Genomic DNA, 72,089 nt, shown 5'->3' with positions numbered 1-72,089 from the left:
AGGAGACGTTTCGCTATTATGACATTGGCCGCATCAGAAGGATGGAATGGATCCCAGAAAATGTACTTGGATCTATCTAGACAAACTTTGGATGACGGACCACATGGGATCAAGCCACCGAAGCTACCCGCGATATAACAGCACGCAAAGCTTCCGCTGTCGAAACCTGTAGAACACGAAATATAGCTAAACCATTTCAGAACATATGGTTAATGTAATTGCTTGAAAAGTGGGTAAAAAGAATTTTACTGCATTGGTACCATAGGCTCTATAATTTTGTATCATATCGTCTACAATTCGGTAAACATCAGCATACACAAAAATTGAACCCTTCAAGCTTGTGGTGAGCTCTTTAATAAGATTCCTCAACTCAGTATTAAATAGCTGAGCCAGCTGATTTGGACGACTAGCACAGCTAGTTCCAGCTGTTGGATTTAGGTCTCTCTCATATGGTATACATCCAATAGGGCCTACATTTACCACAATAATCTTTCTAGCACCCAAACTGTAAAGTCTCTGCAAAAAAAAAAAAAAAAACAAAAGCAAAGTTGAATTTCAGTGGAAACTATGATTGATATAAGAAAGAGAGTTGAGTAGAAAATTTATTACAGTAAGCTGTAGCTTGAATCTTGCAATCATGGAGGCCACAAACACTTGTGGAGGGACTAATTTTTGCTCCTCAGCTGAGACAATGGGTGTAAAGTAGTTATTGATGAAATCATTGGATCCCATCGTAACCGAGAAAAGAGAGCTTTGAAGCAGCTCTAGAGTTGCAGAAACACCAATGGTGGAGATTATATCTTGCCTCGTATTTTCAAAATTGTCCAACTGTGCATCAAAGTTGATTCGACCACCCTATCATTGCATGCATACATATATTATTGCTTATTACTAAGTGAAAATAATGGATCTTTGGACATTAAAAAGAGCCATAAGATAATTTAATCTCAAACAAGTTGAAACCAGTTCCTGCACTTGAAGTTCAGAACTAGACTTTTTTTAGGTCAAATTTTTATTTTGGTCTCTCTATTATGCTAAAATTTGAGATTTACTTTTCTATTTTAATTTTGTTTGATTCTCCTGCTTTCAGAATATTATAAATAACCGGAAAAGAAGCCTACTTTTATTAACATTTGAACACCATGGAAAAGAAGCCTTACAAAGATGTTTCCAGTGTCGTTGAGAATCCCACCTCCCCCAGAAGCATAATTGATACCTTGAAGAACCGCTGGTCCTCTAGCTGTGGGGGCTAAGTAAGGCGGAGTGAAACCTGGAAGACCCAATTCCTGACCTGCAATCATTTCCATTAAACTTATAATCAATTGCCTCTTTAACCAGATTTCTAATCATGCATGCAGAAGGTTTATCAACTTGCCTATGATGTCCACGATTGTTCTACCATTGGTGAACCGACCGGTCGGACCTCCAAAATCGATCCCATTAGGGACGAAGTTAGCCTTTGATAATGATGCAATGTAATTGTTGTTTCCTGCATCAACCAAGGAATCTCCAAACACAAAGTTGGCTGGAATAACATCCTTAGCAAAACAAATTTTTAGTAACACTTTGACTGTCATTATTTGGAACACGGTCCTAACTATCATTTGTCTATTTGAAAGCTCACTCATAATGAAACCAAGTACAAGAATGCACCCAAAAGAAAACAGTACTGCTAGGACGGTCCTGTAGGATAACCTTAGATCATCGATTAAACCTTAAATTTTGAAGGGGACATAGCACTAAATTTATAGATGAGCATGTGGTCTGCAACGAGTGAGTAAATGCTAACATTAAATGAACTGCCACTTCTCAATACAAAATCCCGTGAGAAGCCAGAAAAAAGACACAGTGAACACTATTGTAGTGTCGTAAAGCGTTCCAGTATTTGTTAAAAATAGAAGTTTGAGCTGTGAAAGAAACTGAGCTAAATGGACTGGGCTCTTTTTTCATGGAATTTAAAACCAAAAATTTATGTGAGCCATTGTTATGAATTTGAGATGAGTTTTTATGGAGGGATAAATTTTAAAATTATTCAATTATTTTTATTGATTGTTAATTTGATATATGAATTTTAAATAATAACATGATGGACTTGTAAATAAATATTAATAATTTTATTTAAATATAAGTAAACATTAATTGTACTATTATAAATAAATATGGGTAACTCTCAGATTAGGATATTAGGTTTAAGGGTTTACTGTTTTAGGATTTATTTATTTATACTATTAATAAAATCCTTAATGGTGTTGGTGTCACGAGTCAACTGAATACCAATTTTATTAGGAAAATTACAAAAATATTCTTTTTTTCGTAATTAAAATAATTTATATTATTTAATGATACTTTAGTCTTTTTATTATAACAATAACAATAAAATAATGCATTTAGTGAGAATTAAACTCATACCAATTAAATTGATAATACCTTAAATTTACCACCAAAGCAAAGCTTTGCTTTGTTTTATTTTATACATTTTTGTTTCAAAATGCCATTTTGTAATTAAAATAATTTATATTATTCGAAATTACTTTAGTCTTTTTATTATAACAAAAACCAGTAAAACTAAAAAGACACATTTGGTGAGATTTGAACCCATGACAATTGAATTGGTAAAACCTTAAATTTACTATTTAACCAAAATTTTATTTTGTTTATTTTATAGATTTTTATTTTAATATACACAGTTTATTATCTTCATCAGTAGTATATATTAACAATTTTGTTAATTGAATTGGTGTCACAAGTCAACTCTATAACTCATAATTGATGACCACACCACAATAGACAATTGTAGAACATTTAGTATTGTTAATCTAAAGTATTTATCTGTTTAAATTTTGTTTTACACACAATTTAATCTATTTTTTTATTTTAATATCATAATTAATTAGTTTCAAATCATATATTTTATTATTTATTATTTGTTATTTTTAAACACATATAAGTATTCTAAATTCGTAATTTCTACCAGCATACACCTTTGATAAGATTTTTAGTAATTAATTATTATTTAATTATGTTAAATAAAATTATTATATTTTATTTATAAATCCTGCATTATTATTTATTTTATTTAATGATGAAGTCATAATGAAATTTATCCACATCATATTTTTACCCAAATATTTGAAACATTACCCGACATTTTTTTAATGTTTCCTATTATTATGGCTGGGCTAAAATTTGAAGATACAACGGATTCGGGGAGCATATTAATTTCTCACCAGCTACCTAAGTCTTCAAATTTCTAACAAGTTCACATATTTTTCTTTGATCAGTTTTTATCACAAGTTTGTGTAGGTCGGTGTTTCTACAACAAGTAATGAGTCATTTATCATTTATTATGCTTTCAGGAGTTATTCTATAGAATAATGGTTCTTGCAGCTCAGTCAAACAATTTATGATTCTCACCATCATACATTGTTAACTCTAAGCAGCATACTTTTATGACTAAAAATTTTAAAAAAATTGATAAAAAATTTAAATCTCCCAACCATTAAGTGCTTAGTTTTGAGAAATGCTTATGTTACTCAGTATTTTCAGTTATGGATTTAGAGATACATTTATGGAAGATAAAATGAGCTTGAAGGAGAATTAAGGGAGGGGTGGAGCTTATACTTAAAATGTTATTTAATTCTGAACTTTTTATATATTTATATATTTATATATATAAATATTTTTATTTGATATTTATGTTGAATATGTATTTGAACAGTGGTGGAGCCAAAAAAAAAAGTTGGGGGGCTAGAATTAAATTGTATATTTTTACGATAGTAAAAATAAAATTTCACTATTTTAATAGTTCATATCTTTATAATTTTTAAAAGATTAAATTAAATTTTTATCATTTTTAAAAGGATTAAAATGTAATTTTACTATTACTAATTTAAATTTTTATAAATTATAAGAAACTTAAATAAAAAACTTTTCATTTTAGGGTTAGGACACCTGCCAACCCCTACTTCGCCACTGCATTCAAACGTAAATATAAAAGATCATAATTTGAATATCTAAAAATTACTAAAAGAAAAAAAAGAAAGTCGCATCTGCAAACAGCTTGCTTAGAGATGCTGGTTTTAGTAGTGCATGTTGCTTAACCTTTTTCAGTAACATGGAGTTGAATTGAAATTTTCCAATCGACAAACAACTTGCTTAGAGACAGTGCATGTAGCCTAACTTTTTTGTCCAATTCGTAATTAATTAAAGTGGTATTGTCTATATCCCCAACCAAGGAATCACCCAAGTTGGTCAACAAGTTATCACTGACCTAGACTCACCCACACTACTCCACCGGCTGCTCTATCTGTAATCTATCTCCACCACCTCTAGACCCAAATAATTATTTATTATTTAATTTGATTACAAAAATATTTTCAAATTATTAACATTAAATAAATAATAAATTGACTTTTGGATTGTAATTATTGAGCATCGACTCATATTAATATTGAGATAGTAAAAATGGAGAATAATGAACGCAAATATTTTACATAGAAAACCCTCAAAGAGAGAAAAACTACGGGCAAAAGAGGTTTCAACTTTTCACTAAATGAGTAAACAAATGACAGTACATTATGGAGAAAATAAACCTAAAAGACTAAATGTACGATCTCAATCCTCGAAAACAAAGTTTAAAATCCCAAAGAGCAAACCAATAAACAAAACCCTAAATCTCATAAGGCACTCACAAATGGAGTATAAAACACACTCCATAATTACTATGAAACTCTTACTAAAACTCATATGCAGCTACATCTTGTCACTTTCAAAGAAAAAAACCCTTGTTGATTTACGTCTAATTTTGGCCTCTAAAATCAAGGATACAATGGCCCTTTTAAATATATTAAAAATAAAGCCCTAATATGACTATAATAATCTTAGAATAATCAGAATTTAATTAAAAAATAAATAATACAATTTAATTAGGAGAAGAAAATCCGATTGAATTTGAAAACACGTCACAAAGTCGTTTTTTTTTTCGTCAGGACTATGAAACACACCCTACAGTAATTGACCGAATCAGGAGTAGTTCTAATATATATATTTGCTTGGTTAGAAAACTAGAGTCCAATAATGGGTCTAACTTGGTTTGATAGGGGAACATTTGTGAAATTTAATATCCACCCAAGTTGCCATTGTCAGCTTGATATAAAGATTCGGTTTATGGGTTATTACTTATCAGCATCCCTTACCATTTTTTTTAAAGATGGGCTTGACTTCTCTAACACCTTTAAAACACACAACACTACCCACCGTTTCTATATTAAAGAAATATTGAAGTAAATAATATTAAGGGATCAATTTTAAAACTATACATAAATTTTTATTTAGGTGTAATGTCATATTTGAATTTTGATTTTGTACATTTTTATACATGAAATTTTGATTTAATTCATTTTTCACAAATCACTAATAACATTATCAAATTAACACTATTTTATATTGATATATTACATACACAAACAATTATATTAGGGATAATATAATTTAGCCCTTGGATTTGTCCATTTGTACCTAGTTGGTCCTTAAATTTGTATCCTGTCAACCCCGCTGGTACCTTCGCACTAACATCGTTAATTTGTACTGATATGACACTACTAGCCAATCTAATGGTGCCATGTGGCAACCTCTCAGGATGCCACATGGCACCACTAGATTGGCTAGTAGTGCCACGTTAGCACAAACTAACAATGTTAGTGCGGAGGTACCAACCTAGTTGATGGAATACAAAATTTAGGGACAACTAGGTCCAAAACTAATTTAGGGACCAACTAGGTATAAATGGACAAATTCAAGGGCCAAATTATATATTATCCCATTATATTAATCCAATATGAAAATAAATGTATGTATTTATTTCTTTAAGCGTAAACTACACTCATGGTCACTAAATTATTAGTAAGTTTACAAATTGGTCACTCAACTTCAAAAAGTTACAAAATGATTATTGAACTATTCGAAAGTTTTCATTTAAGTCATTAAATTATTTGAAAGTTTGTATTTAAGTCATTGGGTTGCTAAGTTTTTCTTTTAACAATCTGGGTAGTGAGCTCCAAGCAATGATTCAACAATCAGTACAGTGGATCAATACCCATTGACAAGTAGAAGAACATACTTTAGATCCAAGTGGATTTGATGATAAATATCAAATATTAGAGAAGAAAACAATTTGGATTTTGGTTATTAGATTCTTGGCATTCAAAGTTGTTTCATGAAAAAAATGAAATGTGAAAGATAAGGGGAATGAGAGCTTTTGATTGATGCAAGCGGTGTGAACAGATAAGGTCATACAACAATGATTTTAACAACCTGACGACTTAAATGAAAACTTTTGAAATTTTTAATGACCATTTTGTAACTTTTTGAAGTTGAGTGACCAAAACGTAAACTTACTAATAGTTTAGTGACCTTGGGTGTAGTTCACCCTTTCTGTAAATGTATACAATTGAATCAAAAACAAAATTTTATGTATACATATGGACCACAATTCAAGTTTCAGTATATAATTGCACCAACTTAAAATTCATATATCAAATTGTACATTATACCAAAGTTCATGTATAAATTTAAAATTTATCCCTTAATTAATCATCTAAGTGCACTTGGTTTTATTGCTTTTCTTTTTTTAAAAAAAATATTTCATACATTGTCCAAGAGAATTTTTAGCTTTAGTTCAAAAAGTGGTTCATGCCTTTTTTAGTGTAATAGAATAATTTTATGTTTTTAAAAAGCAAAAATATGTGACCGCATTTAAATTCTATTTGTGATGTTAAACTTTTTTACAAACAATATATTAAAAGATTAATCATGTAGAGGGTTCTTTTGTTAAAGTAAGTAGACATTACAATCTAACAAAACGAGATGTCGTGGAGAGATGGTAGAGAAGAAGATTAAAAGTCTTTAAAAAATATGCTTGGTGGCAAGCGGTGGTGATGACATCAAGAAGGGTTGAGAAAGATGAGCTATGATGGATATTATGATTGTAGAAAGAAAATTGTAAAGAGTTTTAGAGTGCTCAAGTTTGCCTCTAGATCAAAAAGTTCCAAATGAGACGTTCAGACTTATATTTTTAAGCATTGAAAAGAAAGTATTAAACAATGGTTATAAGGAAAAAGTAGGCATGAACGTATTAAAATGGTGGGTAGTGGGAATGAGAGGAGTTACTTTAAATGTGGCTAATGGAAGGTAAATTATATCGTTAATAAGTGTAATGATGGTTGCATGAACATTACACCCAAATAAAGTACTTTAACAAGAAAAGTCTTAAGTGAAAATGCATTGTTTGCTCATTGAAGAAATAGCGATGAAACATTTATAAAGAAAGGTTAAAAAGTAAACTTCTCAACAATATTCGTATATGAACTTCCAAGCCATGCTCTATAAGACATCCCAAAAATGGAACAACCTAGGAATCCTACCATCTTTCCAAGGTTGTTTTCAGTAATATTCGTATCTGAACTTCCAAGCCATGATCCTAAAAGTGGAACAACCTAAGAATCCTGCCATCTTTCCAAAGTTGTTCCCAACATAAAGATAAGTTGAGTTTGATGGTAACTCTTCTCTTTTCCCATCTCTTTCGTTCTCTCTAAAAATTATATGTGAAATTTTAGAGAGAATTCTTCAACTATCAAATGTTGTGGCTGGAGGTTAGATTGTTATTTATTTTCAACATTTCTGAATGTGCTTTAGATCTTAGACATATTGTTGAAATATTTATGTTTAGTTTTTCAAATATTATATATGTTTATTATGTATTAAGATCCATTTAATTAATTATAGAATCTTACATACTTAACAAGGTTAATTGACTTAATTTCAATAAAGGTCACTCTCCATTTTCCTTAACCTGCACACACACAAGTTTATCTAGCTTGAACATGTTAAGCTCATCAATTAACACATTTACTCATGCATATCACCATTTCACTATATAAACCAAACTCACATAACTATTAAGCTTCACAATCAATTTTATAATTGGTTACTCAACCATCAGAATGAAAACTAAATCATAAAGAACTATATTAATCATGATTCAAAAAAAAAAAAGAACTAAAAGCTAAGGAAAAAATTTCTCAACCAAATGGAGGAAATCTTCACAAATGCTTGGAATTTAATAATGCCCAAGTTCAATATTGTTGGATCTGGTGTCCTCAGTGTAGTATATTCGTTTGTAAACTTGTAATTTTTTGAATAGATTAGTTAATAAAACAAATTAATGGATTAAATTAATATAATTTGTATAATTTTCCTCATATGACTTTTGCATGCAAAGCAAAATAGAAGCAAATATTAGCTCACTGGTTGTCTAATTTTAAACTAATACTAAGAAACATTACATGGTCGGATCATAATACGGAAAGACAACTTATATTAGTGGACAACCCTAAACATGTCTTTAGTCTAATCAGAAATGAGCAAACCAATTGAAAGACGAATATGCTGTCTATCAAGTCTAATTGGGGAGATGTTTTGTCTTGGGCATCAGACTTAGAAGATAGAAACATAGATGTGACTAACTGGACTGACAGTACATCAAATTGGACCCAAGAAGAATAGATTCTGAATCTATTTATGGATTTATTCACTTGTGACATTTATAGTGTGGTATAACCGAATCCTAAGTGGATGATGGACTATGCATACGGACTCGTATACTTTGATGTAAGTAAAAGCATGCGTTTAAATAGATAAGAAACCGAAAACTGGTGCGTTGGGTATACACTTCTTCAATATGTAGTGTCATTCAAAACAATGGAATTCATAGCCCGAGACATGGGTAAATGATATCTTTTCACTTGCATTACATGGTTGATTAAAAGTAAATGTGATCACGAGTCGTTCATCTTTTTGAATAACTTAATTACTACTTGATAGTAATTAACTTTTTATGAAAGAAGATGTAATAGTTACTGTTGGAGATCGACCTGATTAAGCAACGAACAAGTAAAAATAACAGAAGAAATTAAGAAATTGAACATACAAATTTAACGTGGAAAAACCCCTCCAATGAGGATAAAAAACCACAGACAAAGATAGTTTTACTATAATGGCCAAAGAACGAAGAGTACAAAAGATGGAGATAAAAACTAATCCCCGAAAATCTGATAACAAAGAACCCTCAAAACGTAAACACAAAATTCTCTAAATGTGTTATGAGTTTTAATATCTAATGGGTGTATTTTTTAACGTTGTAAAAGAACCTATTTATAGGTTAAATTCATAGGTCAAATAATAATAAAATAATCTAGACTAATCAGAGTTTGTTTGAAACAAATAAACAGAGTTTAACTGAAAGATTATTTCTCAAATTTAACTGAAATATGAGTCATACTCAACAAATTTCCACATTGACTCATATTTCCACAACACCATCTTTACCAAAGCTCGCCACGAGCCTATCTTTAACTATGCAGGGAATTAACAGAGTCAAATCTGTGCTTAGAAACTGGAAGACTTCTAGCCTTCGACTTGTATACTGCCAAATCAAAATTAACCTAGGTCTGATTTTCACGAACACAGTGCCCTAACTTTTCAAAACTTGCATCCAAAAGAGAACCTTTTTCCCTCCTATGACGAAGTTGCCTCCACTCCAAACGAGTTGACTTCGACTCCGTAATGGATGAGGGACATCCGATTTCACCGGTCACTGTATAACATTCCAGAATATAAATAGTGCCGGCTCTTTTACCTTTTAACAAAACGAGAGCTCCACGAGATACTTTAATGTCGCTCGACTAAATGTTTATCCTGCATCCTTTCAAGTCTAAAATACTCAAGGAGATGAGATTCTATCGTAAATCAGGTACATACTTGACACCTGAGAGTATCCTAATCGTCCCATCGTGTATCCAGATTTTAATAGTACCAATACCAATTACCTTACGAGATGAATCGTTTCCCATGCGCACAACTCCACCTTCAACTGAATTGTATGTGGAGAACCCTTCTCTATTGGGACACATGTGGAAAGAACATCCCGAATCTAAGATCCACTCGGACGTGAGGTTGGAGTTATCGCTCATTGACACTACAAGAAATCATCACCTCTTTCATCGGCCAAATTAACACCAGCTACATCTTCCTCGTTACTCTCAACAGCTCTTTTATTTCGCAGTTTATAACAATATACTTTGACGTGACCTAACTTTTTACAATAGCGACACCTTTTGTCTCGTTTCTTTGATGCTACCAAAACAGAAGCTTGCCTATCTGCCTTGTTATCCAAACCAAACTCATTTTCGAGTTTGTCTCTACTCAACAAATTACCTTCACATCTTCGAACGAGAGTTTGTGTTTGTCATAAATCAGGGTCTTCCTGAAAGACTTGTATGAAGGGGTAAATAGAACAATAATAGCATAGCCTGATCTTCATCGTCAATATGAACCTCAACATTCTTTAAATCATTTAAAAGAGTAATGAATTGACTTATGTGATCCCTAAGAAGTTCAACTTCATTCATGCGAAACGTAAATAAATGTTGTTTCAACACTAAACGGTTAGCTAGAGACTTAGTCGCATAAAGAGTTTCTAACCTTTTCCACAAGGCAGATGAAGTCTTCACCATCAATACCTCCTATAATACCGTATTTGCAAGGCACAACTAGATTGCAGACAAGGCCTTTTCATCAAGCTCTTCCCATTCTGTTTGATTTAGATTCTCAGGCTTTTTCTCGGTAACAACTTTTTTCAAGCCGGTTTGAACTAGATTTGCCATCATCCGAATTTGCCACAAATTAAAATTTGTCTCACCATCGAACTTCTTAATTTCAAACCTTGTTGCTTCCATCTCTGAACAGGCTGATCTATGAAAATTGAACTAGCTCTGGTACCACTTGTTGGGGATCGACCCGATTAAGCAACAAACAAGTAAAAATAGTAGAAGAAATTGAAAAATTGAACACACAAATTTAATGTGAAAAACCCCTCTAAAGAGGATAAAAAATCACGGGTAAAGATAATTTTACTATAATGGCCAAAGAACGAAGAGTACAAAAGATGAAGATAAAAACTAAACCCTGAAAACCCGATAACAAAGAACCCTCAAAACATAAACACAAAATTCTCTAAATGTGTTATGAGTTCTAATCTCTAATGAGTGTATTTTCTAAGGTTGTAAAAGAGCCTATTTATAGGCTAAATTCATAGGTCAAATAATAAAAAAATAATCTAGACTAGTTAGAGTTTGATTGAAACAAATAAACAAAGTTTAACTGAAAGATTATTTTTCAAATTTGACTGAAATAGGAGTCATACTCAATAGTTACCATGAAAGAAAATAGGATCATATTAAATGACTTAATTACTATTAGAAGGTATAACGATTCCAAAGCTTCAACAAGGTAAATCACACAACAACACAATCAACAATCAGCCAAAAACTCATCTAAACCAACCAAAAACACAAGCCTAAGCTATATTCTTCATGAAACTGAAATTTCAACTGGCAAACTTGAAACTCAAATATCTTAATCTTTACTCATTCCCATTGCCTATAATCTATTCCAATAATCTAATTATACATCTAAGAACAATTCCCAACCTTCAAACTACTCAAAACTACCCAATTCATGGTATCAAAAATTTCGACATGTTTATGACAATTTTCACGAAAATTCATTAAAATGTTGAAAATCTTCAATGAAACTTTAAACTAAGTTTAGAAACCTTCTATCATGTCAAAACTAATTGAAAAAAACTTTGAAACTACGTTTTTACTCAAAATTCCGAAATCCACCATTAACGATCTTATTTTCGGCTTTTATTTAAAACATGTGATTTAACGACTAAAACTCAATTTAAAAGATCAAATAACATCAAAAACTAATAAGGAATTGAATCGTTACCTTAGTTGACAAAAAATCGAACGTTTGATCGAAAACCCGAAAAGCTCAAAAATTCAACAATAAGGAAATCTATGGTGTTTTTGAATATTTTTCTTGAAATACTATGGAAATTTATGGCTTGGGGAATGATAGAAATCAAAGAATTAAATTTGGGAAACAAAATTGAATGAGAGGAGCTTTGGAATGCAATGGACGACAAAACAAAAATATGGTGGAGAGACTAACTTGGGTCTTATAAAGATGAATGGAAAAATAGGGTGAAAATTAGATTTTGGTATAATTTCCTTTTAAAACTCATAATTTAGACCATTTTACAAATAAATTCTTATTTCAAAATTGAAAGCCTTTTCAACATTGTTTTCAAAAATTGATTTAATTTTCAAAAAGCCGTAGACAAAAATAATTTCAAGTTACCACAATTCAAAATTTCCGAACCCATTCTGAGCCAAAATTCTTAATTTACCCTCAAAACTTCTAAACTCAATTTTGGGGCGTGACATATAAATCAATTTAAATGTCTGGATTAATATGCAATATTTATTTTGATAATCTTAATAATTATTAAATTTCAAATAAGTTTTAGGCTGAAAATTTTAATATAATATCTATAATTGTCATTTTGTACTCTTACTACAATTTAGGTTACCATTATTATTATGTTTGTATCAAAATATATATCGTACATTGATTCTAATTTTACAATTATTGTTACAGTTTTTGTTATTTTTTATCCTGCTTTAAATTTTCTTTTGGGTATATTAGCCATAATTTACTGAGTAAAAAGTGGAAAAACATAATTCAAAGATGATCAAATATTTATCAACAATCAAAGTTAGATTAGAAAGAATAAAAGGTTCACTATTGTAGATGTGAATAAGGAACCCAACAATTTCTAATCAGCTTAGTTGGTTGCAATTCTTTCTAATAACACCTTGTTTCCCGGTCAGAACTCCATAGCGAGATAGCTTCACAAAGGCAGAATAGAATGCTCGGAAGAAATCAGCCTCATTCATGGAGAAATGTTTCATAACATGTGCTGTTTTGGGGTTTGATACCATTTCAGCATCTATTTTTAGCACTCCTCGGCCTCTCATTGCATTTACATAGTATTCATTGTCAAACGAAAACGGCGTCGGGTCATTCAGAACGAAGCTTAAATTTGAGGTTAAAGGTCCTTTCTGACAAGTTAACCTCAAAAATGCAGCAAAACCAGGTTCCATTCCTCTAAGCTCATCGTTGTTACGACTGTATAAACGGTTCTGAAGGTTTGAACAATGCGTTATCCCGAGCGTGTGAGCACCTGCAAAACTAAAGATAGCAGTGTCATATTTCCATATTGGAGAAATAAGTCAAATTCTATATTCCTCTTAAATTTTATAAATATTTAATTGAATTGTAAAAATATTATCATATTATTTAAGTTTAAAACATAATATCGTACTTAAATTATATATATTTTTCTAAGTTGGTATTTAATCCACGTAGTATTTTTAAATTAACATTAAATTAAAAGAGTAGAATTAAATTTAATTAAATTAAAACTCCCTCCCAACTCTTTTAATACACTTTTGCAATACTCTTCCCTTTTTATTTACTCCTCTTCTTCATAATATATGAGTTCCATGCTTTATTTAGGTTGTTTTCATTGTAAATTGTTCAGCATCGTTAATTATTTAATGCAAAATATATAAAAAAGGAGAATTTTTTTTAAGAAAAATAATACATATATGGTTTTTGAATTGAGGGTAAGAAAAGAATCGAAGTCAAAGTTTAAAAATAGGGGGAAAAAAACCTTGTCGGAATCGAGTTTTGTTGCTGGAAACTAGGTTTGGAAGAGTTTTCCGACAACTTCTTAAATTTTTCGTCATCAGAATTCTTGGGTAAAAAACAAAAGAGATGAATATGTTTATAAAAGATCTTAAAAGGTAATAACATTTAACTTTTTTGGGAGATTTTTTTAATTTTAAAAGTGTCATGTGACACTAAGCGATTGGTTAAGAGTTTTTTTTAATGGTTAAGATAATTTGGATAACAAAGTATAATTTGGATATCACTTGAGATAACGGAATATAGTTTAGTACTATATGTGACAATAGGCTTATATGTATTGGGTATAATAGTATAATTTAAATACTATTTTGTGATTTAAGCCTATCATTTAAGTTGTTTCATTAACTTAACCATCAATTTGAATATTAAATATCAACTATGTCGATTATATTTTGAACACAAATGCATCATTAACTCATTAATAGTTTGAATTTAACATAACATAACTTAAAAAAGTACAGATTTAAACATTATTTTTTTACCTGTTAGACCCAAGCTTAAAATACAAGTAACCAAGATATATCCTTTAAATTAAATGCTTATGTTGAAGACATACCCAAAACGGCGACAGATTCTTCAAGGTTCATTCCTTTGTTGGTGAAAATATTAAGCATTTCAGAGACTCCAGCTGTTGCAGGAGGGAGCAATGCGTCTGGCAGTCGATGGCTAGGGGCGTGAGACGAATCCCGCCGTCCCAATGGGACTTTTATCCGAGGCCCTCCTGTCACCGCCACGGCCTCTCGAGCTGCCAATATCAGAATATCGGCACATGAGACTTGTTGGGGACATTGAGCTTCCACCATTGATTTAACCATGCTTACTATCTCTCTCTTTCTTATCCCTAAATTCTTACTAGAAGCCATCTCTGTTGCCTCATTTCCATTTCCTGGATCAACTAGAATGGAAGCATCGCATCCCTGAGGTAAACAAAATTAAATATGTCAAATGTGACCAATCCTTAGTGCACCATCAAATTATAAAAAAATAAAGAATGTGACATAAAGACTGTTTTTGATGCATGCAAGAAACACAAGTTTTATTATGCCTCTATATATTATAATCGTAAAACTAACACTGTAAACCATTAACAAACAATGGTTGTAAATCAGTGTGCTACAAACGTCGGTACCTGAACTTGACAATCATGAAACATAAGCCTTAACAACGCAGGTGCAGAAGTGGGATCGGTGAGAAATATAGGCTGAAGGCCCTTTCTGACAATGTCCTCAACTTGTGGGCACGATTTCTCATAGAAATTATATGAAAGGCCGAAACCTTTAACATTAAAACTAAAACATTGAAACATGAAGAATACCACAACTATAGTTCTTCTCATAATAAAATAACTTATAATTGCAGGCAGATACAGCTAATAAAGACCAAGAAAGATTTTAGTTGTGAAAAACAAAAATGGGGTAGTGTTGCATGGGAGAACATATATTTATACTACTTTTCCATTAATGATTATTAAAAGATGTAAACTTTAAAGGCTGTCAAAAACTATACCATCCGAACGTGACAACAATAAGGTGAGAATTGAATTCCCCCACCGCAATGAATTAAGCTCACCTATATTTCATCAAACAGGCTCTATATTTAGAAATTTATAGTGTGTGTATATTAAAAGAAACTGTGGGATTCTGCTGAGCTAGCATTTGCTTTCTGAATCCTCACCCGTTCCATTGATCATTTAATTGTGATTTTCTCCATTTGGACTGAAGAATTATTGTTACCTGGCATCAGAACTGGAAATTGCTGAAAAGGGCAACCGAATGGTTGGTATTGAGCCTAAATGCTTATGAACAACCCCTGTCCACATATTTTTCCTTCAAAAAGTTTTAAAGTTTCCTATCACCCAAGCAAGCCCTGCAGATTTAAGACCTACAGGTTTCCAAGTAAAGAACGGCTCAGAATCTGCAATTATATTGGTAACCCAATTTAAAAGATATAACCACACTCTTCCTTTTTACAAAAATAAATAAGATTTTACAGATACAGAATTATAATAATTGTACATACACTTATGGAAAACATTATTAATATATTACCAAATTTTACTACTTTCTTCATCAAATACGTTTCTCAATATTTAAACTTGCCTTGTTTCATTCTTATAAAATCAAGACAGCTAAATTTTATCCCACAAATTGCAACTCCTCCTTCTCCTGCTTGATTACATTTTTAAACGTTTTGAGTTGTCACTCACGTGAGACACCAACATTAAGCTAACCATCATGAATTATTAAACCGGCAAGTATATCGGTAAGGTTTTTTCTTTATTTTATAAATAGTATAAAAAAACTGTAATGTGTGTTTTTATTAACATTCTTTTATATTTTTATAAAATATTTATCAATCCCTTAATTTTATTTGTAGAGTCTAAAACCTTTACTAACACTTTACTAAATATTTTTGCTTATTAAATATGTTACAAATGTAATTCAAAATATAATATATGCATTAAATTCGTTGCATTATGTAATGAGAGATTACTACCGTTGTTATTTTGCCAACAACATTTTGAATTAGTGACAAAAATATTATATTGTAAGAAATACAGGTGTTATGTTATTTTGGTGTTAAATCTTAGTAATACCAAAGGCATACGAATTTCATTTTTGGGATTTGGAGACAGAACAGAAGTTTATGGTAGGAGCATTGTTTTCATTTGGCTCTTTAATATTTATATATGGCAGTATGACAAACAGACCATTATTAACAGGCACGGTTACAAGTTGACTATATTTTTAGCATGCACATTTTGCCACTAAAATCCCCCTCCTCCTTTTCCACCACCACCTCCTCTTCCACTTCCACCCCCATATCCTCCACCCTTAGAACCACCACCAGCACCTCCTCCACCTCCGCCTCCGCCTCCATGTCCTCGGCCTCCACTTTTTCCACCGCCAGCTCCGCCTCCAACTCCTATGCCTCCACCAATTCCACCTCCTATACCTCCACCACCACCACCACCACCACCTCCAACTCCAACTCCTATACCTCCACCTCCAATTCCAATTCCTATACCACCACCAACACCACCTCCAACACCACCTCCTATTCCAATTCCTATACCACCACCAACACCACCTCCAACACCTCCACCAATACCAACTCCCAGGGTCTCCCTCTCAAGTTTTCGGCATTCTGCTATCCATATAGTAAACACAAGTATCATCAAAAACACTCCAACCCATTTGGAAATTAATTTCCCCATCCTCTTCTCTTTCTTTTTTTTTCTTAAATGAAGAACCAAACACCCGAAATCTTTTTTTGTTGTCAGTGTTGAGCTTCAACTTAATGAGTTAATTCAGCAAATAACCACTTATATATACAATATCCTTTGTACGTAAACATAGATGGGCGCCATATAATACTTGAAGTTGATTGGTTTAAGATTATTTTTTTGGACTTCCATACATACAAACTTTCAACTTGTTTGATGAAATTGACCTAACTTTCAACTCTTTTTGAAAAAGACATGGGCGAAACCGAAGGCCGCATGACAAGTGGCGAATCCAGGGGAGGCATGGGCCCTTTGATTAAATGGAAATTTTTTTCTCTTTTCTCCCTCTATAAAATTAATACATTAATTTCAGCCCTTTTAACCTCTTGGTCTGATGAAAAAATTGTGATTTTTTACCCCTTCTAAATCTTAATATTCAATTTAAGTTTCTTTAGCTCCAAAAAAGAATCACATTTAACCCTTTTAAAAAATTAATAATTTAATGTAAGCTTTTCTTAATATAAAATTTGTAATTTTAATTTCTAAAAATTTTATAATTTTATCTTAATCCTCATTTTTGGCTACGCTTCTATACGAGGCTAATGCTTAACAGTGCAACACCACCACCACCATCGTTAGAAAATCTCAATGGTCAATCCTAAGTTGTAATCAAGGAAAGTCTAGCCAAGCTTAAATAATGAGAAGCTCAAGGTTTAGCCTAAAATAAAATTGCACTATTTAAACTCAGCTCAATTAATCTTATTTATACGCTTAATTTATATTCAAACTCAAGTTGAAGCTCGTTCTATATATATAATTTTCTTGGATAAAGTAATAATTTAATAAAAATACATTTTCAAACCAAAAAAAAAACATGATTAGGCTTATGAGCTGCTTAAATTGAAAATTAATATACTCAAACTTAGCTTCCTCGAGCAGGAAAGTGAAGAATTCATTTAAGCCTTTTTGAGTCGGCTTGTATGCTAAATGTCCCATTTGTACCCTCTGCAGTTAGCAGGTTCATAATCACAGAAAACATAAAATATAAAGTCTTCAGGAGAGTTAAATTCAAGTTTCTAATTGAAGATTAATGGTAAAGAAGCTTTCATTATCCTGCGACCTTTCTTTCTGTATTGAAGTTTAACGGGTTAATCTAACTTTTCCGCTCTAAATTTGACGGTCATATCTACTTTAATATTTGTATATATTTTCTTTATCTATTTTAATATTTAAATTAGTAATAAGCTCGATTTTAATTCTTTTAACCTGAAATTTTTAATAATTTAATGACGTAACACTTTAATATTATATTATATCAACACCTAAAGTAATTTAATCTAATGACATGATATTTTGTCGTGATAAGATTCTATCGTTAAAAATTTTACATTTTCGATTAAAATAAATATGATTATTAAATTTAAGTAGTAAAATATAACTATTTGCAAAGGGTAAAAATTTTCATAAACCCAAGTTTAAACATGTCACAATGATTTAACACCTCGCTTTTATGGTGCAGCCTATCTTTTTGGCCAAGGAAACAAGCAGCAGCTCGCCCATGTGATAATGACTGTAGAACGAAAAACTGGGTTCTCTTTTTTATATTATTGAAAATCAATCTTGAAAACGATAGGATCTTTGTCTTTTTACCCCTTGATGACTTCAGGTTCAAAATATGTCTTTGAAGTTAGTCTTTCTTATATTTTCAGAACATACATAGGTTGATTCCACCTAATGTTTCTAAATTATAATTTAATTTTAAATTAGTTCATAACCTTTAAATTATTTTAATTGAGTCATCAAAATATAGTAACATATTAATTAGATTTTTTTTCTAGTGTAACTTTTAATTTTTATACATTAAATGCTAGTTTAGATTCTTCATTAAGCATGTTTCAAATAACCATGTACCTATCAGATTAGATATAACATATTGAAAAATATTCTTCTTAAATTTAATGGTATTGTCCCTGCCTTTAATATATCAAATCCGAAATTTAATAAGGACATTATTTATATAATACTGATATTTTAAAAATATAAACTGTGATATAATGTTTAAATTGAAGGATAAATTGATATAATAATCTTATTAATACAATATTGATATTTTAGAGTTTGAAATTAATTTAGAATCTAAACCATTATGGGAAGAGGTTGAGTTTAACTAATCCCAATTATAAAAACCATTGGCCCCTAAGAAACCCATTGGAGTAATAAATATATTTTATTAATACAATAGTAAGAAAAAAAATGGGGATGAACACGTATATTTAAGTGTTAGACGACTACTCCAAATAAATCTTTTACCAGTATTAAAATTTTTTTAATTGTATTTATTTTATTATTCTTATCTCAAATTAAGATAATTTGATCCTTCTAAACCAAATTAGAAGTAAAATTGAAGAGGACATTTGGGGTAGAATGTAACACCCCGAAACTTGGCTTAGAAGTTTAGATCAAATTTCAGAAGTCACACTAATCATCGAAGTGATCATGAGAAATTTTAATTTAACAACTCGAAAAACATTACATTATTCGAAACAGAACTTACCGTCCAAAATTGTTTACATAAAATTCAGATTTATAGATAACACTTAGTTAACCAGTTTAAAAAAAAACATGGCGCTTTCGAGACCTCTGCATACTGAGTCCAGCAACAGAACACGAATATGTACCTGAAAGGTAAAACACTAAAGGGGATGAGCTTCACGAGCTCAGTGTGAGTTCAAAAGGTGTAAAACAGCAGACTTGTAGAATAAAAATCCAAATAAACGTAACAGTTAAGTACACCAAATCACACACAAAATGCCCAACCGATAAAGCCGTCAACGGTCAAACAGAAACGCTTATCATCACAACCCGAATTGTTATGATGCAACACCAAAATGCACACAAGATCAGTCAAAACGTTTACAACGAACAAACAGATTACAGACAAGGCACTTACATCCAGATGCGTATAAATGCAATCAAATATCAAAACCCACCCATCCAGCAAAAACACCACTCCGTCCTCCGATCACACTCCATAAGAGCTGTTTAAGCTCATCCATCCAAACACACCACGTAGGAACTTGAAAGGCCCATCCAACCCTACACATCATGTATGTGGACTAAGCTATTCAGATAATAATACGCAGCAAAGCTGTCATATATGTCGTACAATGCATTGCGGTAAACCGCTATACAGACATGTTACAGTTTAAACTAGCATATTAGATAATAATACATAGGAAAGCTGACGTATATATGGTACAGTACGGTAAACCGCTGTACAAATAGGTCACAGTTTAATTGCCAGATCAGAACAGTTTTCCTTCTTTTCACAACCAAAACCCTAAAAATTTTATGCAAATGGATGTATGCAGACAGACATACAGAATCAAAATACAAAATTTCCAAACAGTCATTCAGACACAGAGACTCACATCCAGTCAACCAATTACAGAATTCCGATGCAGTCACAGAATGTGCACCATATACAACCACTCACACACCAATCACTCAGAACCAGAATTGCGTACATTCAGCTACCCAGATTCAGAATCAATTGCATAGTAACCTCAAGTAAAAATCAAACAATTTGCTTAAATAAAGGTTTATCTATATAACCCACACCAATCTAGGTCGAATCAAAGTCCTAATCACCCTTGCTAAGACTTAGTTAGAAGTCAGATCACACAGAATCACAATCAAGTTTTAATTTGACACAGAACAAAATTTGGCGAGGTTGGGCCACATGGCCGTGTGCTTCGGCCGTGTGAAAATGCCTGGGCTTTGTGGGGTTCAACACGCCCATGTGGAGGGGCACACGCCGATGCGACCTAGGGACATGGCCGTGTGATCCGTCCGTGTAACTCTTTGTCCGTTTGTGCTAAAATAGAGTACAGGGTAGACACGGCTGTGTGAGAGTCTCACACGGCCATGTGCCCTCTAGACACGGTTGTGTGTCCAAAACAGACGCCCGTGTGGATCCCTAAATCCCCAAATTAGCCACACAACTGTGTGGCACCAAATCACTAAATCCTTAAATCCCAAACACACAAACCCATGTGCCTAGGGGACACGACCATGTGAAAATCGACTAAGGGCTCCTTTGGATTGAGGCAGTGAGGCACGTTTGAAAGGAAAAGATGGTGCCAAACTCACTGCATTTGTGTTTGGTTGAGGGTGTCAGTGCAGTAAGGTTGCTTTTCAACCACACTGATCAGCTGATTTTCAGCTGGAGCAAATAGCAACAGTTAGAGGCTTACTGAGCAGTTGACATTATAACAGACAAAAATAGCCTTACTTTTATTTATTATTTTACCATTTTATCCTTAAAAATTAAGTTAATTTCATTCCCAAAATGTAAAAAACCCTGCTCTTCAATTGACAGTAACAAAACTCCACCGTAACAGCAGAGCAGACTCTCAAAGAAGCTATATTTTTCTACTCATCCTATCAGTCTTGTTCTCAACTTTGATCTGGTAAGTGAAAACCCTTCTTTTTCTACTCTATATATGTGTTTGAATTGTATGAAAGTAGTTTCTGTTTTTCCTTTAAACACAAATCTATATGTTCTTTCTCCATTATTTTTTTACCTGTACTTGCCGTTGAAGAGATTGAACATAATTGATGATTTCATTCAGCATACCAGCTTTGTCTGTGATTTTGTTACATCCTGGTACTAAATCTTGCAGATACTTCATTCTTTCACTGATTTTCTCCCTTCTAACCTATATAAATCAACATAATTAAAACATTATTATCTAATGAAAGAAACCTGATCAAATAAAAAAACAAATCAGTAATAATACCATCCATATTCATGTCTCCAACAATGCTGTATTCATGTCTCAAACCCTCAAAAACTAAAACTATCAAAAACAAAACAAAGCACAACTAAACAAACGAAACAACAAAAGCTTGTAGTAATATGAACAAGTTTAGCAGGTTTGCTATATGACTTCATGCCTAACACAAGTTACACATAACTATAAATATCACAGAACACAATTAGACCTACCTTAAGCAGCAAAAGCTTAAACTAACTACACGCTTTAGTTTCCTATTTTAGAAGAAGAAACTGAATGACCATCTGAAAATATAACTCCACAACAGTTACTGAACAATTATGGCCCAATGATTACTCAGTAAAGTATTAATATAATACACACTTACATTGATCATTTCTCCAGAAAGGGATCTGCATCAGAGTGAGGATTATAACTATAAATTTCGCACTCCGAGAGTTTCACAACCTGCATAACCGGGTATTTAAAATTGCCAGCTGCTGAGACTTGCATTTAGTCATTTCGAACTTACACTCACCTAATCTAGATTTAGTATGACACTTTGTCTTCAAGTGTTAAATATTTTATCTTCTACTCATACTGCTTCTGGTGCTTCAAAACCTTTTCAGAGTTCTGCAATGCCTTTTTACACAAGGCATTGCAATTAGTATTATCACCGTTGCCTGGACCAATTGTCAAGAACCAACAGTTTGCAATTAGTATTATCGCAGTTGCCTAGACCACAAATTTCTATATTACAGCAATTGTTATATTATAAAAACAGTAGCCTAGATTCAAACAATTCAGATACTTCTTTAAATCATCCAATAGATAATCACATTGGACAGACATGTAAAACAACAGAACAGAAAATACAGTGGCAAAAGGGAAAAAAATACCCATAACTAATATTAGGTGGTAGAGATATCTTTTCAATAGTCATCTGCTGCTTCAACCTTTCTTGAGCTTCATATTCCTGATATATGGCATCAAATATTATATACAGCAAAGCAAGATTCAAGAAGTCACTTAATATGACAGACTGAGGTAACAAAGATATACTGAAACTTAGGATACCATATACATATGCAGAAAAAGAAATATAACTTGCTTTCACATCAAAAGCAAACTTCTTTTGCCCAAAGTTGACATGAACCCTGCACATTTTCAAATAAAAACTCATGAGAACAACTTGAAATCATTACCACTTTAACCATAACAACTTGCATAGTGATGAAACTGTGTAATAAATATCAAAGCAAGTAGTAAGAAAAAATCTAAGTAGATAAGATATGTCATAATTGCGTTTTAGGTGCGTTTAACAACCAAGGCACCAATCACCCAGCTTAAAATTTTACTTCACCAGCTTAGAGTTGTATAAACTGCCTTTTGAACCGTCACTACCATGAAATAAGCTTTAACAACCTCAAGTAATTTTTAGCTTACTTTACTGCTCAAAGTAATTTTACAAGGCCAGACAATATGTTGGAAAATGCCAGAAACAAGGGTGTCATAACTAACACACTGCACGCTCATTGTAGAGAAACCTCAATGTAGCAATTAAATGCAACTAAAGAGTAAGGAATGTAAAGATTTAACACTTGATGAACATGCAAATTTTAGACTAAAATCATTAAATTATATTCATAACCAGAAGACCTGAACCATTTAGTACTAAATCAATGTCAACAGCAGCTCAGTAAACCATCACAATTACATTATCGAAATCCAATCCCAAAATAAAGAGTGGAAGTAAAAACTACAAAGAACCTGAGGAAGATTGCCCTTCTAGTACCCTTTAATTCCATCATCCTTCCCAATCGATACAAGCGCCTGCAATTTACTCCCAAATAGTCACCAACATTTAAAATACAATCCAATAGAACTACCTTAATCAGCGGAATTTCTTAAAGAATAATATTACCAATTCCAGTAAAGATAGAACATGCAGAAATATAACCAAAGATACCTGAGAAATAGAAAAATGAACCCAAAAAAATTTGCTGCTAACAAGTTACGAGGAGGAATTAGTTTCCCAGAAGTCGAAACAAAGTCATGTTTAATAGCCAATTTATGCAAAAAGTTTGCAAAAAAAATCTTGAGACACCAACTTGCCTGATAGAAATGCTAGAAAAACCCATACTCATAGTTAGCTACAGTGCATATAAAAGATACTGTTAGCCTTCTCGACCGTCGGACTTCTGCTAAACCTGTTCTCTAGTCCTGATGCTTCCATAAGATCCCATGATCCTCTTCATGCAAACAAGCACAATTCTCAATTGTTTCAACACCTCCAGTGAAATTTGTAAAATGAGCATCAAAGTACTTGATATATCCCAAACAATCGCAGCCCTACAAAACATATGATGCAAATAAGGGGTCATTTCAACTTACATTAATGAAATGGAAGATCTAAACGAAACTCAACATGAAAAACCAAAAACATAAAAGATCAGAAAAACCAAGCGAACTGACCTACATAATCTCCAAGGAAGCCATAATCGGTTAGTTTCAATCTTTGAAGCCTAATGGATTTATTTTGCCTACGCCAATATTACAAAGAACGAAAGAGCTTTTTTGTCTTTTTTTTCTCCCGTCGGTGGCTCTGTCGAGTCAAATTCCTGTGAATTACAGTTTATCTTTTTTATTATTATTCTTTTTCGGCATAATAACCTTTTTAGTCCTCCAACTTTAGAAGAAAATTTATTTGAGTATTTTAATTTATAGTTTTTGTCAAATCATTCTAAAATAGATAAAAAAAATTAGCATTTGTTAATTTTATTTGACAGAAACATGAAGAAATTGTATTGTAGATAGATTTTTAAGCAATAAACGTGAACCAATGGTTCTTACAGATTTTTTCTTTAATTTTATTAGTTTGGCCTAGAGACTTAAGTCTGATATCCATATAAATATGTATTGTGTCCAAGAGAATCAGAAATGGAGTAAATATGAGACTTGAAAATTATATTTTTGTTGCATTCATTTTCACTTTTTCCATTAAGTTGAAGCTTCAATTAAGGTGCCAGTTTTTTTTGGGTGTGGCTAGATAAAGATTAGCATTGGGAGACGTCTAAAATAACTTATAGACTATATATGTTCTCTATGCTTCTTGGTGAATGCTAGCACATTTACTGAATTATATCAATGACAATAAATGGTAAAGACACAAAATTTTGTGGACGGAGATAGTAGTTTAGCAACAAAAGCTGTTTGGGATGATGAGCTGATGTTCATATTTTGTGAACTTTGCGTGAATGAAGTCAATGCTGGTAATAGACCGACAACTCATCTAAACTCAAAAGGATGGGAAAATGTCATTGCTCTTTTTCAAGCAAAAACACAAAAAAATTATGGAAAACCTCAATTGAAAAATAAATGGGATACATTAAAAAAGGAATGGAGGTTATGGAGGGAGTTGCTTAAAGAATCTACAGGTATTGGATGGTGTCCATCTAAAAAGACGGTCGATGCTACGGAAGAATGGTGGGCTGCAAAAATACAGGTTAGTATTAACTTTATCATTATTTTAATGCATAAAGTTTATTGAAATTAATAATTTAAAATTATAAAAATCTTAGTATAACATTTAAATTTAACATGTTATGTAGGAAAATCCTGATTTTAAAGGATTTAAGAAGAAAGGAATTGAACCACGATTGAATGAGTTAATGTGGCAAATGTTTGGTGGCGTTGTAGCCACTGGAGAGAATGCATGGGCACCTTCGTCTGGTGTTCTTCCAAGTGGGGTTCCTATGGGAGATGATGCACCTAATGAGGGCTTTGGTGATTCAGATGAACATAGTAACGAGAATGAAGGTATTCCTCCTGATGAGGTACCATCAAACCCTTTTCATGAAATCCCTGATCGAAGAAAGCAAACACTTGGGGTTGCACACGGTAAAGGAAAAAAATCAAGTTCAAGTAGAAAATCATCAAGAAATACATTAACTACCCAGATTGAGAAATTATGTGTGAGCATGTCTAGTCCAAGGAAGTCAGTGAATGAAATTATTTTTCCACACTCTCAATATACTATTTCAAATGCAATGGATGCTTTGCGTGCTTTGGGAGATGAAATTCCAAAAAAAGATGAACTCTACTATTTTGCCACCAAAATGTTCCAAATACTGGTGAAACGAGAAGTGTTTTTGAACTTAGATCCAGATGATAAGGTTTGGTGGCTTCGACGCGAGTATGCTGAACAAAATCCAATTGCATCATTTTCGTCCTTGGTAGCAACATCCTCATTTCCCTTCTAACCATACCATCAACCACCTCCACCATAAGCTCCTTACAATTATTATTGTAATATAACTATACTACTTTTTTATATGTAAAACTAACGTATGATACTTTTTATGTTTGGTATTTTTATGATATGCTTTTAATTAAGTTTCTGCCAAAGATAGAATGTCACGAAATATTAATTTACTTTCATTTGATTACTTTTTCAGGTTATGGATGAATTTAACAATATGTATAATAGTTTTGATATGAATTATGATACCTCTGAATTAAGTGAAGAAGCTCAACGAAGAATAGCCACAATTGTTACCCAAGTTGAGCACAACAATTATCATAATAAGGAAGAATATGTGTTAAGCAGTGTATTGGTACACCATGAAACTTATTTCACTATGCAACCGCGTTTCGATTCAAATTATTCTGGTCAAATGTGGGTGGATGAAGTATTAAATGGGCACGATCATCGTTGCATGATTAGTTTTAGGATGCCAAAAAATATATTTCACAGATTGTTGCATGATTTGCAAACAAATTATGGCTTAAAGAATGGAAAAGTATCGGCGATGGAGAAGTTAGCATTATCATTGTACATTCTTGGAAATAGAGAATCAAATTCAAATACAACAAAGTGATTTCAACAATCTGGGGAAACTGTTAGTCGAATTTTTACTGATATGTTGCATATATTTGCTCGAATGGGAATAGACACGATTAAACCCATTGAAGGTCAATTCGAGGAAGTACCGAACCATATTCGACATGATACAAGATATTGGCCTCACTTTAAGGTAAAATTTACACAATCTTTATATTTTTAAAACATAAATTATTTCTAACTTTTATCTCATTACTTGTATTTATTTTAAAGGATTGTATTGGGGCCATAGATGGAACACACATAAAAGCATGCATTTCACCTTCTTCTCAAATACCTTATATCGGACGGAAAGGTGAACAAACTCAAAATATTATGGCAGCTTGTGACTTCAACATGTGCTTTATTTTTGCATTTCCTGGTTGGGAAGGAACAGCACATGATAGTAGAATTTTTTTGCAAGCACTTAGAAAGCAAGAGCTGAAGTTTCCACACCCTCCACCAGGTCGAACTTTAATTTTTTAATTACTTTTTACATAAAAAAATATTAAAATTTTTAATTTATTTTTAAACTTGATATTATGTTTTACTTTTTTTGCAAGAAAATATTATCTTGTGGATTCCGGATATCCACAAATGGCAGGTTTTCTAGGTCCATATAGGGGGGAACGATATCATTTACCTAATTTTCGTCGAGGTAATCAGCAAGTATCTGGAAAAAAAGAAATCTTTAATCATGCCCATTCTTTTTTACGCTCTGTGATTGAACGAACATTTGGAGTGTGGAAAAAAATGGCTAATATTAAGAGATATTCCAAGTTATTCATTCGACAAGCAAGTTTTAATAGTTATTGCAACAATGGTTTTGCATAATTACATTCGAAGACATGCTTGGTCAAATGATGAGGATTTTCGAGAATTTGAGAATATACCGGACATGTCAGTCTCTTCAAGCCAGTTTGACAGAGGTGAATCGAGTTCTTCTAACAGAGAAAGTGACCTTGAAATCACAATGTTAAGGGAAACCATTGCAACTAGTTTAATGAATCAATATTTGTAAACACATTTTGTATCATAACCTAATTTCTAGTAATAATGAAACTTGTTATGTCTTATGTTACTATTTTTTTATTTATTAAAAATCATCCGTTTAGATACTTCAAAATTTGATCCAAGTATAATGTTATTATTTGTGAAAATAATATTTATCATTGTTATAAAAAAATATTTAATTATAACTATAAAAAAATTAAAAATAATTATCATTTTATCTAATAAATAATTTAAATTAATTATATAATTCATTAAAATATTGGAAGATACATTTTAATATTTTATTAAATGAATTTGCATATTTTAATAATTTTAAAAAAGTAAAATAATTTAAATAACTTCTATTATATATCAATTCTAATATGATGTCCGTAATAGTCATTTTTCATTCTCACATCACCGCTACAGCTACGTTTGAATCCAAACACACACTCCACCATTGTTTCTAATCTCACCGCTACAGTACCCAATCTCACCACTACAGTACACAATCTCACCGCCACCGCTGTTTTTAACCTCACCGGAGGTAAACACACCGCCCATCCAAACTAGCCCTAACTTCCCCCAAATTAGCCACACGACCGTATGGCCAGGCCGCGCGGCACCCAATTTAGCCTAAAAACCTTAAATCCAAATTGCACATGGCTGTGTGAATCGCCAGTATGGGGGTACATACCCGTGTGGCCACCCGTGTGGTCACGAAACCACACCTAAATAGGTTGCAGATCGTGCAATTACTGTCGAAACCAATCCTGAACCCTTGGTAACTCAGTAAGATACCAAAATATACTGAAAACATATGATTTAATGCTAAATTTGAACAATTTTAGAACACAAAGAATTTGCCGAATTCCATTAGAAAAACTAGCTCTTCAACATCGAAACTTAACAATTCAGAAATCACCTATAACCACTGAATTACACATATCCAATTCATAATTTCATTAATAAAAAGAGAAAGGTTCGAATCCCACACCTTAATTTGTAATAAAACGCCTCAACAATCAATGAACCATAAAGCATTCACTCGCTGCAATCATATCTCCCTCAAGAACCTGAAACCAAATCAAAACGATGAAATCGCACTGACGAAAGAGAAAGAATTTCGTAAGAAGAGAGGGAGAGAGGAGAAAAGAAGAACCGTACCGAGAAACAATAGGAAACCCCCCAAACAAAATATGAAAAGAAGAACTCCTCTTTTTTCATCTCACAAAAATAATAAAAATAATAAAAATATAAACAAAACAAATAATAAAAAATAAAATCTAATATAATATAATCTTTTAAAAAAATAGAAGAAAGCTTAATTAAAACAATTCCTTTAAAGCACACTTGAGGACTCAAACCAAGGACCCAAAGACAAACTAACACATAACCAACCACCAAACCAACAAGCCCATTCTAACACTAGAATGCGGAACCAAATACAATTGCTCGATCTAGCCACTGACCCTACCTACAAAACACAGAACTTCTAACCCCAAAATCCGGGGTGTTACATAGAACATTACTCTTGTTTTCTATGTTTTCTTTCTAACAAAACAAGATGCTTGTAGTATATTTAATACACATGGTTGAAGTAACAAGTATTAAAAATTTACAACAAAATAAAATAAAATTTAGATTCAAAGCTCAAGTTGCTAGCTTTTGTTTTGTGTGTGTGTATAATAGTATTTAAAATTGACTAGGTAGTCCAAGTTCTTAGCAGCATTTCACCTACTATAATCTAACTTTCCACAATTGACTCACATAGTGATGCACAAGTTGATGTCTGTGAAGTGGTAAGTCAGGTGTTAGTTGACTAAGTTCGTAAATAGAGACTGATAAGGGACAAATAAGGGAATTGGCTTAAAAACGATATTTTTTTCTTTTGAAATTGTAAAATTTTAAGTTGTTCAAAAATGGTAACTTAATAGTTTAGCCTTTCTAGAAATTGTAAAATTGTTAATTCATACAATAATAAAATTATATTTTAATCACCCCAAATATTTAATTTCAATCTCCAAAAAAATTTTGTCTTCACTTTTGTTTGTGGAAAGCAAATGAGGTTCGAAGATATCAGAGTTAGACATCTGGGCATCTACTTCTAATGATGTGCCCTATATAGAGGTAAAAGGAGATGCTTTAAAATACTCTTTTCGATCTCTAAAATTTGTCAATACCACTTTTGTTGTTGAAGGGAATAGGATTCCTATGCCTAAGTTGTTAGAGTATTATAAGGAAGTTAGTCAGTTGTCAAGTTAGTAGTTAGTAAGCAGTTAGTTAGTTAAGGAAGTTGTAGTTATCACTGCTGTATAAATACATGTATTGAGAACCCTTCTGGGCAATACAATACTGATAATATTCATCAGTTAATACTTGTTAAGTATAATTCAACATGGTATCAGAGGTTAGATTTTTCCTGGGTTAAGGTTGTAGTCCGTCTATTGTTCGCATGGATCCTTCATTGAGTCCTTCTACTGCTCACTCTGTTGCTCCCACGATGGCTTCTCAACCATCCGCTGGTGTTGTTGATAGTAAGTTTTTCTCAACCAAGAAAGTTAATGTGCTTCTTGATGATTCTAACTATCTTTTGTGGCGTCAGCAAATTCTTTTGGCAGTAAAAGCTTATAAACTGCAAAGGTTTCTTGATTTACATACTGTTCCGCCTCCCTCGACGGTTCTTGATGATAATGGGGTGTCTCAAGAAAATGTTGACTTTGAAAGGTTTGAACAGCAAGATAGTGCGCTTGCTTCTTGGCTCTTGTCTTCAGTTAGTACAACAGTTTTACCTCATCTCATTAGACTCGATACAAGTGCGCAGATCTGGAACGCTATTGTGTCCTTATATGGAGGTAAGTCTACTTCATGGCTAATGTTCTATCGCCGTGCTTTGCATTCACAGAGCAAAGGTGATCTCTCTATGCGAGAGTTTTTAATAAAGATTAAGTGTTTTTGTGATAACTTGGCTAGTTGTGGGGAAATCATCAGCGAACATGAACATATCACAACAATCTTAAATGGGCTACCACCTGTGTATGAGCCAATTGTTTCTATCATTGTAGCCAACCCAACGCTGTACAGTCTTCAGAGTGTCATAACTATGCTGATTGATGCTGAGTCTCGACAGCAAGTGTTAATGGCTGAGGTCCCTAGCTCTGCGAACCTTGTTTCTCAGCAGTCTGCTGGTTTTGCTATAGATAGTTTAACACAGACTTACCAACCATCTAACTCTCGTGGTTACAGACGTGGTCGTTCTTCCAGCACGCAGTTTCAGTGCCAATTGTGTGGTAAAATCAGGCACCTTGTGGACCGTTGCTACTACCGGTTTGATTCATCCTACAAGAGCACCAACTACAGGCCCCCTCCACAAGCTAATGTTTGTATGATTGCTCCTTCTATGGTTCCATCCTCTAATTGGTCATATCAGGTACCTTTTCCCTCTAGCTGGCCAAACTTTTTTGTCAGTAACTCAATGCAACAGGGTCCGTCTGTGGCTGTACCTGCTCCTCTACCACATGCAATGGTTGCTACTCCGGATACGGTTGGAGATTCTACCTGGTACCCTGATTCTGGGGCAACACATTATCTCACTCACTCGGTGGAGTCTCTTGGTGATACCACCTCTCGTCATGGACCAGGTAGGGTGTATGTGGGCAATGGTAACTCCTTGCCTGTGTTATGTTCTGGTCAGTCAACTCTTATTACTAAGACACAACTGCTTTACACGAAGTCCTTGTTATATACTCCTGGTATAACTAAGAATTTGCTTTCTGTGTATAAGTTCACCAGAGACAATCAAGTGATGTTTGAATTTTTTCCTTCACAATGTCAAGTTCAAGACTTAAAGACCAATGAGGTGCTTCTTCAAAGTTCAGTTTATCATGGTCTGTATAAGCTTTGTCTCAACGAAAGCCGTACGAATAATCAACCTAGTCAGCCAACTAGTTGTTTTCAAACTCATGCTTCAATTCCTCTAAGTCTATGGCATGCTAGGCTAGGTCATCCTTACAGAAATGTACTGATTAAAGCATTACAAAGTTGTAATATGGTTTTTGATGACAATAAAGATTCTTTTTCATGTGTGGCGTTTCGTTTAGGTAAAGAGCATAAACAACCTTTGCACTCCTCCGAGACTCAATATACTGCACCTTTGCAGCTTGTTGTAGCAGATGTCTGGGGTCCAACACCAGTAACGTCCAATGGGTTTCGATATTATGTAGCGTTTATAGATGCCTTTACAAGATTTACATGGTTATACTTCTTGCATAAGAAGTCAGACGTTGTTATTGTTTTTCCTCTCTTTTACAAGCAGGTTGAGGGAACACTTGGTATGAAGCTTAGATCACTACAAACAGATAGTGGGGGTGAGTTCCAAGCTCTTCGACCCATCTTGCTCAGCATAGAATCCTGCAAAGGCTCACCTGTCCCTACACGTCAGCCCAAAATAGCTTGGTTGAACGCAAGCATCGCCAGATAGTTGAAACTGGGCTTTTTATGCTCGCTCATGCAGCAATGCCAGTGTCATATTGGAATGATGCATTTAGCAATGCTGCCTACCTCATTAACAGGTTACCTTCTGCACCTTTAGGATATGTCTCACCTTATGATAAGCTTTTCCAAACCAAGCCCAACTATTCCTTCCTTAAAACATTTGAATGTTTGTGTTTTCCAAACCTTAGGCCATATAACAAAAACAAGCTCCAGTTTTGGTCTATTCCTTGCATTTTTCTTGGCTATTCTAATAGCCATAAATGATATAGGTGTCAATATAACAATGGTCGGATTTACATAGCTAGACATGTCACATTTCATGAAAATCAGTCTGGGTTCCAAGCCACTTGGTTCAAACAAACTTCAGTCACTACACCCCCTCACACTAGTTCCAGGCTAATGGTCCTAGCTCCTAGCTTACATTCTCATGTACAGTCATCTCAGTGTCCTAGTCAACCTAGTTTGGCCTTACCTTCATGTCTACCTAATTCATCAGACTGTTCACAGCATGGTCCCTCTATCTCTACCATATCAACTACTCTCTCAAATGTGTAGGTCTCTCAGTCACAGTCAGTTTCAGTCTCTGTCCCATCTCCCATTCTTGCTCCACAAAACACCCATACTATGGTCACCAGCAGTAAAGCTGGCATTTTTAAACCAAAGGTTTACATGAATGGTGTTGACTTGTCATCTGAGGTTCCTACGGACATTCATGCTGCTATGGCTCATCCTTTCTGGAAAGAAGCAGTTCTTGATGAGTTGAATGCGCTTGTTCGAAATAACACCTGGAAGCTGTGTATTCTTCCTTCTCAACGTCAAACTGTTGGTTGTAAGTGGCTGTTCAAGGTGAAAAAGAAAGCAGATGGTACTATAGAAAGGTACAAAGCTCGGTTAGTAGCTAAAGGCTTCTCTCAACATGCTCGGACTGATTTTCGAGACACGTTCAGCCCAGTAGTTCGAGCTGTTACCATACGAACTGTTCTTGCTGTTGCAGTCATGAACGGATGGTCACTACGACAGGTGGATGTGAATAATGCGTTCCTCAATAGACAGCTTGATAAAGAAGTCTTTATGGATCAGCCACCAGGCTTTGAGGTACATGGCTCGGATGGTCAAAAAATGGTGTGTAAGTTAAATAAGGCCTTGTATGGATTGCGTCAGGCGCCTCGTGCTTGGTTTCACACACTTCAACAGTTTGTGGTAAATAAGCTAGGGTTTTGCACATCCAAGGCAGACCCTTCATTGTTCATTCGGAGGTCTGGCACTAGTCAGCTATTTCTCATGGCATATGTTGATGACATTATTCTTACTGGTAACTCCACCCAAGTTGTTGATGATGTGGTATGTCAGTTGCACAAACAATTTGCTCTTAAAGATTTGGGTGCTCTTAATTTTTTTCTTGGCATTGAGGTTCAGTACATGCCTCACGGCCTGCTTCTCACCCAGCGAAAGTATGTTCAGGACATTCTCCAGAAGACAGGGATAGAGGGTGCTGCTAACTAGACCTGTCCATGGGCCGGGCGGCCCGGCCCGATGGCCCGCCCGAAATATGGGAGGATTCGGGTAAAAATATAGGCCCGAAATATGGGCTTGGGCAAAAAAAGAGGCCCGTTTAAAAAATGGGTCGGGCCCCGAGCAGAATTTTTTTGGCCCGGGCCCGGCCTGGCCCGGCCCGAAAATATATTAAATATATATATTAAGTTTTTTATGTTTTAAGTTTTTTATGTTTAAAAAATATATATTTATTTTTATGTTTAAGTTTTTAGTTTTAGTTTTAGTTTTCAATTTCATTTCCCCTGACAGTTTAAGTTTTCAATTTTATTTTTATGTTTTCAATATCATTTCCCCGACATTTACTCTTCTTTTCTAAAATATATATATTTATTTTTATGTTTAAGTTTTTAGTTTGAGTTTTCAATCTTCTTTTCTAAAATATATATATTTATTTTTATGTTTAAGTTTTTAGTTTGAGTTTTCAATTTTATTTTTATGTTTTCAATTTTATTTTTAGTTTTCAATTTCATTTCCCCGACAAACTGTAGAAAGGAAGTCAAGGCATGATAGCAATTGAAAGTGATAACATTGGTGTAATATTGGTTGGATATTGGTTGGTTTTAAGATAAAAAAAATGTAAACTTATTTGTTTACAAAAATATTTGATAATACAAAAATATTTGATAAGACAAAAATGTAAACTAATCAAATGTTAGATTTTGTTACAACAATTAATATAATTAACAATTAATACAATTAATAATTTGATAATTTTACTAATCAAATGTTAGATTTTATTACAATAATTAGTACAATTAACAATTAATAATTTGATAATTTTACTAACAATTAATTTTAATAACAATTAGTTTTAATTTTATCAAAAAAATTAATTTTAATTAAAAATGGGCCGGGTCGGGCCGGGCTCGGGCCCCATATTTTTTCTTCGGGCCGGGCCTGGACAAAATCTCAGGCCCATATTTCGGGCTCGGGCCGGGCTCGGGCCTAGGAAGCAGGCCGAAATTTTTTTCTGGGCCCGGCTCGAACTTGGCCCGGCCCGGCCCATGGACAGGTCTACTGCTAACACACCTACTCCTATGATTAGTTATCCTAAGCTGGTAGCCTCTGATGGTAGCCAGACAGTTGATAAACATGATGCTGCAATACCTGTGTGTTACAAGACCTGATCTCTCCTTTTGTGTTAATAAGCTAAGTCAATACATGAACTCACCTAGTGAAGCTCACTGGAAAGCTGTTAAGCGAGTCCTTCGATACTTAGCTGGTACAATGGATCATGGGTTGTTCTTTTCCAGTGGACAGTTCAAGTTGGTTTGCTACTCAGATGCAAACTGGGCCTCTTCTGTTGAAGATAGGCGCTCTACCACAGGTTATGTTATCTTTCTCGGACCAAATCCAATAGCATGGTGCTCGAAAAAATAACCTGTTGTGTCCAGGTCTTCTACAGAGGCTGAATATCGTAGCCTGGCCAGTTGTGTTTCTGAGCTATTGTGGATTCGACAGTTGCTAAATGAGATAGGAATTTGCATGGCTCATGCACTAACAGTCTGGTGTGACAATACGTCTACAGTGTCCATGTCAACCAATCCAACGCATCATGTAAAAGTAAAACATATTGAGATTGACCATCACTTTGTTCGAGAAAAGGTTGCTGATGGGTCACTTTAGGTTAATTTCGTTTCGTCTGCTAATCAGATTGCTGATGTGCTTACTAAGCCTCTAGATCCCAAGCAGTTTGCAGGTCTTTGCAGTGCTCTTCAAGTAACAACAAAAGATGAGACGATTGATTTAAGAAAAAGAGAATATCTGGAGAATGTTAGAGTATTATAAGGAAGTTAGTCAGTTGTCAAGTCAGTAGTTAGTAAGCAGTTAGTTAATTAAGGAAGTTACAGTTATCACTGCTGTATAAATACATGTACTGAGAACCCTTCTGGGGAATACAATACTAATAATATTCATCAGTTAATACTTGTTAAGTATAATTCAACATAAGTTAACCAAGAGAAACGAGACGAGGATCAAACAGAGTTTTGGAAATGGAGCTCGAACAAGAAAAGGTTTGGCAAGTACTTGCAATGATGACCAGAGCTTTGAAACCAATAAGCAAGATGGATCTGTATGGTTTGGGGTTCGAGCCAGATATGGGCCAAAGAAAGAAGCAGTAGTAGAAGAATCAAGAAAGAAGAATGGCAAGAACTTTAGATCAGGAAGTAGGAATGGGAACCTATGACTTATCGTTCTTTGTCAGAAATTTTCACATCCACAGGACTGATGTACTATGGACAAGATAATCTGGATGTAAGAGCCCATTTTTGCCTGGCCCACTAAAAATAAATAAAACCAAAAAATAAAATAAAATAACAGTCCAAATACATAGGCCCAAGTGGCCCAACCAAATTTAACCCCAATTAGCCCAAAACCCCTAGCCCAAGCTTAACCTAAATCCAATTAGCCTAGCCCGGCTAAGGTGCAAACAAAGAAACCCTAGTCTGCTTCAGCGGCCGTTGCTACCCCAGCCACGCACACCTCCGTACGGCCGCCTCCGTACACGCTACGTCCGCGCCCCCATGTGCCGTACCAGCAAGAAGGACACGCAAATGAAATACAGCATAGAGCGAGCCAATGAGGTTTTTTTTATATATTTTCGTTGTTTATTTTATTTGATTTTTTTCGATTCTTAATCGAATGAGGATATAAGAACCAGAAAAAACCCTTTGTATTCGGACAGATATTGAATTCAAAAAAAATCAAGAGAAATCAAAAACTGGAAAGGTGTTCTCATTTTCTTTCTCTTTTCGGGAATATTGTATCAAATAGGCAGAAAATCAATACAAAAAGAAAAGGTTTTCTTTTCCTTCTGTTCTCTTTTCTTCTCCGATGGTTTTTTTAATTTCGTTTGTTATTAGCCTCATATAAGCATATATATATAGAGAGCAAATAACAATAAAAGGGGAGAAGAGTGAGCTACCTGGTGGCGCGGTCCTGGTCCTCTCCGTCGTCATCGGAAGAGGGGTAAGGATCAGAGGCCGTTAGAATGCTCTCAGAACGCAGAGCGGCGCAGAGAGGAGAGCATTAGGGCTCTCTGCTTTTCTTTTTATTTTTCTTTTATTTTTTTTCTTTTTTTCTTTTCGTTTTGAAAAAAATGAAATGGAGGCTATCAGATTAGGGTTTTATTTTTGGCCTTTATGAGATGAGAAACGAAGCTGTATTGCCTAATTCAGTGGCTCTTAAACGGCGCCGTTTTAGGCCTGCAACCCGCGTGTGTGACCCGACCCGGGGAAGGATCCGCGCGTTTTGCGACCATTGGGCGTATTGCGCAAAAGGTCCTTCTGCTCTTGTAGGATCTTTAAATCGATTCTCTTTTACTTTTTAATTTTTGCCCTGTATTTTTAATTTGTTGCATTTTAGTCTGCATCGAGGTGTTGTGTTTTGGGGAATGAAATAATTTCCAATCTGGCCCCCTTGTAATTCACGAATTGCAGCTTAGACCCTCCGTATTTTTTAAAATTATATTTGTGGCCCTTTAATTCATTCTGACTGTTGTTTAGTCCTTTTTGCATTTTTTTAAACCATTTAATTATTATTATTATTATTATTATTATTATTATTATTATTATTATTATTATTTATGTACTATATTTTAAGTTTACTACATATTATTTTAAACCTATTATGCATTACTTTTTATTTTCATCATGTATTATGTATTCATATTTTCGAAATCATTGTGTATTATTATTCTAAAGTTATTATGTATTATTACTTAAAAGTTATACTATATTATTATTTTTTCACTTAGTCATATTGTTAACGTATTTCATTTTATTTATAAAATTCTCCTTCATATCTTGTTGTGTTTTTTCATATAAACTCTCATATAGTATTATTTTTATATCTTCTCATTAACTTACAATAAATTATTGTTATTTCTATATATATGGTATTGTTTTTATCATTATATTAACTTTCAATTCAATTTTTGGGTATTGTCATTAATACTTATATAATATGTGATACGAAATCATAGGATTCATGTGTTTGGTATTGCTCATTTGTATTCATGTGTTTGGTATTGCTCATTTGTACTTATTAATCGTTTGGCGTTCATTAGTATGCATTTTAGCTTGCGAATTATCACCTCGTGGTTTAATTTATTGTTCATACACATTTTATTTTGTTTAAAGGGTTGTATTTGGTTTAAATATCAAAACCGATGTATTCAAAGATCTTCAAAATACTCGAAGTTTGGAATCCTCGAGAGAATTCAGCCCTAACGTATTGGGTTCCAATTTTCTCGTTGAATCTAAATAATCGAATTTTTTTTCAAACATACAAATTCCAAATAAAAACCCATTTTCGGGAATTCGACATGTTGTGTCCTAATGCATTGGATATGATGTGTTATTTTCTCGAGACGAGGATTTTAAAAATAAAAGCAATGTTCGATATTTAGGAATCTTGTGAAATTGAACCCTAACTTACTGAGTTTTGATTTTTTTTTCATTTAACCTAAATAATCGGATATCCTTCTCAAAATGCATAGGGTTTTTTAAAGTCAAGAGATAAATCCAATTTTGAGGATTTAAAATGTTGCACTCTAACTTACTGAGTGTGACGATTTATTTCTTTGAAATAAATGAATCTCATCGTCCAATTCATTTTACTCAAATTTTCTTTTCAAAGGGTCGTATTTTAAAATCTTTTCAAAGTTTCGACACTAAGACATAAAATGATCAATTCGGTACCAATTTTGGGCGTTACGAGGGTGCTAACCCTTCCTCGTGCATAACCGACTCCCGAACCTGTTTTCTCAAAATTCGCAGACCTAAAATTAGTTTCTAGGTGATCCGATCACACCTCAATAACAAGGATCAGTGGCGACTCTCATTCCTTTTTTTAAAAGTCGATCCCCATTTTTCAATTTCTAAAAAAAATAGTTTCGACACTGGAAATACGATGTTATCGGCTGAAAAAACTCTTCAGAAATTGAGCATAAATGTCATGAATAAGGGAAACGATCAGTGATAAGCTTATGTCCTTCAAGGTATGTACTGAGCACTTAAAGACTTTTTGTGGACCTTCATGTAGTTTTTAAGCCCTTTTCAAAGTAATGCTCAAAACTAAACCTTTGCTTTAGCTCGAAAGCAATTGAGATCTTTTTGTAAAGGCTTATGTGTACTCTTTACTAATAATGTTTTTTTTTGTAACGATTTGATTTTCAGTAACATAAAAAAATTGATTTTTAAGGTTAAATTTCTTAAATCCAGTTAACCGAAAAATTTAAATAATAATGTATCAATGATGAAAATAAGAGCAAAATTATTAAGTGGAATTAATTAGATTGATTGTAAAATTTTAGTATAGGGACTAAATCATAAATGTCATCATTAAAGAGTTTTAATTGAAGAAAGGCTAGAGGACTCAGTTAACAATTGAACCTTGGACTTTTGTGTAATAATACCATAATTAAATAACTGCTTAGTGTATTATGGTGACCTACACCATCAAATTCACTAATGCATGTATAGTAAGATGTGAGGCATTGATTAGGTTTGTATTTAAGTTAATTAAGCTTAAATAGAAAAGTATGTATACCACAGTGGGAGAGAGGATGAAAAATAAAATAAAATAAGTTTTCATCTTCACCATGTTTTACTAACCGAGCCATTAAGGAAGAAGAAAGAAATTTTCTTAATTTTCGCCTCCATTGCCGTACACCATTGCTTAAGGTAAGAGTGATTTCCCACTTGGATTTTAATGATTTTTTATTTATTTTAAGGTTAGATTTTCAAGCCGATCCTCAGATTATTGAATTGTTGATGTTTTGGTTGAATTTCCATAGTTGAAAAGTTTTAGAAAATTTGATACTAATATCTCAAACTCATGCATGAATGATATTAGTTAGTTTAAGGAAAGAATACCTTAGAAAGGCGATGGAAAATATTGTATTAGGCTTCAAATAAGTTTAGATTATTTGATTTAATCATGTGTCGTTAGGGACCTATTTGTAAAGGATCAAAACCTTGAGGCTTGTTAGTGAATAATGGTAATATGAGGTCCCTATACTATATTTGTGAATTCAAATTTAGATTTGATAAGATATATTATGAAATACGAGCATTTTAGACTTTAAAACTAAAAAAAGACTAAATTGTAAAATGAACATAATGTTAGATATATATTTATTAAATGAGGAACCAATGTCGTTTTCGTAATCAAATCATCGAACGTAACTGAGACGAGGTCGAGTTGACGAGGGGCGAAGGCGAAATCAGACAACGAGCTACAAATATGGTTTGTTTCCTTGTAATTTGACTTAATAGTTAGCCAATTATAAACAAATAATATTGAAACCAAACATGAATCGAAGCAAGTACAAGTTCGACTACTCGATTTGATCAGATTAAGCCAAGTTATGTATATACATGTTTGCATTAGGATAATACGATGCTATCTATATTGAAAATGGTTGGATATATATGTGATGGTTATATTATGGTATCATTACTTGTGTTATTTATGAGTTAATACAGAAGTGATATATCGAATGTAAACACATATTTGCGATTTGTGGTAATTCTATGCTAATTTGTTAAAAGTAAGTATGATCGAAAGTGCGTATAAATTTGAATATTTGATTTGATCGGATTATGTTAGAATACGAAATTATATGTTTCATCGAGTTAATATGTTGTTACCTATATTGCATTTGGTTGATATATGTTGAAAATGAATACATATGGATTATGAAGTTGTGAAATTATTTGAAATTTAATATGATTAAATGATTATTAGAAGAGAAAATTAATAGTATCAGATAGAGTTGGGTATAGATGGCATGCTATAGGGTCTGTTTCATAGGTGGGGTTTTAGCACATATTTGATTGTTTCAATAATCACGTTGGTTATCTTTAGTTCACATATATTAATATACTTAAGGAGTTTATTGGGTTGGTATTACTCTTCAATCCAACTCAATTGAATAATACATATGAAAAAAAATAAAAGGTAAATCAATTAAAGCTTCAAAGGAAATTAATTAAGGGCAATTATCTGATGCAACACATGTTGGAATTTTTCAGACTCCACAAGTGAGTTGATGATGTGATAAATGTCACATTTATTTATATATTTATTTATATTTATTACATCCTATAAAACACTTATTATACCCTAAACCCGCTTGTGGAATATGAAAAAAAAAAACCTCCACAAACAACATATGAGATAGTTTTTTATTAATTAATTAATAAAATTTAGTTTTTAAATATTTTAAATAAAATTTAATTATTAAAATATTTAAAGTAAGGGTAAACTACATAGATAGTCACATATTTATCAATTTTTTTATTTAAGCACCAAAAAAAAAGTTTGCAATTTAAGTACCAACATTACATAGTTCAATCATTTTAGTTCGGTCCATTAAAATCACAAATGGGAAGTTGATGTGGCAACTAAAGAATTGGTATAATAACAAATTTAGCTCTCAACTTTTACACATTATATCGATTTAGTCATAATTTTAAAAAATTAACCCTCAAAATTTACAAATATTCTCAATTTAATCCTAATTCTAAAAAAAATAAAGATATATATAAAAATACGTAAATATTTAAAATATACATAATAAATTGAAATTGTGTATTAATATTTATATTAACATTAAATAAATATAATTTTATTAATATTAAATAAAATACAAATCTCCCCGCTTCCACCCCGTCCCTCTCCTTCTCCTTCTCTCTAAGTGGGACCTCCCCCACCACTGTTCCCGTCCCCCACTTAGCTAATATAAATCGTTCAGGCTTTGATCCATTATCACGACAGAAGATTGAAGAATGGATGGAGATTCAAAAAAGAATGAAGATTTACGATTTATATTAGCTAAGGGAGGAAAGGTGGTGGCGGTGGGGGAGGAGGAAAGGAAGAGGGACGGGGTGGGGGTGGGGATTTTTTATTTTATTTAATATTAATATAATTATATTTATTTAAAAATATTTATGTATTTTTATATATTTCTTTGATTCTCTCATTATTAGGACTAAATTGAGAATATTTTTAAATTTTGAGGGTTAATTTTTTAAAATTATGACTAAGCCGATATAATGTGTAAAAATTTAGAGTTAAATTTGTTATTATATCGACGGGAGAGACAAAAATAGTCTAACTATGTAATATGGATGTTTAAATTGTAAATTTTTTATTTTAAATTCTTAAAATGAAAATTCTTAATAATTAGATCAGCAATTTACCATTAAAATAATTAATGTCAAATTTTAATTATTGAGACAATAAGAGTAATTAATTACGTGACACAACCGAATTTTGAAACATCCGCGTGTTAAAGTATTAAACTCTCCGAGTAAGATTATTTCCTTTTTTTTAAGGTAGCGTTTGGTAACTAAAATTTGGATTTACATTTTAAAATTTTAATTTTTAATTTTTAATTTACAATTTATGAATTTATTATTTTTAAATTTTTTGAGAATTAAAATATTTAAAGTTAAGATTTTAAATTAATCTAAATTTATTGTTTGGACAATTCAAATTTTGATTTTGATTTTAACTAATTTTAAGCCTTAAAAATAATTTTTAAAAATTTAATTATTTAGAAGGATTTTGAACATTGTTGTTTGAACCAGACTGTATCGATTGAGTGGATCGAGAACCAGCTAAGGTATCGATCGAGAGAAAGGCATTAGATCGGTTGACTCGGAAATTGATACAAATCAATTAATTGGGCAGTTGAACTAAATTTTTTTATTTTTATGATTTTTTAAATGATTTATTTAATGGAACCAGAAGGATTGGTCGAACCGGTTGGACCAGCAAATTGATGGCCTAATCAATTTGACCACCAATTTAATTTTGAAAATTGGACTGAACTAGCTGGTCAAACTGATTGCATTTGGCATAAGTGGACTTACTTAGGTATAAACTAAATATCAAGGGTTTAAAATTAGAATTGTGGAAACTATGGTATCAATTGAATTTTTGAATATTCATATTGTATTAAATTAAATGCATGAAGCTTCGTCACTGTTTTCAGAATCAGATCGGACCGATTGGATCGGGAATCAACTAAGGTACCAGCCTGAAATAAGGGGTCAGATCGGTTGTCTCGTGAACCGGCCGAATTGGCAGTTGTACCAGTTTGATCTATTTTTAAATATTTTTATTTTTAATAATTTATTCAATCGAACCATTGAATCGAGAACCGGTGGTTTGATCGATTTGTCTACCGATCCAATTCACAAAAACTTGAGCTTCATGGTGTAATAAAATTAATTATTTATTGTTTGAGTTTTGAAGAATATGTGAGAGAAGAAAGAACAAAAAAGTTCTCATATTTTCCTAATCAATCTTGGATTTTGAAATTTTGAAATTTTAATTTTGAAATCCAAAATTGAACTCTTAATAAATTTGACTTGGATTTGGCTAAATTCAAATCCAACTTTTTATTTAATATCCAAGCAAAGAATTTGGATTTTCAAATCCAAATCTAATTTTTTTTACCAAATCCATAGTTTCTGTAACAGGCCCAATTAGCCCGGGACCAAAAGCAAACAAAAAAAATTAAACTAAAGAATAAGTTAAAAATAAAGTCCATTTTTAAACAAAAGTCCACTTACAAATTCTAGCAAGCCCGTATTACGCTAGTCTAGATTACAAAACAAATAACGGGCCTAAAGTTCCTTAACCCAAAACCCCAGCCCAATTACATTGAAGCCCAAAGCAGTTTTCAGAAACCCCGAAGGTTTCTAGAGCAAACTTCAGCCGCCGCAGCTAAGCCCTTCTACGCATGTGCGCTACCAGCTGCTGCCCTCACCCAGGCGCCTCCACACGTGTGCACCTCCAGCTGGCTGTACCTGCAAACGCAACAAACTAGCAGCCAAGGCAATAACAGAAAAAATACACTAGAATGGCAGAAAAAAATAGCTAAATAATTTTTGTAATTTTATATTCGGCCATACAAAAGCCAATTGGAGATTTGTAGAGGGGAACGGATACGAAATCAAAAAATATACCAAAGAAATCTAAGCAAAAAAGAGAATATTCGAAAGGTGATTTCAGATTTTTCTTTTTTTTCTCTGATTTTCTTTTTTGTTCTATTTTTTATTCATTAGTGGTGCGAGAAAAAAAGGAAAGAAAAAAGAAATAATCAAGAGACGAGGAAATTACCTGGTGTTATTGAGTCTGCCTGCTCCGTCGCGATCGGGGTTTCTGGCGAGATTTGAAAGGCCTTAAAATGGCCTGATTTTTTAGCAGCGTTTTGGGAGGCAGAGGCGTTTGTTTTTTAAGTTTGTTTTAAAACTGATAAATGGCTACTGATTTAGAGTTTTAAAATGGATTATATACGGTGTAAGAAACGACGTTGTTTAGGGCCTGCTTCAGTGGCCTCAAAACAGCACCGTTTGATGGCCATGGACCCAATAACCCGACCCGGAAGCGGCTAGATCCGCGTGATTTGCTCTTGGTAGGGTATTTGCATATTTGGTCCCTCCTTTTTCGTGACGTATAGAATCAGTTTTTTTTTTAAATTTTGCCTTGCATATTGTTTTTGTTTCATTTTGGTCCATATCACAGCACTGCGTTTTGGGAGGATGGGAATATTTCCCAATTAGTCCCCTATGTTATTCACGTGCTGCATTTTGAACCTCAACTTTATTTATTTTCATTTTTTTTCTTCCATTTCTGTTTTAAGTGCAATTTAACCCTCGTTAACTTATTTTAATGTATTAGATTTTATATTTTCATGAAAAAATTTATTTAAATATTTATTACTCCATTTTTTATTTAATTTTCAATCTAATATTATTTTATGTTTAAGTTAAATATTATTTTTAGATTTATCATCAATATTATTTCAATTTATAATATATTATTATTTTGTATGTTACATATTGTTTTTTTATATACAATATTTACTTTAAAATTCATTTTGATATTATCATTTCACATAATATTTATTTTATCTTCATTTTTGATCTATTTCAAACTCGCATATATGGTTTATTTTGAAATTATATACATATAATTTACTGTTTATATATTGACATTTTTTTTCCATGTTATTCATTTCTTTTATTTTAAAAAATTGTTATACTTTATTTATGCTAATTTGTTTGGTGTTTTAATTAGGTTTTTTTTTACTAGTCTTCAAATATTAATGTTGCTTTTTACATAATATATTATGCGAGATTATTGCTCTTATGTATATTGTATTGCACATTTGTATTTATTAATTATTTGTAGTTCATTAGAATACATTTTGGTTTACAAATTATCGCTTCGTATTGTACATTATTATTCTACCGCGCTTTATTCGCTCAAAAGGTTGCGTTTAATATGGTTTAAGTTTTGAAATCATATTTTCAAGATAATGCAATACTCGGTATTTGAGATCTTCGAGAGGATTGAGCCCTAACGTATTGGGTTCCAATTTTCCTCGTTGAATCTAAATAATCGAGAATATTCTTTAATCAAAACACATAAATAAAAAGTTCATTCTCGGGAATTCGATACGTTGTGTCCTAACTCATTGGATACGATATGTTGTTTTCTCGAGATAAGGATTTTTCTAAAAAATAATAAATGCAATATTCAATGTTTGGGATTTTGAGAAATTGTGCCCTAACGTATTGGGCTTCGATTTCTTCACCTGACTTAAACAATTGAATATCCTTTTTAAACTTCACTGCATGAGTTTTAAAAAGTAAAGGCAAGCTCATCCTCAAAGGTTCAATGTGTTGTGTCCTAACGTACGGGATGTGACATTTTGCTATCTCGAGACGAGAGAGTCTGTAATATTTGTTTCGATTTATTCAAGTGTTTTTTTAAATAGCATTAATAAAAAGGGATCGTATTTTAAATTTCCTTTCAAATTTTTGACTATCGACACTTAAGACATTAAGTAATCAACTAGGTACCAATTTTGGGCGCATCGTGGGTGCTAATCTTTCCTCGTGCGTAATCGACTCCCAAACCCATTTTTTGGATTTTGTAGACCAAAAAATTATCGTTTAAGTAAATTTAAATTTTTATTAAAAGGATTAAATTATGAGGTGATCCAATCACACCTAAATAAAAAGGATTAGTGGCGACTCCAATTTTAGATTTTTTTAAAAATAAGTCGACACAATTTTTGTTTTCAAAAAATGGTTTCGACAGCTTGGCAACTGTGCTGGAGATTGGTTTTGAGAGTCGAGCCACAAATTGATTATTTTTTGTCTTTTTGTCGAAAGTTGAAACTTCGATTTAAATTTATGATCCTCTCATCGCATTTTTATGGTATACATCATTTTGATATGTTTGCTTCATTGGTTGAAGTCTTTTAATTTCTGCATATTGCATTGCATAACTGCTCGATTATACCCTTTTGAGTGAGAGTGAGAAACTAGTTATTCGTGAGGTTTTCACCTCCGTTCAGGATAGTGGATTGCTTTCGGGATACATCCGTACCTATGTTTTCGTGAGATTTTCATCTCTGTACAGCCATAGAGAAATGTATTCCCCTGAACCAAACTCGGTCCATATGAACCTATAATGGGCGAGGATCGAGGAATCTGTTGGTTTGGGTACCTTTTCCCTAGAACTCAAACCTCATATAGTAAACTTTAGGAACTTGCCCTAGGTAGAACTACGCCAAACCCTAGTAGATACCCAAATAGGTGCTTTATTATTTCTTGTTTGTATTGAATTCTATACATGATACTGACATGTGTTTTGTTTTGATTGAATGACATTATGATTGCATTGCATTTTCATCATAAAAAAGAGGTGTTGATTCACGTTCAGTTGCTAAATAGAGAGCTTGTCATGGAAAACAAATTTCTTAATAAAGTGGAAGATAATGCGATTGTCCGAATATGGCCCAAGAAAACGTAACAAGGGAAGAATAATAGTCTAACAGAGGACTACACAACTTTGCTGTGTTACTCGAGGATTTAAGTTGACAAAGATTATTCAAGAGTCGTCAACGCCCCGACCTTTTCAAAGAAGCTAATGAGCGTCACGAGGATGAACGAGTAATGAGAGGCGGCTCGGATCAAGTAAAAAGGAGCTAGTAGAGGCATCCATTGGAAAATTCGTGAGATTCATCTTAACATTCGGATGAAGAAAGGAATCAATGTCTTCCTTTAAAGTATGAGGGCAAGGCCATATATATATCCACTTTATGTTAAGATATTTGTTTTCTAGTAAAGTTGCTCTAATAGAATTGAACCAGAATCAACGTCTCTTTTTACATTCATTTCATGCATTCGCATTACATGACATCATATGCATTAAAGTCCACTAAAAGAGCCTAATTGATTAAAATCATTCCTCAGTTAATCTGGAAACCAATTTACCAACCAAACACCGTTACGGTACTCGAGCAAAGTCAAGAAGCATGGACCAAAGATTGGAAAGACTTGAACAATTTCAAAAGGAGATGCAAGATCAACTAAAAACGCAAATGCAAGAGCAGCTAGCTAAAATTCAGCAAGAAATGACGGAAAAGATGTTGGAATCTCAAAGAAATATGATCGCTCAGTTGACCAAATTACTAACTAGAGGAGTAGATAAGGGAAAGGGCCCTATGGCCAATCCTGGGGAAGATAGTGAGGAGTCGCTGTATCCTCCAGGTTTTACTCCACCAAATGTACAGACCCAAGCTGAGATGCACTCGCGGAGGCCATCCGTCACAGTTGGGCCTCAACAATTTCAAGCTGGTGCTTCAATGCCAATGAACTTTCAAGCTGGATCATGTTCAAACCCAGGAGATAACCCAACTAATCCTGTTATACCCGACTTTGATGAAATGGCTGAGAAGGAAAAAGTGAAGGAGGAATTGCCAAAGCAGCTGGAGGATAGTTGTAAATGGTTGGAGGAAAAATTCAAAGCCATGGAAACTACTGATAGTCAGCATGGAATCGACGCTAAAGATCTGAGCTTGGTTTCAGACTTAGTACTTCCTTACAAGTTTAAAATGCCAGACTTTGGAAAATACAATGGAACCAGTTGCCCCGAGGCTCACATCACCATGTTTTGCAGAAGGATGACTGGTTACATTAATAATGATCAACTACTAATACACTGTTTTCAAGACAGTCTAGTGGGGACAGTATCCAAATGGTACAACCAATTGAGCCGTGCCAGGATTAGTTCATGGAGGGATTTAGCACAAGCATTCATGAAGTAATACAGTCATGTAATAGATATGGTTCCTGATAGAATCACTCTACAAAATATGGAAAAGAAATCGATGAGAGTTTCAGGCAATATGCATAAAGATAGAGTGAAGTTGTTGTCCAAGTTCAGCCGCCGTTCCTAGAGAAAGAAACAACGATGATTTTTATCAATACGTTAAAAGCCCCGTTCATCACACACATGTTGGAAACGCCACAAAAAATTTCTCAGATATAATTATGAGTGGCAAAATGATTGAGAATGCTATCAGAAGTGGAAGAATAGATGAATGAGAGAGTAACAAGAAGTTAGCCTCAAGGAGAAAAAAATAAGGTGAACAACACAGGTTACTCAAAATCAGTTACTGTGAGTCAGCCAAGAAAAATGGTTGTTAATCAACAAAATTCATCAAGGCAAGATTTCGGCATAAAAACCGAAAAGTTCCAGTTTACGCTAATCCTAATATCGTATAGGAAACTATATCAGAGTTTGTTTGATGGACACGTTGTTTCCCCTTTTCACGTGAAACCTTTACAACCTCCGTATCCCAAATGGTATGATGCGAACGCACAATGTGACTACCATGCGGGAATTACGGGGTATTCTATAGAAAATTGCATTGCCTTCAAAAATTTAGTTGAAAGATTCATCAATATGGGCATTATCAAGTTCGATGACTCATCTAATGTAGAAAATCCACTAGCCAATCATATTGATAGTGGGGTGAATGCGATGTATGAAGAAGTGTTCGGAAACGTTCACATCAATGCCATATATGAAGACAATTGAAAAGGGACCTTGTTAGATATTCACCCTTATAAACTTGGGAGTGTTCTAAATAATTGGACTACAGAAGGAATCCTTGTAGTATTTAAAGCTTAATTAGAGTAATATTCAGAACACACTTGTTGCTTTTAGCCCAAAGGCAATAAGAACTCCTTTGTGAAATAGGCTCATGTCTAAACGTCATTATTTTAATGAAATACATCTTTGTGATCATTTTTTATCAAAGATTCTTTCATTTCATATCATTAATTATTTTTTATTCTTTCATTCTTTTGAATTTTCTTCCAAATCGTTCTTTCATTCATTCATAATCATACTGTGCAAATAACTATTCATAAATTCATATATTCTTTGTATATTCTTTTGTACCTACAATAGGTCCCTAAATATCAATGACATTAGTGACGCTGCTACAGACTCAGAATCTCCTTTTGAGCAAGACATGTGTTTAGAGGGATCTCATGACTTTGAAGATGACATAGATTGTAGACTATCTCCGGACTTGTTGAGGATGGTAGAATAGGAAGAGAAATAAATTTTACCTCATGAGGAGACAATGGAGTTTGTGACCTTGGAGAAGGGAAAAGTAGTAAAAATCAGAACATGCATAACTGAAGAAACGAAGCAAGACCTTATTAAGTTACTTCAAGAGTTCAAAGATGTCTTCGCATGGTCATGTCCGGGTTAAGCACTGACATTGTAATCTGAACAACAACAAGATATCAGAAATTTGTAGTATGTTCAAGATTAACATCATTAACGATGCAGTGAAAATTCTTGGCTAGGACAACACCTTTCTCTTTGGCTTATCATAGTTTTTCCCATTGAAGTCGAGTTTTCATCTCTTTGAGTTTTTGTTGGATTTTTTCCTGATTGAAGAGGAAGATCCAAAGATTTCCGTCATAGTTAAATTTCGCCCCAAAAGGTTCTATGAGAGAAACCTGATACTAAAGAAGATCTTTTGCATACAAAATGAAAGTGGAAGATCTTGTGTGGAAGAATTTATCTAGAAAAGCATTGATTCTGATCAAAAGGGATAACAAGGACTTGCCTAATCCTATGAGTTCAAATCCAATCAAAAATATTTCAAAAAAAATCAAAATAAAAAATATTTCAAAAAAATGAAAATAATGAAAAAAAAGAAAAAAAAAGAAAAGGAAAAGGAAAAGGAGAGGCCAAGGCAAAAACCCGCAAAGGGTGCTTTGTGACCAAAGGGGATTTGAGTTGAAAACCTGAAAAGGGCGACTCGAATTTTGAGCAAAGTGGGGCATGGATGTCATCAGGCCAATATCATCAAGGGTTTCTAATGGGCATTGCTTCATTTTTGAGGTTATTAATTACTTCACCAAACAGGTAGAGGCTGCTTGATACGCCAATGTCATCAAGTCGGCAGTTAGCAAATTCTCAAAAAACAAAGAGATCATATGCCGGTATGGAATACCAGGGAGGATTATATTGGATAACGCGTTGAACTTGAACAAAAATGCAATAGCTAATGTCTGTAATCAATTCAAAATCAGACACCATAATTCGTCACTATATTGCCCAGAAATGAATGGTGCGGCAGAGACAACTAATGAGAATATTAAGAAGATTGTGGGGAAAATGACTGAGACTTATAAAGACTGGTGTGAGAAATTACCATTTGCCCTCTTTGCTTATCGAACGTCTATTAGGACTTCCACCGGGGCAATGCCTTTCTCTTTGGTTTATGGAATGGAAGCAGTTTTACCCATCGAGGTTGAAATTCCTTCTCTACGGGTATTGGCTGGGCTAAAGTTGGAAGAAGCAGAATGGATCCAATCTCGATATGATCAGTTGAACCTAATTGAAGAAAAAAGGCTAAAAGCTATTCACTACGGTCAAATGTATCAAAAGCAGATGATGCTAGCCTATAACAAAAAGGTTCGTCCCAGAAAATTCCACGAGAGGGACCTGGTGTTGAAAAAGATCCTTCCCCTACAAAAGGATTTTAGAGGGAAATGAATGCCAAATTGGGAAGGACCTTACATTGTAAAGAAGGCCTTTTCTGGAGAAGCATTGATTCTAACCGAGATGGATGGGAAAAACTTGCCTAATCCTGTAAACTTAGACTCAGTCAAGAAATACTTCACTTGAAAAAAGAGAAAGGGCCAAGGTGAAAGCCCGCGAAGGGCGCATTGAGTCCTTAAAAAAAAAGACCAAAGTGAAAACCCGCAAAGGGTGCTTTGAGTCATAAAAAATAATAATAAAAAGGAGAGGCCAAGGTTAAAACCCGCAAAGGGTGCCTTGAGACCAAAGGGGATTTGAGTAGAAAAACCGAAAAGGGCAGCTCAAATTTTGGATCAGAATGGGACATAAGGTGATTAGAGCAGCTCAAATTTTGATCTGATTGGGGCATGTGGTGATCTTGCTATACCCAAATCAACAGGAAAGGGTAGGCGACATCTTGGGGCATTGATAAAGCACTGTAGATCTCCTAAACACATGTCAAACTCAGAATGGTCTTCAGAAAGTTTGTACAAAGAAGCTCAAGCTGTGATATCTGGAGCACCTAGTCTTCATACTATTTATATTGAATTTGATGTTCTTGGAATACTTCATTCTTTTTCAAAGATACATGTTCCTAAGCAATTCTTTTGTTTTTATTACTCTTCTTGATAATTTACTCATTTCGAGTCATGCTCCCAAATCAATTCTATTTTATCCATCGTTATGATCTTTTGCAAGTATGTTGCATTGGAATAATGATTAATGGACTAATAATACTTTCACAAAGGAGGTTCGGCATATTACTCTGGAAGTTTCTATGTAACACCCCTAACCTGTATCCGTCGCTAGATTAGGGTCACGAGGCATTACCGAACAGAACATAACTCAAAACAGGCATTCATTATATTTCATGCTTCGTAATTCAATCACAACAATACACATGTATTTAATATTTAATAAACAATATCACACAACTTATAAATCAAAACACATTCAAATAAATTATTAAACATATAATTCACTTAATCAATTAAAATCCAATCATGCTTTAACATTTAAAATACTTATACTTAATAAGTATGGAATTCAAAATTTTCAATTATTACGTGCTTGCTAGTCAAATACTAAAGTATAAACAAACTTATTACATTTTTAATCCATAAGCACATTTTATATCACTTATTTATGAAACATTATATTATTCACTTGATAACTTAATAACCAATATCTCACATAACTAAAAAAAATAAAAGGACATTCAGCAATAGTAGCTTTACTTAATGGTCTAGCATATAACTTTAGATATCAACGTCATGTGTACATTATATTTAACCATTTACCGAATCATATCATACTCAACTTGTATAGTCATGAACCAAACCAACCCATATACATTTACTCATTCATCTCATGATCTATTCCACTAATACATTTTTCACTTTAAATTATGCATGAAGCGTACGAAACATATAAATTGGTAAACATTATGCATAAACAAATATCATTTCAAGAACAAAATATATCTTTCTCATATCACAAATATATACACATATAACCATATCAATTAACCACATATACATATTCGGTCAACCAAATTAACCTCCTTTCAAACCACCTCAACTATATTCATTATTTATCTTACTAATCTGAATTTAAATAATTTAGCATCATGACCGAATATACAATATGCTTATCATTACCCCTTTACCGAATCATATAATGAACATCACAAACACATATATATATTCGATTTTAAGCTTACTAACTTAAACTATTTAATAATGCTAATTATACCAATATGTCAAGCTTACCATAATGAACAATCTTAAACCATACATATTATTACTTTAAACTATATACATATACCAAGCACACCACAATATATATATCATGTGATTACTTCCCATATAAGATTAAACCATGACCGAATTTACACAACCATTAGCATTATAATTAAGCCATTATATCAAAAGCATAGAAACTAAGCTTAACCAAAAGAAATAAGCCATTTTCACATGGCTTATATTTACATATCTCAAATCAAACATTATAACTAGATTATACATGCCATCAGTTCAAATTCAAATTTAACAAAATAACAAAAAGAGTCGATAGTGTGATAAACTTCTCTGACAATCCCTGAGATCGTAACCAACTCCCGAAATCTATAAAACAAAGAAACGTAAACACACCAAGTAAGCTTTTATAGCTTAGTAAGTCTTTAAGAAATTAAATGATTTAATAATAATAAATTTATTAATAATAAATTTATATAATTTAGCTAATCACATTAACCTTACCAAACTTCAACTCAAACTATTAAAACTCATAGTTAAAAGATTTCCTTACCCAAACACCACTAGGTCGAATACTCACCTAGTTATTTTAGCATTTTATTATTCAAAGTCTAATCTAATTAATCGTAAAATCCATAAATACATTTAATTGTATACTTAAGTCCAAGATTCATAGTATAATGTCTCACATATACATATAGTCTACATGGCCGAATACATTAAATCATGTATGCACATATTTATGAAACATCTCAATGATATACCAATTGTTCATTGACAACCGAATATATATATAAATGTATATATATATCTTTTATCATCAAAGTACCTATTTTGTAATAGATATCGAATCACATACGTACTCCCAAGTTAATTCATACCTTGCCTTCTGGCTCGTTTTACATATTCAATATCACATCGGCATAAAGCTTTCTAGGCATAAAGCCAGTAATAATGCACCGGCATAAAACCTACTAGGCTCAAGCCTGATAAAAACTCACCGGCACTAGGCCTGCTAGGCTTATAGCCTGATATATCACACCGGCACAAGGCCTGCTAGGCACGAAGCCCGATAATCACTGATATATAGTTTATTCTATCACATATTTCATATATCGAAGTTCATAAATTTTCCATGATATTCATATTTACTTTTTTATATATGTCAAAACATAATTTAAAACATTAGCTAAAACATAGTTATCAAATCATTTCATATTCAATAATAGCTCAAATATTTTCATATATTTCATTTTAGCACATATACTTCGCATTTAATTAATTTAAGTACATTTATTAACTTATAGACTTACCTCGGCGATGTAAAACGGAACGGAGCGGCTAGTTGATGACTTTAGTTTTCCCCCGATCCAAATCCGAATTTCTCTTTTCTTGATCTAAACATATTCAAATTAAACTCATTCAAACATAAAAGATTCAAATTTTGCCCCTAACATAAACGGAAAAATTACCATTTTGCCCCTAACATTTACACTTTTCACAATTTAGTCCAAATTACACAAAACATAAAAGATTCAAATTTTGACTAGACTATGCTTAGGCCGAATCTTTATTATACTCATACAAGTCCATGCATTTAATTTATTTTTCATTTTAGTCCTCCAAAATTTTATTTTCACAATTTAACCCTAATTACTCAAATTCATCAAAAAACCCAAGATAAAACATGTTAGTCTCTCACCTATATTTCATTATTCATCATCAAACATCACAAAACACAAATATTCATCAATGGCATAACTCAAAATATTCATTAAAATAAAAAATTTAAGCATGGGTCGGATAGTGTTCAAAGCAACGATCTCAAAAACGTAGAAATTATCAAAAACCAAACAAAAACTAACCTTGATTCAAGCTCCAACAATGGTCGAATGTTTTAAGCTTTCAAACCCTCTTTTTCTTTTCAATATTCAGTGAAGAATATGAACATAATAGCCATTTTTTTATGTTTTGTTTTATTATAACATATATTATTATTCAATTACTAAATTAACCTTTACTAATTAAAATATAAAACATATACACTAAGGTCATTTTAGTCCATTGCCACCCTCTATCTTATAAATGGCTAAATTACAACATAAAGACTCCATATTAAAAGAAAAACCACTATTCAACCCTTTTGGATTTAACCCCCTAAATTTTCATTTAAGCCCTTTTTATTAAATCAGCACTCAAACAACAAAATTAAAACACGAAAATTTCATGGATATAAATTCACACATAATAAACACATAAAATAATATTAAAATATTTTTCTAACTCGAATTTGTGGTCCCTAAACCACTATGTCCGATTAGGTTCGAAATCGGGCTATTACATTCTAAATAATATAAGAACCTGAAACAGGACTATTGTTTAGAACGCACTAGGTTTAAAGGTTGGAAATATTTGAGAAGGAGGAGCCTAATTAAGACTATCCCTTCGGATTTTGCTATCAAAGTATTGATTGAACAAAATGACAAGATATCGTATTGGTGATAAAGCTTCGATGAACAAATAAGCAATGATCACCAAGTAATAAGATGAGGTTATTCTTGGAGAAGAAAATTCTACATTTGTGCATAAGCATCTAGTCACGACACCCTGGGAATGGTGTAAAAGACCAAAAAGATTCACATCCTGTATTCTTGAATTACAGTAGGAGAGGATTGAGGAAAAGCCAGATCTTGTACCCCTGGGTTATAGTGGGAAGAAGATGGTACAAATCTTATATCCTAGAAGTACGGTGGAGTAAACCTTAAAGTTACAATGGGGGCAATCCGATTAAGTGGGTGTTTTTTTGGAGATACCAGCCGAATAAGATGGCATTATAACGTGTCGGTGATAAAGCCTTAATGAACAATGAGCAATAACAACTCAAACATTAAGGGATCATTCTCATAACATTCTGCATTCATTCATACACACCTAGTTAGGAGATTTTGATTCATTTTGATCATAACATCCTAATCACTAGGCATAATTAGGTTCATAAAAATGGATTCTACAGGTCATATTCCCCAGAGAACAGATCGGTGAAACCACAAATCCTATACCGCTAAAGTTGCAGTGGGATGGACTGAAGACAGATCATGGCCAATCTTATCTCATTAAAGTTGCCGTGGAGTAGATTAAAGTCAATGATCCTATCTCCTTGAAGCTGCAGTGGAGCAGACTGAAGTTAGCGTACCTTATCTCCCTGAAGTTGCAGTGGAGCAAGTTGAAGATACCAATCTTATCCCCTTGAAGTTTTAGTGGGGCAGATTGAGGCCACAAGTCTTATCCCCTGAAGTTGCAGTGGGGCAGACTGAAGATGGCGAATCGTATCTCCCTAAAGTTGCAGTGGAGTAGGTTAAAGCCACTAATCCTATCTCCCTAAAGTTGTAGTGGAGTGGATTGAAGTTACAAGTCTTATCTCCCTGAAGTTGCAGTCGAGCAGACTGAAGATAACAAATCTTATTTCCTTGAAGTTGCAATAAAACAGATTAAAGTTATAAATCACAGATCTTATCTCTCTGAAGTTGCAGTAGAGCAGATCATATCAAACCTTATCTCCCTGAAGTTGCAGCGGAGCAGACTAAAGACAGGGAATTTTATTTGCAGTGGAATAGATTAAAGCTAAAGGCAGTGAATCTTAGTTCCCTAGCGTTACAGTGGAACAGATTGAAGTTACAAATCCTATCTCCTTGCCATTGCAATGGAGCGGATCGAAGTGTCAATTCCTATACCCCTGAACATGCGGTGGGATGGAATAGGACTCCTTCAAGAGAAGAAGCATCAAAGAGTCAAGATTCAGCAAAACCGGGCAAAATTGGACCTTTTTAGTTTTTGCTCCATTCTCATTACACGACAACGGGCAAAGAGAGGCAGCTGTAACAAGCCCAATTAGCTCGGGCCCAAAAGCAAACAAAAAAATAAAACTAAACAATAAGATAAAAATAAAGTCCATTTTTAAAAAAAAATTCCACTTACAAATTCTAGCAAACCTGTATTACTCTAGTCCAGATTACAAAAAAATAACGGGCCTAAAGTTCTTTAACCCAAAACCCCAGCCCAATTACATTGAAGCCCAAAGCAGTTTTCAGAAACCTCTAGGGTTTCTAGAACAAACTTCAGCCGCCGTAGCTAAGCCCTCCACGCATGTGCGCTACCAACTGTTGCCCTCACCCAGGCGCCTCCACATGCGTGCACCTCCAGCTGGCTGTACCTGCAAATGCAACAAACTAGCAGCCAAGGCAATAACAGAAAAAATACACTAGAATGGCAGAAAAAAATAGCTAAATAATTTTTGTAAATTTATATTCGGCTATATAAAAGCCAATTGGAGATTTGTAAATGGGAACGGATATGAAATCAAAAAATACCAAAGAAATCTAAGTAAAAAAGAGAATATTCGAAAGGTGATTTCAGATTTTTCTTTTTTTCTCTAGATTTTATTTTCTGTTTTATTTTTTATTCATTAGTCGTGTGCGAAAAAAGTAAAGAAAAAAGATACAATCAAGAGACGAGGAAATTACCTGGTGTTATTGAGTCTGCCTGCTTCGTCGCGATCGGGGTTTCTGGCGAGATTTGAAAGGCCTTAAAATGGCCTGATTTTTTAGCAACGTTTTGGGAGGCAGAGGCGTTTGTTTTTTAAGTTTGTTTTAAAACTGATAAATCGCTACTGATTTAGAGTTTTAAAATGGATTATATACGGTGTAAGAAACGACGTCATTTAGGGCCTGCTTCAGTGGCCTCAAAACAACACCGTTTGATGGCCATGGACCCAATGACCCGACCCGGAAGCGGCTAGATCCGCGTGATTTGCTCTTGGTAGGGTATTTGCATATTTGGTCCCTCCTTTTTTGTGACGTATAGAATCAGTTTTTTTTTTAAATTTTGCCTTGCATATTGTTTTCGTTTCATTTCGGTCCATATCACAGCACTGCGTTTTGGGAGGATGGGAATATTTCCCAATTAGTCCCCTATGTTATTCACGTGCTGCATTTTGAACCTCAACTTTATTTATTTTCATTTTTTTTCTTCCATTTCTGTTTTAAGTGCAATTTAACCCTCGTTAACTTATTTTAATGTATTAGATTTTATATTTTCATGAAAAAAATTTATTTAAATATTTATTACTCCATTTTTTATTTAATTTTCAATCTAATATTATTTTATGTTTAAGTTAAATATTATTTTTAGATTTATCATCAATATTATTTCAATTTATAATAAATTATTATTTTGTATGTTACATATTGTTTTTTTTATATACAATATTTACTTTAAAATTCATTTTGATATTATCATTTCACATAATATTTATTTTATCTTCATTTTTGATCTATTTCAAACTCGCATATATGGTTTATTTTGAAATTATATACATATAATTTACTGTTTATATATTGACATTTTTTTTCCATGTTATTCATTTCTTTTATTTTAAAAAATTGTTATACTTTATTTATGCTAATTTGTTTGGTGTTTTAATTAGGTTTTTTTTTACTAGTCTTCAAATATTAATGTTGCTTTTTACATAATATTAATGTTGCTTTAAAACTGATAGATGGCTGTTGATTTAGGGTTTTAAAATGGGTTATATACGGTGAAAGAAACGACGTCGTTTAAGGCCTGCTTCAGTGGCCTCAAAACGATGTCGTTTGATGGCCATGGACCCAATCACTCAACCCGGAAGCGGCTAAATCCGCATGATTTGGTCTTGGTAGGGGTATTTTCATATTTGGTCCCTCCTTTTTTGTGACGTATACGAATCAATTTTTTTTATTTTTAAATTTCACCTTGCATATTGTTTTCATTTCATTTCGGTTCATATCACAACACTGCATTTTTGGGAGGATGGGAATATTTCCCAATTAGTCCCCTATATTATTCGCGTGGTGCATTTTGGCCCTCAACTTTATTTATTTTCATTTTTTTTCTTCCAATTCTGTTTTAAGTGAAATTTAACCCTCGTTAACTTATTTTAATGTATTCGATTTTTTTATTTTCATTAAAAAAATTTATTTAAATATTTATTACTCTATTTTTATTTAATTTTAAATCTAATATTATATTTATGTTTAAGTTTAATATTATTTTTAGATTTATCATCAATATTATTTCAACTTATAATATATTATTATTTTGTATGTTACATATTGTTTTTTTATATACAATATTTACTTTAAAATTCATTTTGATATTATCATTTCACATAATATTTGTTTTATCTTCATTTTTGATCTATTTCAAACACGTATATATTGTTTATTTTGAAATTATATACATATAATTTACTGTTTATATATTGACATTTTTTTCCATGTTATTCATTTCTTTTATTTTAAAAAATTGTTATACTTTATTTATGCTAATTTGTTTGGTGTTTTAATTAGGTTTTTTTTACTAGTCTTCAAATATTAATGTTGCTTTTTACATAATATATTATGCGAGATTATTGCTCTTATGTGTATTGTATTGCATATTTGTATTTATTAATTATTTGTAGTTCATTAGAATACATTTTGGTTTACAAATTATCGCTTCGTATTGTACATTATTATTCTATCGCACTTTATTCGCTCAAAAGGTTGCGTTTAATATGGTTTAAGTTTTGAAATCATTTTTCAAGATAACGCAATACTCAGTATTTGAGATCTTCGAGAGGATTGAGCCCTAATGTATTGGGTTCCAATTTTCTTCGTTGAATCTAAATAATCGAGAATATTCTTTAATCAAAACACATAAATAAAAAGCTCACTCTCGGAAATTCGATACGTTGTGTCCTAACGCATTGGATATGACATGTTGTTTTCTCGAGATAATGATTTTTCTAAAAAATAATAAATGCAATATTCAATGCTTGGGATTTTGAGAAATTGTGCCCTAACGTATTGGGCTTCGATTTCTTCATCTAACTTAAACAATTGAATATCCTTTTTAAACTTCACTGCATGGGTTTTAAAAATTAAAGGCAAGCTCATCCTCAAAGGTTCAATGTGTCGTGTCCTAACGTACGGGATGTGACATTTTGCTATCTCGAGACGAGAGAGTCTTTAATATTTGTTTTGATTTATTCAAGTGTTTTTTTAAATAGCATTAATAAAAAGGGATCGTGTTTTAAATTTCCTTTTAAATTTTTGACTATCGACACTTAAGACATTAAGTAATCAACTACGTACCAATTTTGGTCGCATCGTGGGTGTTAATCCTTCCTCGTGCGTAACTGACTCCCAAACCCGTTTTCTGGATTTTGTAGACCAAAAAATTATCGTTTTAGTAAATTTAAATTTTTATTAAAAGGATTAAATTATGAGGTGATCCCATCACACCTAAATAAAAAGGATTGGTGGCGACTCCAATTTCGTTTTTTTAAAAAATAAGTCGACACAATTTTTGTTTTCAAAAAATGGTTATGACAACTTCCATAGGCAATAAAAGAATTGGATTTAATAATATATATAAATAATTCCATCATACATCCTTAAACTATAACATTCATTATAAATATATCCTAAAGTTTAAAGCGTTCTATTTACATCCTCAAACTATCAAGTTTAGGGATTTAATAAGGTCCTTCCATTACTAATTCATTAATTTAATGGTTAAATGAGATGTTAGATCTTATGTTGCATAGTTGAAAATGTAAAATTTAAGGGTTGGGATGGACAATGGGTAGTTCTAGGTATTGTTTTAAAAATACCAGATATGATAAGACCTATAATGAGATTAATGTTAAAAAAATGTAAAATTTAAAGAAACATGAATATTATAAAAATAAATGTTGTAAAAATCTTAGTTTTAAAATTTTTGAAAATTTTTAACCAAAGCTTTATCATTCACTCTCTTTATTTTACTTTATGTCAATTACTCTTGTTTTTAAATTTTCATTTTAAATTACACAACATAAAATGGACATGTCATTAAGAATTAAAGTAGTAGTTTTAATAATAAAATGGCATAATTGATATAACATTAATTGTTGAAGGATATAATTAAAACGTTTTGAAGTTTGGGGACTAACTTAGAATGAGAATCATAATTTGAGATGTTTACTGCAATTAATTGGTATATATATATTTACTACTCTTCTTTCTCTCATGCGTTGCATGTAGTATACGCGTTTATTTTTTAAATAAAAGATAAAGAATATAACATACTTAATGCAAATAATATTTTATGAAAAAATTATTAAAATATAATAAATAATTTTTTTACTTACCTCCTATTCTGCACATCCACTTTTGATATATTCAAATTAATTTGTACAGCAATAATTGAAATACTCTTGGAGTTTTAAATTACCTAAAAAATTATAAAAACATAATTATAATAAATAATTATAATTATATGTAACATCCTACATAATTAATCTTGTTTTTGTGAATCTTAATATAAATGAGTATTTACTTCAGTATGTGTTTTGGGAGTATGTGTGAGGTCTTTGGTTCAAGTCCTACTCTTTAGAAAATTCTGTAATTTTTTTTATCTAAGTCTTATCCTAGTTGGGTGGGCTTATGTAATATTATTTGTAAACTCATATCAGAATGAGTTTGCTGGTTTGAGTGGTAAGGAGTTAGTTTGTTAGAGGTTTTGTGTTTGAATTCATGCGCAAGCATGAGTGTTAATTTTTGTTCCAGTTCTTTGTTAGAGGTTCGGTGGAGTTAGGAGTCTGAAGTAGTTAGATGTAATCAAATTGGTTATTTTTATTTTTATTTTATTTTGTTTTTAAAATTTTTCTCTCTCTTCCCAAAAATTTGACGTTAGTTTCTGCCTCTCCTCCATTTTTTTCATCGTTTCCATCTTTTTGTCTCTCCTATACTTCTTTCTTCCCTCTTCCTTTCTTTTTCCTTCAAGTTTGTTCACACTTCTTCTGTTCTTCGCGTTGCGCTTTGGATTTTGGTGTTCTTCAGAGGATTTGGGTAAGAGTGGTTACTTTTGTCTTTAGGTAATGGTTTCGGTAAGCTGTTTGGATTCACTTTCGTTGTAGTAGCGTAATGGTTTTGTAGGGAATTTGATTCTCTATAAACGTATTGTGTAGGAGAAGACTGTGAAACGGTGGTTTTCGTTCGATCTAATCTATGCGTGTGATTGGGTTTGATAGAGGTAAGTGTGTGCGCGTTGCTCAGTTGAGTATTGTTGGATTTGCAATTTGTTTCCTAAAAAGGTGTTCAGTTTTCTGTTTTTAGGTTCTGGTGGTCTCCGGAGTGGTTTCGCATCAAAATTGTACCAGGTGTTTACCTAAAACACGAGAAAATAACGTTCGGCGGAAGCCAAAAAAGGGGACTGTCGACGCCACACGGGCATGTGCCTGGCCGTAAGGCTGGTCGTGTGCGAGACACGACCATGTGACGGCAACAGTGTGGCATTGTAGGCTACACGGGCTAGGCCGAATTAGGTGTATGGGCTACACGGACTAGGCCAAATTAGACGTGTGGCCCCATACGGGCATGCCACACGAGCGTGTGGGTCTTGGGTCTGGCTGTGTGGGCCACACGGGCAGGGCCAATTTGGGCGTGTGGGCCCACATGGGCATGTGGACCGAAAATCCTGAGATTTTTTCTAGGGTCGCATGAGTCGTTTCGATCAATTATAGGCCTTCCGTAGGGTCGGTAAGGGCTAACCAAACCCTAAAGCTTGTGATAAGATAATCTGATATATCGACTTGAGTTAGGTAATCTGATATGTATGTTTGATTAACTGGTAAAAGCATGTATAAGTATCTGTATCTATATTTCTGTATCTGTATATGGGGTGGGATCTATTTATTGGAGGAAGTGTTCTGTGAGGCGACATTTCGCTCTTATTCTGGCAGCACAGTTGCATACTATTTTGTTATGTGTTGTTTAAACACTATATGGTGTATAGGGATGGGTGGGTGTTTTAAACCCCACATGGCGTGATGAGATGGTTGGAGATGGTGTGTAAAGGATGGGGGTAAGATTTTGTATATCTGATCTGATTATTTGATTCTGACATCTGTTTCTGTTAAGGACTTAAGTCTATATCTGTATCTGTTCTGCATATGAGAATTATGTGTATATTTGCATGACTATCTCTGTTGGGTTACACACTAAGTTTACGAAAACTCATATCTATTTGTCTGTTCTGTTCAGGTAATCCTCAGGCATAGGCGGGTCGATGCGACAGTGGCTCAACAGTGACCACTCGTCAGAAAACTATTTTTATTAGTAATAACAGTCTCATTTTAAATTCTAGATTTTTTTGAGAGTTCGTAAATTTTAGGTTTCTCTGGACTGTATGGTTTTTAACTTTTGGATTTGTTTTGCTTTCTATCCTGCAATGTTTGACAAAAACACTTTACGGAAACAAATGGTTTTTGAAAACACGAGCTTGGTTTTTGAGTAAAACAATTTTCAAACTTCCGCTGCAAACCATTTTAAATAAGTACATAAAAACAAGTTTTTTTGGAAATGTGGACTCGTTTTGGTGACAAATAATACAAAATGATTTAGCATAAAAGACGTGTCGTAAAATCCATTGTCGTAACACTCCCGGGTTCGGCCATAACGTCTTGCTAACCCTAATAAAATATACAACTAGTTGCTAACCTTAATACAAAATTATCTTTGAATTTTGTCACAGTATCGATAAATATCATTGCTTGCATTCTAGTTCCCTAAGATAATTTAAATAAAAAATATTAAAAAAACCTACAATATTAAATTGAAATAATAAAAATAGGTATTACCTGATCATCAATTAAAATAATCTTCTCTCTCCAATTCCATCTCTGTCCATAATATTGTTATTTGAATATGATTTGATATTTTTATCTAACTATTAAATTCTATTTATAAAATTGAACTTATTTTTTCTATTTTCTATTTATAATTCTATTCAAATTAAAATTAATTAAAATATAAATACAATTTGTAAGTAAATGTCAATAAAAATTTTAAATTATTTTACAATTATTTTAAAATATCTTACTAGTTTACGTTAATCTTATAATAAAATTCAAATGTGAATACAATTTGTAATTATGATTTAATTGAAGTAGCATTCTACTTTATGAGTAATAAATCTAAACTAAAACTTATCACTAATAATTAGATATGTTTAAATTAAAACATACAGAAAACTTATCACACCTTCTAAACTACGATAACTTTATGATTATATTTATATGTTTATAATTTATAATTATTACCTATACTATGATTAGTTTTAAATGTGAATTAATAATTTTAAATTAAATTATAATTGTATTTAGGTGTGAGTTTAATAATATAATAAAAAATATTCTCATCGATTTAAATTTTTTTTCCAAGCTTATGTTATATATATAGATTATAGATTATATATATATAAGGTTTTATCCCCTCAAATTGCAACTCGTGCTTGGTGACATTCTTTTTACCCTTTGGCTCACTCTATTTTACATCATTCATACCAACCATATAAACTAACATATAAATTGTTCAATTCCAATATGTTAAATTTTTAAATAAAAATATATTGAGTCATTAGGTAGTGCAAGACACGACATGCCATTACCTTAGTAATACAAAGGCGTAAGAAATTAAGTTTTGGGATTGAGGATGGAATAGAAGTTTAGGATGAAACAAGAAAGCATTGTTTTTTATTTTACTCAATAATATTAATTAGTATGGCAGTATGATACGTCATAGTCAACCACACTCTGCATTAGCATGCACGCTTACAACTTATAATATTTTTAAGCATGCACATTTTGCAACTAAAATCCCCCTCCAATTCCTCCACCAGCACCACCTCCAAAGCCACCGCCACCACCAGCACCTCCTCCACCACCAACTCCACCTCCTATACCTCCGCCTTGTCCACCTCCAAAACCACCGCCAGCACCACCTCCTATCCCTCCACCTTTTCCACCTCCAAAGCCACCACCAGCACCCCCTCCAGCGCCACCACCACCACCAACCCCACCTCCTATCCCTCCACCTTTTCCACCTCCAAAACCACCACCAGCACCGCCTCCAGCGCCACCACCAGCTCCACCTCCTATCCCTCCACCTTTTCCACCTCCAAAACCACCACCAGCACCGCCTCCAGCGCCACCACCGGCACCACCACCTGCTCCTATGCCTCCACCTTTTCCACCACCAGCTCCACCTCCTATCCCTCCACCTTTTCCACCTCCAAAACCACCACCAGCACCGCCTCCAATGCCACCACCGACACCACCACCTGCTCCTATGCCTCCACCTTTTCCACCACCAGCTCCACCTCCTATCCCTCCACCTTTTCCACCTCCAAAACCACCACTAGCACTGCCTCCAGCTCCACCTCCTATACCTCCACCAGCACCACCACCAGCTCCACCTCCTATGCCTCCACCTTTTCCACCTCCAAGATCGCCACCACCACCTGCACCGGCTCCACCTCCAACTCCTACCCCACCACCTTTTCCACCTCCAAAGCCTCCACCTAAACCACCACCATGGCCACCACTAACCCCTCCTCCGACGCCTCCACCAAAACCACCTCCAAGGGTTTCCTTCTCAAGTTTTCTACATTCTGCTATACCTATAGCAAACACAAATATCATCACAAACACTCCAAGCCTTTTGGAAATTAATTTCCCCATCTTTCTTAAATTAAAATCAAACACTCAAATATTTTTTTTAGTGTTGTGCATGAACTTGATTCACCAATGAACCTCTTATATACAATATCCATTGTACGTTAATTTTTCTGGACACCATAAATGCACGCAGTTGATTAGTTGAAGATTTTTATTTGACTTCCACATATACAAACCTTCAATGATATGTGAAAATTAATTTGTTTAGTTAAATTATGTATATGAAGTTTTGATTGTGATTTAAAAGTATACTTAATATTCTATTTTAATTAAGTTAATATAAATTTTAAAAATAAATATATTAATTTATTTTTTTAGATAAATATAATTATTTATATATGTAATATATATTTAAAATTATGTTATATCAATAATGATGTTAATAATTTGTAAAATTTGAATTAAATTAAAATTATATATAAATTATACAAAATCAAATTTATATTATAGGTCAGACGAAAGTTGTTATTTAATTCGAGATCCATTCCTAATAAAAATAGCCAGAACTTTCAACTCCTTTTGAAAAAGAACCTAATCTAGGCGGTGGCATGTAATTAATGTAATCTCAGCTTCTCAACTGCTAAACTAATGCTTGCCAGTGCTGCAGCTTCACCACCGTCAGAAGTCTCTCTCCGCTGCTTCATAGCCACTGAAAACATCAAACCCAAAAGTCTTCAAGTGATTTAAATTGTAGTTTCCGATTGATGTTTACTGGTAAGTAAGCAATATTCACTGTTCAGTTACAATATGTTAATAATATGAATGATAGCTGCCATATAAACTATTTGGCATAATAGTAAAATATATTATATTTTTAAAGAGAGGACACATATTAAAATTTTGACAACGATATTATTGAAAAATAATCATAAACTTTAAATACTTACAGTAAATTAAACATAAAAAGTATACATAAAAAAAAGGAAAGATTTAACACTCTACTTTTCCACTGCAGCCTTTATTTATGGCCAAGAAAACAAGTCGCCCTCCCATGTGATGTGTTTAATTTGTTGTTGAATAACGATTGTTTCAATTTCCCTCTGATAATGACTAATAGAACGAAAGTCTGGTGCCCTTTTATTGTAAATTTATTTTTATTTTATTAAATAATATATATTATTTCATATAAAATAGGATTATTTGAATTGTTGAGCATAATTAAAATTTATTAACTATTTTGAAATTTAAGCAATGAAAAACTTCAAATTATAATCAAACTCAGAAGGAAAATGGTAATAAATTTCAAATATTTATCTTTAATGATTTTTTAGTTACTAATAAAATGAAATTACCTAAATGTTGATGCATCTATATGTGATAGTGATAAATTTAGATTTATATTATTGAAGTATTATTACTTATAATTGAATAATTTAAATCAAAGTGAAAAAAATAAATATTTTTTTGCCAAAATAGTGAAATGTAATCTAATATAGACTATAAGCAAAACTTCAGCTTTAATAAAATATTTTCTAATATTTAAAATTTAATAATAAAATTAAAATATATGTTTAATTTTAATGTAGTGGTACAATAAATAATAAATGATATTTCTATCAATTCAAAAGTTTTTTCAAATTAACATATTACTAATTTTTAGTATTTAAGTATTGCACATTATTTTACAAATTCAATTATTTTATTAACTTATTAAATGATATATTTTAAAAATAAAAGAACCCGATATCATATTTAAATTAATTGTACAATACTAAATATATTATTTGCACAAGGTTTAAAAGATAGACTTATTATAGATACATACTTTTTTCTATTTAATCTTAGAAAATTTAATGTAAATAAATTAGTTAGATCCAAATATAATGTTTTTAAGAGACTCACTAAATTAAATATAATTGCATTAAATTTTCAAAAAAAAAAAGTGTTTAGTTAAAAATTGGATTTTCAGTTATCACATATTAGTAATATAATATTTATTAAAAATAAATTTTTCTTGGGATTTGCAGTAGTAGGAGGCTTAGTGCGAGATCAAAATGGTAGATGAATCATTGAGTTTAGCCTATACTTGAGAAACTGTATTGTGATGGAGGCTGAATCTTGGATGGATTAAAGCTTATCTTAGATAGAAGATTTGAGAGTATCTTAATTCAAACAAATAGTCTCGAGGCTGCTACTGCAATTCAGGAATGTGCCTTTAGAATCTCAAACTCAACTCTCCTTAGAAGAATTCATCAGATTCGGACAAAGGTAAAGTAGTGAAAGATTCAACATATCCCCCAAGAGGATAAAACAGTTGCAGATAGTATTGTCAAGATGATTCGTGATAGAAAAATAAGTTTAAGATTATTTGAGGATCCTCCTTTGAGGGTCTAGTTTTATGAGATTGTATATTTTTTTTCATCAATTTTTTTCTTTAGAATTAAATATTTAATAAGTTACAGAATTCGAAGCTTAATTGGTTTGACTCGTACATTTATTTTTAGAGATAACATCCAAGGATAGATAGCAATCTTAACATTTGAAACTCTTCCTTGTAAATATATATATATATATATATATATATGAGTTAGTATTTAATACACTAACAGTATAATTTTTTTTATTCTACAAATAATTTTAAAAATTGTCATTTATTTATTTTTAATATTTTACTATACTCCTATAGGACTAATGTCAACCTTCTAGCCTTATTTGTAGAATATAAAAACTCCACTGATTGTATATTAAATATTTTCTCTATAGGGTTAGTATTTGACTAATAATATACTTTTTTTTTATTTCACAAGTAACCTTAAAAAAATTTGTCACATCCTTTTCTTTTAGTATTTATTTTTTTAAATATTTTACTATACCTTTATAGGATACTTGTCAATCCCTTGACTTATTTGTTAGTAGTGTACCAAATATTAGTATGAGAACTATGACTCATCATTATTATATTTATAATTAGGGTTAGATTTGGTACCCTAATAGTGTACTTTTTTTTAATTCTACAAGGTGGATTAATATTTATTTTTAAAATATTTTATTATTAATTATAGAACACTTGCCATCACCCTGACATTACTTGTGAAATCTAAAAACTCACTAACAGTATACCAAATATTTTCCTTTACAATTAGTTGTTTTTATTTATTTCTAAATTATATAATTTATTATTAAGTGATTTTTACACATTATTATTTATAATTAATTATCTTAATTGGTTAATAAATTTTAGATGAATCTTATATATCATAAAAATCGATTAAGTTAGTATATTTGCATCTATCATTATTAAATGCTGTATTTTATTTAAAAATTTGATAAGTTAATTATTTTAATATATATAATATCTTTCCATTAATAGCATTTTTACTTTTTATAATTAAAGATAAAATTGTTTTAATATAAAGTGATTCAAAAGCACATAAAAATATTTTATTTTATTGAATATTTTTAATCTTAATTATATATTTTAAATATTTTTATTATTACATTGGGTTTTTAAAATATATACTATGATAATAAACTAGTCATCGAAAAAATATGCAAGATGATAAATTTAGCTTTTAGCATTTATATATATATTTTAATTTGGTTTTTATTCTTTTTTTTAAACTAAATTTGGTCCTTAACCTTTTAAAAATAGTCAAATTGTTTTTCTTTAATGAAAATATTGACTAAAATGATAAGTTTTTAGTGGCCTACATGGCAATTCCAGTGTACTTCATGTTAATATTCTTTTGAATTTTTATATATATATTTTTATAATTTTTAAATTATTTGTTGATGTGACATATAAGACAAATAGTGTCTTATTAGTATGAAGTACACGTGGACTGCCACACGAATTACCATGCCAACATCATTAAAAAATTAATATCTTAGTAAATATTTTCAGTAAAAAAAGAGAGATTTGACTCTTTTTAAAAAATTAATGGTCAAATTTAGCTCAAAAAAGTAAGAACTAAATTAACAAAAAAATGTAAACAATGAGGGTTAAATTTGTCCTTATATCAAAAAAATATATTAAATGCATTTAATTTGTGGCAACTTACTAATGAGTGTGAAATTTTGATCAATAATCTGGGTAAACTACTTCGAAGATCACATTAAAATAGTATCGTTCCTATTTTGATTATTTTAAAATTTTTTTTGTCAATTTTGTCATCGCCATTAGAAAAATTGACCAAAATGGCCAGTCAACTATTAAACCCTTAAAGGATTCCTAACTAGACCTGCAAGGAAAAGGAAAAATTATTCTTTTAGTCTCTTTAAAATTACAAAAAAAATTAAGTCAATTCCTTAAATCCCAACAAAAACTCATATTAAATAATATAAAAAATGTTAGATTCGGCCTTCGATATGCTTCCGCTGCTGTCTTCCTCCACTATCTCCTCTGGTTCCTCTTCTGATCTCAACACTGAGGTAAATTTCTTAATTACCCATGTTTTCTCATTTTTTTTTATTTTTCAACTAAATAGTTTAGTTGCACCATTTTTTCAAATGCACCATGATTTATGAAAAGATGATAACTCTTCACACAGAAACTATATGTATTGAGGTTTTTTTTAAAAAATACAAAACCTTCTGTTAACCTAAACACTGAAAAACACAATAATTGTATTCCAGTTAGATAAAATCAAATAATAATAATTTGCACAACTTTCTGTTAACTCAAACATTGAAACCATGACAAATTTTTCTTGTTCTGGTGAAAGATGAAGAAGCGAGGATGGTGGCGACATCATAAAGGGCGGAGTTACAGTAGATCAATGTCTTTTCATTTGCCTAAGCATAAAAAATTAAAAGTTCGTTGGTATAGTAATTGTGTTAACTAAAATTTTTTAATTCTTAAAGGGACTAAAGTAGCATTTTTTCTGTTTTTTTGCAAGTCCAGTCAACAATCCGTTAATTTTAAAGGTTTAATGGTTTAATAAACAATTTGGTCAATTTTTATAATTGACAATTTTTTTTGAAGTAACCAAAAATAAAAATGATGTTATTTTAGAGTAATGTAGGATGTGGTTACCTTACAATCTAAGGGAAGCCCCAACTTTTATGACATGGGCTCAAGAAACCCATTAGAGTATTACAATTCTTTTAGAGGATTTTACCGGTGGAAATAAAAATTGAATGAGCACATTGAGAGATACAAACACCTTCACTCTTGCTTTATATTATTATTAGCTTTAACAGAAAAATCGTTTCTAAACAATTTGACGGGGTTTTGTTTTTTCAATAATACGAAAAAAAATTATTTACTTAAGTAATATGAATTTTTTTTATTTACATGAATAATATGGGACGGTATCTTGAGACCCTAAATCTCTAATTGCCACGGTGATTTGGGGGGTAAAAACGATGTTATTATGGCAATTTCGAGAGTTGTGAAATTTTTTATTCAGTTAAATTACTTTTTTTTAAATTAGCAAATCCCATTTTCACTTTCCATATTTTTAAAAATAATTTAATTGAATAAAAAATTTACAACTCTTCACGTAAATAAAAAAAAGTTTTGACTTTTAAAATACAACAAACATGAAATTTGAAACGAATAAAATGGTGACATGTGACAAAAAAATTAAATAAATTAATTTTTTTGTCTTCATCTTATCCTCTCCCCAATCATTTGTGATTATTGCCTTGATGGATGGCCAGTAGTGCTTAGCTTTGATTTAATATATAACCAAAATCTGTAGATTGTATAACCTATGCAGAGGGATGCTTGTCTAACTTGTTGGCCTACAATTCGTGATTAAATGATAAACGATTTTCATGATTCATTTATTATTATATTTCTATTAATTGTTATCAGGTTGGTAAATTTCTAAGTGGGTCTCTTTGTGTCAATGAATGTGGGTCATGTGTCATAAGTCGCAGATCAAAAGCATGTGTCGAATGCGCACAGAGCATCCCATCGAGGTGAATTGATTAAATAAAGTGTATTTGACCCACTTGAGCTGACCCAATTCTTGGAACATGTGGAGAAACCCATCTACTTGAAGCCTTAGTGGCCAAGTGGAGTACTTAAGGAAATTTAGGGCTACCATGGTAAATAGGGAAACTAATCTTAAAAGATATGTAATCTGGTAAGATTAGATTTTGTAATCTTAAAGGATTGAGTCAATCCTTTAAGAATCTCAATTGTAAATAGGCTCTAATCTTGACCATCAATGAAACTCAATCTATACTGTTGGTTTTAGGGGAGCTCAACTATAAATAGGGGGCATTCCCCCTTATTTGTAATCACTCAGTTGTAATCCTTCATAGTAATTGAATACTATTGAAAGCATTTACTCAAACACTTGATGTGCTTTTTCTTTCTAATAGAATATATTATTCTTTCGTTGCTATTTCGTTTTGAGTTGTTTTCGCTTTATTTTTGGTGCATTGGAGAATTTCTATTGAGAATACTTACTTTGTGAGATTTAGGTTGACTTAGGCGGACTTGAACCCAAAAAAATCACCTAAAGCCGCACGGATTGTAAGACTAAAGTTATAGCCCCGTGACAGTTGGTATTAGAGCTAAGGTTCAAATGTCCTGATCAAGATGAAAAGAGGAGTAAACGATCAGATTGAGCCAATGGAGACCCGTGTGAGGGCTAGGAAAGCTAGCCAATCGAGGAAATATTGTCAGCTTTGGAAGAACAAGTGGTCAATATCGATGAGTCCATGGGGGATATGAAGGAGACATTTGAGGTAGTCGAGGGACGCACTACATAGTTGGAATCGACAGAAGAGCAACTTAGGGAAATCGTGTTGGAGTCTCTCGGCTCCAATGAGGAAGAGGTATGATGGCTGCTCAATTCCACTGTGGATAAGCTGACAATAAAGAACGATGCTCTCGAGGCCATGATGATGACTTTGAAGGAGGAAACTAAGACCACAACGAGGGCTTTGAACACAAGAATTGAGGAGCCCGAGGGAGAATCTAACACCCCCAACTCGACCTAGACGTTACAGTCGAATTATGAAAGTTACATTATTCGTGAAAAAAAATACTGATGTTTAATCTTGATGAAAACCAACATTCGGTGAAGAGATAACCGATTTGAATAACTCTTCGAGAAATGTAATAATTTCTGAAAACATTACTTTGCAGAAAACCATGTTTAATAGTTTTACTAAAAACAAACCCACTTTACTTAAATCATTTGCGAGATAAAACACTTTAGTGATTTTCAACAAAATTTGGTAGCGAACTCATTTTAGTAATTTAGTCTTCATTACCTTTAGTTTATAGTTAGTCGTCTTGTTTAAATATATCGGTTAACAC

The 72,089-nt window shown here is 32.5% G+C and overlaps 6 protein-coding genes and 1 long non-coding RNA gene across 18 annotated transcripts in view; 1 reads left to right on the top strand and 6 right to left on the bottom strand.

The window, feature by feature from the left end:
- Positions 1 to 1,711, bottom strand: part of LOC121222457 (GDSL esterase/lipase At4g16230) — a 1,847-nt gene extending 136 nt beyond the window's left edge. The window contains exons 1-5 of the mRNA XM_041103266.1: positions 1,376 to 1,711; positions 1,161 to 1,291; positions 610 to 855; positions 261 to 516; positions 1 to 166 (exon numbers count right to left, since the gene is read on the bottom strand). The exon at positions 1 to 166 is cut by the window's left edge and continues 136 nt beyond it. Of these exons, the coding sequence (XP_040959200.1) occupies positions 1 to 166; positions 261 to 516; positions 610 to 855; positions 1,161 to 1,291; positions 1,376 to 1,628 (1,052 nt within the window). The 5' untranslated portion in view covers positions 1,629 to 1,711. The remainder of the gene's footprint in view (positions 167 to 260; positions 517 to 609; positions 856 to 1,160; positions 1,292 to 1,375) is intronic.
- Positions 1,712 to 12,627: 10,916 nt separating this feature from the next.
- On the bottom strand, positions 12,628 to 15,092 carry LOC121222456 (peroxidase 29). Its single transcript, XM_041103265.1, has 3 exons — positions 14,810 to 15,092; positions 14,237 to 14,597; positions 12,628 to 13,150 (listed from the first exon to the last, which is right to left on the bottom strand). The coding sequence occupies exons 1-3, from the start codon at positions 15,014 to 15,016 to the stop codon at positions 12,747 to 12,749; spliced, it is 972 nt and encodes a 323-aa protein (XP_040959199.1). The 5' UTR covers positions 15,017 to 15,092; the 3' UTR covers positions 12,628 to 12,746.
- A 1,285-nt stretch (positions 15,093 to 16,377) lies between these two features.
- Positions 16,378 to 16,910, bottom strand: LOC121222455 (glycine-rich cell wall structural protein). Its single transcript, XM_041103264.1, has one exon. The coding sequence runs from the start codon at positions 16,895 to 16,897 to the stop codon at positions 16,448 to 16,450; it is 450 nt and encodes a 149-aa protein (XP_040959198.1). The 5' UTR covers positions 16,898 to 16,910; the 3' UTR covers positions 16,378 to 16,447.
- A 2,481-nt stretch (positions 16,911 to 19,391) lies between these two features.
- Positions 19,392 to 24,317, bottom strand: LOC121222454 (ran-binding protein M homolog). Of its 12 annotated transcripts, none has more exons than XR_005919738.1 (10): positions 24,160 to 24,310; positions 23,609 to 24,036; positions 23,455 to 23,517; positions 22,762 to 22,841; positions 22,584 to 22,660; positions 22,223 to 22,367; positions 22,073 to 22,152; positions 21,493 to 21,627; positions 19,857 to 20,002; positions 19,392 to 19,584 (listed from the first exon to the last, which is right to left on the bottom strand). XR_005919738.1 is itself a non-coding variant. In XM_041103263.1 (7 exons), the coding sequence occupies exons 1-5, from the start codon at positions 24,181 to 24,183 to the stop codon at positions 21,597 to 21,599; spliced, it is 237 nt and encodes a 78-aa protein (XP_040959197.1). In that variant the 5' UTR covers positions 24,184 to 24,317; the 3' UTR covers positions 19,392 to 19,584; positions 19,857 to 20,002; positions 21,493 to 21,596. The 12 variants fall into 12 exon arrangements, 2 of the variants coding, with proteins under 2 accessions (XP_040959197.1, XP_040959196.1); XR_005919739.1 differs by having other exon boundaries at positions 23,654 to 24,036; XR_005919733.1 differs by having other exon boundaries at positions 23,455 to 24,036.
- A 57-nt stretch (positions 24,318 to 24,374) lies between these two features.
- On the top strand, positions 24,375 to 25,960 carry LOC121222453 (L10-interacting MYB domain-containing protein-like). Its single transcript, XM_041103261.1, has 2 exons — positions 24,375 to 25,189; positions 25,296 to 25,960. Exons 1-2 carry the CDS (start codon positions 24,842 to 24,844, stop codon positions 25,944 to 25,946), a joined length of 999 nt encoding a protein of 332 aa, XP_040959195.1. The 5' UTR covers positions 24,375 to 24,841; the 3' UTR covers positions 25,947 to 25,960.
- A 17,198-nt stretch (positions 25,961 to 43,158) lies between these two features.
- Positions 43,159 to 43,874, bottom strand: LOC121222452 (uncharacterized). The gene is made up of 2 exons (XR_005919732.1): positions 43,748 to 43,874; positions 43,159 to 43,434 (listed from the first exon to the last, which is right to left on the bottom strand). It is a non-coding gene; the product is annotated as an uncharacterized lncRNA (long non-coding RNA).
- A 19,862-nt stretch (positions 43,875 to 63,736) lies between these two features.
- Positions 63,737 to 64,941, bottom strand: LOC107916212 (glycine-rich cell wall structural protein). The gene has a single exon (XM_016845368.2). It carries the CDS (start codon positions 64,868 to 64,870, stop codon positions 64,001 to 64,003), a length of 870 nt encoding a protein of 289 aa, XP_016700857.2. The 5' UTR covers positions 64,871 to 64,941; the 3' UTR covers positions 63,737 to 64,000.
- Between the last annotated feature and the right edge of the window lie 7,148 nt (positions 64,942 to 72,089).

This window comes from Gossypium hirsutum, chromosome D10 (assembly GCF_007990345.1).
Source record: "Gossypium hirsutum isolate 1008001.06 chromosome D10, Gossypium_hirsutum_v2.1, whole genome shotgun sequence".
NCBI lineage: Eukaryota > Viridiplantae > Streptophyta > Magnoliopsida > Malvales > Malvaceae > Gossypium > Gossypium hirsutum.
The sequence above is the reverse complement of the archived record's forward strand: the minus strand, read 5'-3'. Positions and strand labels throughout refer to the sequence as shown.

Coding starts and splice junctions, on each gene's coding strand:
- LOC121222455 (XM_041103264.1), bottom strand. CDS start 16,897: ATGGGGAAATTAATTTCCAAATGGGTTGGAGTGTTTTTGATGATACTT.
- LOC121222456 (XM_041103265.1), bottom strand. CDS start 15,016: ATGAGAAGAACTATAGTTGTGGTATTCTTCATGTTTCAATGTTTTAGT. Junction 14,598..14,809: donor TTCATGATTGTCAAGTTCAG/GTACCGACGTTT, acceptor TGTTTACCTCAG/GGATGCGATGCTTCCATTCT. Junction 13,151..14,236: donor AGAATCTGTCGCCGTTTTGG/GTATGTCTTCAA, acceptor TTAGTTTTGCAG/GTGCTCACACGCTCGGGATA.
- LOC121222454 (XM_041103262.1), bottom strand. CDS start 23,831: ATGAGTATGGGTTTTTCTAGCATTTCTATCAG. Junction 23,518..23,799: donor TTTTCTAGCATTTCTATCAG/GCAAGTTGGTGT, acceptor AGTAAATTGCAG/GCGCTTGTATCGATTGGGAA. Junction 22,661..22,795: donor AGTTTGCTTTTGATGTGAAA/GCAAGTTATATT, acceptor GCCATATATCAG/GAATATGAAGCTCAAGAAAG.
- LOC121222453 (XM_041103261.1), top strand. CDS start 24,842: ATGGTAAAGACACAAAATTTTGTGGACGGAGATAGTAGTTTAGCAACA. Junction 25,190..25,295: donor GGTGGGCTGCAAAAATACAG/GTTAGTATTAAC, acceptor CATGTTATGTAG/GAAAATCCTGATTTTAAAGG.
- LOC107916212 (XM_016845368.2), bottom strand. CDS start 64,870: ATGGGGAAATTAATTTCCAAAAGGCTTGGAGTGTTTGTGATGATATTT.